We start from the raw sequence: 68,389 nt of genomic DNA, 5'->3' as shown, positions 1-68,389 counted from the left end.
CACCGATTGTTAAAAAAGTTTTAATTAATTTACTCGGAATTGTATATAAAAATTCAGTATTTTCGCCAATAATTTAAATTTCTTATCTCCAACCCCCACTTTTTAAAGTTCTATTTTAAAGTGTAAGACCAGACCTTGAAAATTATGTAAAATTTTAGAAATTGACATTACTCCTAATATGTCCTTTTAGACTAAATTTTGATATCATGAATTTTTTCGTATATCAAGTGCAAAAAAGTAATTATTTATTTCCATTAATTAATAGTGTTAAATATTTTTTATCTGTAGTGTTAGAAGACATGATTATGTATCTTTTATGTAATGATTGATTTGTGTTGCTTATGTTGTGATGACACAAACAGACAAATCAAGTTTAATTGAATAAATTTTAAGTGCAAAATGGTAATTTTTAGAACATTGTAGCTCAATAACAAGCTTTGCGACCCTAGTTTTTCTTTTTAATTTCCCAATTCTCCTTCAATGTAGAAATCAAAAATACACTTCCCAAAAATTGACATTACTCCAAATCTCAGATGCGAACCTCTTTAAAATTGACAGAATCTCACAGAAATGTTTCTCATTCCTTGGTGTTTTAATGACACAAATTATTTTCTGAAGGATATGAGGACAGTACGCTAGGAAAGAGGGACCCGCCGAAGGGAATCGACGAAAAAAAAAAAACCCGGTAAAGTTATTGGATGACACTATTGGGGAAGACAGACGTCGGACCGAACTAACAACTCAACTTTATGACAAACGGGGTGATTTTAGCTTCTCCATCGTCAACTTCCCATATTTATAAGCAATATTCCATTATCACCTACATCTGGTGTTTATATCTCTCATCTGATTCGATACGCAAGAGATTGTTCTGCATATGATCAATTTTTAAATCGAGGCAAGCCACTGAAAACAAGTTGATGGTGCAGGGGTTTCAAACTTTCAATGCTTAAACTTGCATGTAAAACACCGCTAGAAAATGTTTACGTTGCAAGTTGCTCGGCCGAGTGCAACATTATCGTAAAATAATTAATTTTCTTTTTAAAAAAAAGCTAAATAAAGTACAAAGTTGAAATCTTGGGTATTGGTCAACAATAATATGATAGGTAATATACAACAGTTTTTATGAAATCAAATCGATACTTTAAAAGTTATAAGCACAGTCTACGGAATTTTGTGACAACTCTCGTACATGTATATGGTAAATGTTGTTGATATCAAAGAAGATCCTAATCCGTCTACTACATTTACATATTTTATGATGTACATTAAGGTGATAACTATATTCGAAATAATGTTAATGTTTTGAAATTCTAAAAAGGACTTAAAATTTGAGCGATTAAGTTATAAATCGGGACCATATAATGCTGTTATTTTTAAGGCTCAGATATTTTAACGGCAAAGATCAAGATCTCTCGATCTCTCTCTCCACCTGTCTGCAAATGTGGAGTGTCATCAAGGTCAAATGGTACATTGGCTGTTCCGTTTAACGCTAATGGGTCAACCATATGCTATTTTAGAACTTTTTAAAATTCTAGTTTATACAATGTATTTTTAGAAAATACATAAAATACAAATATAAACAATAAGATGTCTTTCTTTGTTGTTTCATTGGGTGATGAAGTAAGCAATCATTGTATAGAAAATTATCATAACCCGCTTACGCGGGCTATGCATTTTTTTCTGCATTGCCACCCGATGAAACAACAAAGAAAGCATTTTATTGTTTAAATATCCCCCAGCTGGTTCGATACGCAAGGGCTTGTTGGCGTATCATAGCTTTTAAATCGTGGCATGCAGGATGCTGACAGACAGGTTGATGTTACAGAGGTTTCAACAGTCTCGTTTAAAGTCAGTATATTGCAACTTCTTTGGTCGTTATAATGATTTTGTTTGCAAATACAACCTATCTTTGATTAAGGTAGCTCCATCCTCGTGTGAATTATCAATACTAATGGTTAAAAGTGGAAAAACTTGATTAATTTCCACTCAATATGGTTGAATTTAATTAATAACCAAAGAAAATGTATATGTTGCCACCTTTTTAAAGATGTCAGACATACAAAAACAGAAGTACACATCAACATAATAAAATCACACATTTTCGTTAAACAGAATAATATAATTCGATAAAAAACTTGTTGAAATGACAAAATCTAAATATCAACAGTTTTAAAACCTGCTAATTCATAAATATGTATAGATTGATTGTGGATATTAGGGAAACCAATGTATAATAGACATCCAGTAAAGAAAATTCCTGCATAGGAGTTATTGCCCTTGAGGACATTTTTAAAATCATAATTAATTGATTATCAATGGGAAATATAAACTTTTTCAGTATTTATAGTTTACCAGATTTTTTATTATATCCAGTGAATGAAATTCCTCAGAAAGATATATTTCTATCATGCGCAAAATTTAATTAATTAAGATTTTTGCAAAAACCTATGACATCACATGAGGATCGATCAACCTTAAATGCTGTCTGACGTGTTTCATACCAATTGTTAGGCTGTTATTGGCACACTGATTTTGACTGCGGATTACTCCGTTTACCTGATCAAGATATAGGGATCATGGCGGGTGTGACCGGTCAACAGGGGATGCTTACTCCTCCAAGGCACCTGATCCCACCTCTGGTCTATCCAGGGGTCCGTGTTTGCCCAACTGTCTATTTTGTATTGCTTGTAAGAGTTATGAGATAAAATCACTGTTCGTTATCTTCACCTTTCATAAGACTTCATCCATGACAAATTAGCCGATCCCGCGATTCCAAAAGCATATTCTATACGCCTGATCAGAATACTATGGTCTACGCGGCTCAAAGTTCAAGCATCACGAGTGCAACATGAATTCCTGTCCAATGCAAAGGTAATATCACGGTAAACCCGTGGAGTGACAATAACGGTAGGAAGATTGCACTTGATGAAACTGACACATTTGAATTCCCTTGAGATTGTTTAGTTGCGAGTCGCTGCCTAATTTCTGAATTTTGATAGTGTAGTATTGTGTTTTACAATTAAGAGTTTAGTAACACCATGCATACCCTTCTTCTTAAAAAATTCTTTATGGACAGACAGTTTCAATACATGTAGTCTGTCATAATCTGACTTTGATATATACCTTCTACCTACATGTTTCAGAAAGAAACAAAAAAACAACAACAAAAAACAAAAACAAAAAAAACAAAACAAAAAAAACCCATGTCCCCTGCCACATTACATTTTAAAGTTGAAACGCTTGATTTACGGTATATTTAGAGACAAATGAGATGACTGCAGCTTCTCCATCCGCAATATTCCATTATTACCTGCATATGGTGTTAATGTCCTTTCAACTGACTCAATATGCAAGAGCCTGTTCTGCTTAGATCGAGACAGACTACAGACATTTAAATTTAATGGTACAGGGGTTTCAACAGTCTCGTTTAAAGTCGGCATTTCACAAATTTTATGATCGTTATAACATTTGCTAATACAACCTGTCATTGAGTCAAATGCTGTGTGACTGATTTTGACTACATATTACTCTATCGAGATATAGGGCTCATAGCGGGTGTGATCGGTTGACAGGGGATGCTTACGCCTCCTTGGCACCTGATCCCACCTCTGGTATGTCCAGGGGTCCGTGTTTGCCCTACTCTTAATTTTGTATTCTTTATAGGAGTTATGAGATTGATCACGATTCATTACCTTCACCTTTCCATTATACCCGAACGCTAATATTAATAACTTAAATCCCCAATTAGGTACGCATTACATTAATTTTGGAAATATTCTTTAAAATACTCAGCAAGCCTGCTTTTTCACCCCGAAATGTTTGGTCAAGGGCGATCTTCAGCCTCTTGAGGATGATCCTTGTCAATCTTTACATGGAACAGATAGCAGCATAATTCCCCTCATTTATTAGATGTCCTCTCTTCCAGTCTTCCGGCACTCTCTTCTGCTCCCAGGTCTTGTGTAGGAGTGGGTATATCATCTCGAATGAAGTCTGGATGTCTGACTTTAGTGCTTCCGGTGGTATTCCATCGGGACCTGCTGCCTTACCCGACTTCAGCGACTTGATGGCTTTAGTGATCTCTGCCTTGGTTGGGGTGTCGGTGCTGATGTCAAGGAGCTGGGTTGGTGGTGGGACGGATGGTGCTGATCCTTGAATATTTCTTTGAAATGTTCAATTCATCTTCCGTTCATCTTCCTCTCTTGTCTTCTTCGCCTGAGATGACACTTCCATTCTTGTCCCTGACAGGGCGGCTGGGGTTGCTGGTCTCACCAGAGAGTGTTCTGGTGATCTCGTGTAGCCTCTTCATATTATTTTGTCCCGCTACAGTTTCTACCTCTTCAGTCAAATCCTCAAAGAAGTTTCTCTTGTCTTTCCTCGCATTTCTTTTCCCAATAGTGTGCTTTCATCTCTTGTTTCTTCATTTTGTGCTTTCTGTCTGTTCATGTCTCTTTTGTTAACCATTCTTTGTGTTTACTTGTTTTCTGTCCTAGGGTTGCATTGCATTTTATTGTCTAGACTTCTTCTACCCTGTGCCATTGCTCTTCTATTGTCTCCTCTTGTAGCTGGGAACTGCTTGTACACGGTGCCATTGCTCTTCTATTGTCTCCTCTTGTAGCTGGGAACTGCTTGTACACTGTGCCATTGCTCTTCTATTGTCTCCTCTTGTAGCTGGGAACTGCTTGTACACTGTGTCATTGCTCTTCTATTGTCTCCTCTTGTAGCTGGGAACTGCTTGTAAACTGTGCCATTGCTCTTCTATTGTTTCCTCTTGTAGCTGGGAACTGCTTGTACACTGTGCCATTGCTCTTCTATTGTCTCCTCTTGTAGCTGGGAACTGCTTGTAAACTGTGCCATTGCTCTTCTATTGTCTCCTCTTGTAGCTGGGAACTTCTTGTACACTGTGCCATTGCTCTTCTATTGTCTCCTCTTGTAGCTGGGAACTTCTTGTACACTGTGCCATTGCTCTTCTGTTGTCTCCTCTTGTAGCTGGGAAAGCACACTGAATTTGTTCTTTAGCTCTACCTTGCTTTCTTCTACAATCTCTAAGCCTGAGCACATTGAACTTATGTGATGGCTTTCCTGCCTAGCCATTATAGGCTTTCAGATTTGTCTTGAGTGTTGCTACCACCAGGTGGTGATGTGATGCTGCGTCTGCCCCACGCTTTACCCTGACGTCATAAAGGTTTTCGGTCTTGTCGTCAGGGGAAATCCATGTGTTCTTGTGGGGGAATCGAGTACATCCGATCACTAGGTCGTTGAAAGTGCAGAAAAATTCGCCGCTTTCATTCTGTGAGGCGACTAAATGGGGCGGTCCTTCGGATGAGACCGAAAAAAAACGAGGCCCCGTGTCACAGCAGGTGTGGCACGATAAAAATCCCTCCCTGCTCAATGGCCATAAACGCCGATCATAGGCCTAAATTTTGCAGCCCTTCACCGGCAGTGGTGACGTCTCCATATGAGTGAAATATTCTCGAGAGGGATGTTAAACAATATCAATCAATCAATCGAATTCTGTGTCTGACCATGATGAGTTTTTGATTTGTGTTTGATGAAACAAAAAACGTAAATTGGTAATCATAATACATGGAATGCACTTATAAAAACCGTTTTAGACGGATTTCAATATTTAGGTAATGTTTTTTCATTGAATTTTCAGGAAAAGATTTGTAAATAATGTAAAAATAGATGTGCCTCCATAGGAAGATTTTGTGTTAAATATGTGTTTAGAAATATTAAAACATTTACAAATAGTTTTACCAAATTCTATAACAATTGTTTTGGTATCCTGCGTCCTTAAAGCAGTAGTATTTGTAAATATTTCTATGAAAATATGGGATCTTTGTTTTTCATCAATAAAAAAACCCCATAAATCAAAAATGATTAATTCCAACACATGCAAATTAAATTACTGTAAGCAGTTGGACTCGCTGCACTACAGAGTAATGATGTAGTCAATGCTTATAAAGAATGAGGCTGACACGCTGCCCATTGAATGTTGTATAACTTTATTGACGTGTTGATGATAACAGAACTACAGATATTTATATACATTCCATACAACGATAAAAACAAGATCATCCAGCTGTAAACAAACTGTCTATTCTATACAACCTAACATATATACATGTATGTTACATGTGACAATAGATAAAAGGGAGAATGTTGTCATGTAACAAAAGATAAAACGGACAATGTTGTCATCATGTAGATGCGATGTGAATGATGTAAACAGTATCGTGTGTACGATGTTGACATACTGTCAAACAGTATCGTGGATACGATGTTGACACTGTCAAACAGTATCGTAGGTACGATGCCGACACACTGTCAAACAGTATCGTGGACACGATGTTGACACACTTTCAAACAGTATCGTGGGTACGATATTGACACACTGTCGATGTAAATGATGTAAACAGTATCATGGGTACGATGTTGACACACTGTTGATTTGATATCGTTTAACATTGCGAAGTCCACGTTGTAAACAAGATAAGAGTAAAATGTTGATGAGACAATACATGTGTTAAATACATATCGATGTCGACGATATAAAAAAAAAAACCCCAACAAAACACAAAATAAAACCACAAGAACAAAAACCAACAACAATAAAAACATTAACAACAAAAAAATCGTGGATTGGGCATACCTCTTTACTATGGCCTTCGTTAAGATTTATAGCTCATCTAAACAAACATGCAGCGCACAATTAATACCAGTTATAGGTACGCAATGCTTAGTCCACTAATACACAATGCTTAATGATTGAGAATAATATAGCGCTAATGTCATCGGACTCTATTTATTCACAATCTCAAATAAATGGGGAAAAGATAATTTGCTTGTAGAATAATATTTACAATCAAACGTTTGGTAAGGAAAACATACTAAAATAATTAAATTATAAACATGAGATGGACGCAATTAAGTATAAACATGAGATGGACGCATTTAAGTGTTTTCAAGGGGGAAAATCAAGGAAGCATTGTATAAAAGAGTAATCTTCACCAAGTTATATTATGGCCCTATAACATATGTTGCTATTAAATTCATTTCTTAGAATTTGATGCACTACTTGATAAACACGCCTTTGATTATTCATTGCGAGAGGGATTTATCGTAACGGGAGCGTTCTCGTGTGTGGGTGTGTGTGTGTGAGTGCGTGTGTGCGTGTGGGTGAGCGTGTGTGGGTGAGCGTGTATGGGAGTGTGGGTGAGCGTGTGTGGGTGAGCGTGTGTGGATGAGCGTGTGTGGGAGTGCGTGTGTGGGTGAGCGTGTGTGGGAGTGCGTGTGTGGGTGAGCGTGTGTGGGAGTGTATGTAGATACTCTACAGACACATATTTTGCTCAGTTAGTTTGATACTTCACAGGTAGCTTTGTCATCTAGAGAGAAAAAGCCCTGTTGATTTTGGGGTCAGAAGGTTAAAGGTAAAGGTCAATACGGAACTTCATAGAGAAAGCTTGTAAATACTCTTCATGTCACAATTTTTGCTAAATTCATTCCATATACTTCAAATGTAGCTTTGTTATCAAGAGAGAAAGACACTAGTGATTTTGTGATCCAAAGGTCAAGATCAGTCACTATGGGACTTCATAGAAAAAGTATTTAGACATTCATAGGGGGCTCTTGGTTTTAGTATAGATTTTAAACAAAAACTGCAAGCTCTCATATCATTACAGTGCTTTACGTAGCAAGTAAGGCGTTGAAGAATAAAGGATGTTGCTAAGCCAAATCAATAGATTAAAAGTTACAAACGAACTACAACGAAAACTGTAAACGTCACCTGAAATCTGACAAATAGTGTCCTACATCGTATTTTGTGCTTGTAACTTTCAGAGTGTTACAGAGTTTCAATAGCTTTTCTTTTGCTGAACTTCTACTTTCAGCGCAAACTGCAATGTTGCAGAGTGGCTCTTCAGCATCAGAAGTTGCATGACTCAAATCATCTTCAATCAGAGTATAAATGACGTCGCTTTGACTCCTGAAGGCCTTCACCTTGTCCATAAATTCTTCGCCTCTAAAAACTTCGGTGTGTACGGATGGTACACACATCACGCCCATGATATGACAGGAGGGCTGTACCCTGGGAGGTACAGGCTTTATTCCATTTGCTATCATGAAAGCATACCTGACCATATCAACCCCATAACACCTTAAGATCCAGTGCCTGTTGTAAAAGCCTCCCATTCGAGCATTGATTTCGATGAGTTTTGGTCCAGTTGGTGTCATTTTCATTTCGACATTAAAGACGCCATTTTTCAATCCGATCTCCGTGCAGCATTGGTAAGCTGCCGTAATGAGCTGACCCAGCTTATCTGGACGGAGACATGAGGGCATGCATGCGGCAGTTTCCGTGAAAGATCCTGATCGAGTAGGGCCATTGTCGGACACGAAGGCTACAACGAGTTTTCGTTTGTAGATTACTAAATCTACATCATGCTCTGTCCCTTTGATATATTTCATGACCACCATGCTGTTACCGTGTCCGAGTCCAATTCTTGGATAATCAGATTCACAGGTAAGTTTGTCTCTAAGGTCGTTGAAATGTTGGATACATTCGGCAAGGTCACGACAGAGCGTCACCCCTACTGCACTAGACCCATACTCCAGCTTCAACATGCAAGGAAGATCTACTTCCGCAACAGCCGCTGGCAGATTGACAACGTCATTTACATGTACACATTTTTCTGTATACAAATACGTTCTAGGAAAATGAGGAATATCCCCCGTTCGACAGGACAAGGTTTGGTGTGTTTTGGATTTCTTCTTGGCAATCTTAGCACTTTCCACTCCAGCGCCTGTAAGACACATTCTGTCGTTGATCAGGGCAGTTAGAGGCCCGCAGTCTTCCCAGAAGGTACAGCACCCATCAATTCTAATGTGTTGCTGTTGAAGAATTTGTATTATTTTCTCAGCATGTACCTCATCCTTACGGTGGTCTGAAAACTCGTACCTAATATATTGGCTGACGCTAGGAGCCAACTCTTCTGGAAATGTGTCAACAAGAACAATCTAAAAGAAAAAACAATGTTAGCTGCGTTTCAGAATGAAATCGAATCTGTACACAACAGTAAAATAGATGAAGTACAAGAGAGAGAGAGAGAGAGAGAGAGAGAGAGAGAGAGACTCAAAATGAAAGTATCTAAACCTTTATTTTGTCCTTTTCTGCAGCCTCCAGTATAAATCTCTTGCTGTTTACGCCCAGGTTGAGGACTAGAATGGTTTTACCCTGCAACATGTACTTTTGAGATCTTTCAATCATCGTTTCCACCAGTGGTCCCACGGACTCTCCAGCCAGATACGGATTCAGATACTCGTAAAGCTGACAATTGATGGTGCAATCATGAGAGTTGACTTCTATTCCAAAGGGGACGTATTTTCCACCTCTTTTACTTAGGCAATAGTCAATTCCTGTTAACAGAGAAAACATACTTAAACAGATGCAGAATATCGTAGTTTAATTCTTGTTCACACGTACATGCAGGTACTATGGAATTCATGGTTAACCTATAATGTCTGTTTGTGCTTTGATGCCTCCTTTTTCGGCCACCGTTAGCGCATTTTCATGGTAGATTATGCTTCTGAGGAGATTCTGTGATCTTTTCTTAACAGTTTCGATTATCTCCTCACTTTCTTGTTCAAGGCCCCACTGAATCAAAGTAGTTTCTAATGACTGTGGTTCTGTGTTGCCACCATTGATTGGATAATTTTTTCTTCCGACTCCACAAATAAGGGTGGTTGTGACTGGTTTATTGTTTGGACCACGACACACATTGGCGCGAAGACGAAAGGAAAAGTCCTTCATTTCGTTATCTGAAGGTGAAGAATTCATATTTCAAAATTTTTAAAAAATAAATAACTACTATATTGCCATTTCAGTAACTGGCTCTGAGCCCTACCTTCTTCAGACGGGTCACAGAAGACTTCAACTAAAACACCGTCGCCAGGATCTAAAGTCTGCAGAACCTGAATAGCAGCGTCACAGATACTCTTGGAATCTATTCTGCTGTGATACGAGACACCCATACTGCCATGCCATCTTATTCCGGATGGTTTGACTACAATCTAGTATGTATGGGAAGAAATACACTTCATTACTTTGTAAACAAAATTTATATAGAAAATTCATCTGAACGGCCGCAGTAACCTAGAAGTTAGCGCGCTCCCTTCCCAACCGGAAGTCTCGGATTCGATTCTTTATCCCGGCGCCGCGTCACACCATTAAGACATTTAACATAGGTAGTGACTGTTCCTTCGCCATGACCAATGGACGTGAAAGCCAGGGTTCTTTCGAATATAACCCTTAAAATCAGACGTTCCGTGTCATGGTAGGGATTGGCACGATAAAGAACTCTCACTGCTACTAATTGTGCACATAAGTTAAAATCTATTAATGCCACATCTACACCTACAGCTGATGACGTCTCTACAGGACGGAAAACTTTCGAATGGGACGTTAAACAACATACAAACAAATGACGGGAATTGTCATTCACATTTTGAAAGAAAAGAATGTGTTGAATTACTTCTTTACACCTTTACATCAAAATTTAATGATTTGATTTACTTTAGTGCGTTTGTTGAAATTTGATAGTTTCAGTATCAAGAAAATCATTTTTACCCGATTTACACTTTCGTCAAGGTTGTTTATGTATGACCGAATTTCCTCCTGCACAATATTGTCTATTCCCTCCTTGGACACGAACTTAATTATCTTAATTTTGGCATCATTTGGTACGTTGTACTGGTATGGAATTTTATAGCCAAAGGCCAGAGTTTCTGGGTAAGCGACACCTGCTTCAGCCATTAGGACCCGCGTCCACAACTTGTCATCAGTTCGCTTCACGAGCTTTTGCGAGCTGGACATCGGACAGTCAAGGTTGACCTCTAACCCCTCTCCATCCCCAGTCTGACCATCCGTAATAGCACGTGTGAAGAAGTTCACGAAGTATGTAACTCGTCTGGGTGGATCAAACACGTCAATGAACGATCTCCCTCCTGTATCAAATGTTATGGCTTTGTGAACATACAGAGTATTCAACGTTGGGTCGTGGTCACTTGGAGATACTGTTATCCATGACTTTGACATCACAAGAAGCATATCCCCGGGACATCTCCGACCTCCGTCCAGCAAGATGGCCATACATTCCACAGGGGACGATAAAATGACAATGGAAATCCCGGTATTGGGCGGCGACGTTCTGGGATTCATCGTTCTGTCTTCCGTTTCCGGGTAGTTTGTTTCGTACAGAGAATACTGTAGGGCGTCGTAATAGTTGTAAATGTGTTTATCGTTTTCCGGCGGCTCCTCAACAAAATCAGGTGGTGCAAGGTTAACATCTCGGTCCCACTCGCAGTAGGAACCAAGAGTTGTGGTGTACTTGTCCGCTGTTAGTTTCTTTTGAAAGGCCGTGGTCTGTCGGTTTTTCTGAAGATTGATTGAAATTTCTTTTAGTTTGATGTTTTAACCCCCCCCCCCCTCCTCAAAAAAAAGGAAACACATGAATTGTGGCCTTCCTTTTTTGTACTATAATCAAGAAATGAATTATAGTTTCATGAATTGCAACGCTTTACACCATCATGAAGCGCGTTAGCACTGTATGAAAAGTATGCTGGCGTGAAGCATTGCTGTTCATACCCTTATACATGTATTTACATTTCCACTGTTTTTACTTTCGATATCTTTACCAATTGAAATGATAGCCATTTCCTCATGAATGTGCACGATGTGCGTATGAATCTTGATGAATATAGTACGATTACTTCACCGGCTGGGATGAGAGTGAAATGTAAATATACAAAATATTTTTTAAATGCTCGTACTACATTTATCAAGATTCATACGCCTTTTGCTCATATTCTTTAGGTAAAGACATTCGAAATGTAAATATTACCTCTTGGAAATTGATTTTACAGCAAACGTAAAATGATGAATAGCACTATAACTAGATGCTGTCATAAGACAAGAATATACGCGCAAGTATTTCCGTCGGACTTGTGTAATTAGGGAACAAACCACAATAGTTACTCTATATCATATCATATACCATACATATCTTTGCTGCATATGTCAAGATGTATTGGTTATTCTGTTGGGCAGGTGCTCTGGTGTCATCCCAAACCCAATTTCATAATTGTTGAAATATATTCAAATTAATTGAGGTCATGACCCCTAAACCATCTATTTTTTCTGCACATATCAAGATGCATTGAGTATTCTGATGGGTAAGTGTCCCGGCATCATCCCAACCCCCAATCATCTTTTTATTGTTTAAATATTTTAAAATGGTTGTGATTCCAACCCATAAAGTAAATGTATTCTTGTTGCACATGACACAATACACTGAGCACCAGGATTTTGTTCGTCGTTTTCCTACCGATTTGTCTCTCGAGGTGAAAAAGAAATTCCGAAAACTTATTGCACATCTAAAGGACACCACTAATCATCTTCCACAAGATGATTTGATTTCTGCGTAAAATGTAAGAAAAGTTCTGGGTTGCGTTCAAGATCGTAGCGGCTAGCCTAGCTGCTAGGCTAGATATCTAGATATATTGAACGCACTGTATGAATTAACGCTTGTTATCCCTACGTATGGCTAGCCTAGCACAACGTTAAGATCGTAGCGCTACCGAGCCCTACGTAGCCGCTATGATCTTGAACTCAACCCTGGGAACCAGTGTTTTCTTGGTAAACAAAAAAAAAAAAAACAAAACAAAAAAAAAACAAACAAACAAAAAACAAAAATACGTCAATTTTTGACCCTCATAAAAAATTCCGAAAACTTATCGCACATCTACAGGACACCACCAATCATCTTTCAGAGGATGTTTTGGCTACTGCGTAAATTGTAATAAGAGTTCTGGGAACCAGGAAGGTTAAAACAGTTTTTCGACCCCCATTTGGGCCCCAAGGTGAAAATGAAAATACAACTTTGTTGCACATCTAAAGAACACCACCAATCATATTCGAAAAAGTGATTTGACTATTGCGTAAAATGTATGAGGAGTTCTGGGAACCAGGTTTTATTACGGATAAAACATTCTTTTTTTTTTTTTACCCCCAAGGTAAAATTGAAAATTCCGAACCTTACTGCACATCTATAGGACACCACCTATCATATTCCAAAATATCAATTGGTTACTGCACAAAAGGGGATTTTGAGGAAGAAGAAAGTGTGACAGGCGGACGGACGGACAGGCGGACGGACGGGCGGGTGAACCGAGGAAACAACAACACACCCGAACTTTCTTTAGAAAGTGCGGTATAATGATACAGAACAATGAAGAATTAAAACATGAAAATTTTCTCAAGATAGTATTCTTATTTATACTTACCTTTGGTAAATTATTTTTTTCCATTCTTTTAGTTGCCCGGTCCTTAAATCCGCTGGGAGACAGACATCGAACTGATCTGTGAAATACTTTTAAAAGATGAAATTTTATGTAACACCTGCACATCAAAGTTCCTAACCTCCTACACATTTTAAAAGAAACCACACAAATTTTGGACTAAAGCCACAAACCCCATATTATGGCCCTTAAAATATATAAAAATGAAAGTAGGTGTTGAATAGGAGTCTTGGTGTTATAAATATCTATCAGAATCCGGGGCTTAAAAAAACATGTTAGATTTTAAAAATAGGAGCACAACTAAAGCTGTACACATACTAGAACCGGATATGGTACCGTATTTCTGTCATTTTCCACCAAAAACTGGTTATTTTGTAAAGGTTTTGTCATACTGGTTTCATCTCGCCCAAAATATTTAAAGTATTTTTATAATATACACCTTTTCAATTGACCATAAATGCAAAAATATTTTAGGGCGAGCTATGAGCACTACTTTTATTTTAAAAAAAAAACGATATTCCGGATTGCTGAAAAATATTACGGTTATAATGCGCTAGTGGTGGTAAACTTGAATTTTACAGAAAATATGGCTGGTTTAAGTATCTTATGGAGAAGGAAACTACGTTTTTTATTTCGTGTCATGTATATGTACATAGGTCATTTTAGTTCGGTGTTTATTTTTAAAGCAAGGGAAATTCCCTCACCTAATAATAGTTTTCGGTTGCAGCTTGTTTTGCCCTTTTACTATAGATGTTCATTTTCAATACCTAGTTGTTTTCATCTTTTAAAGTCGTTCACAATACATCTTCATTGCATCGTTGCTTAAAAACTGTGTACAATTTTGGTAGTTTTACATTATTATCATAAACATTATCATTGAACGAAACGACAGTTACCGAAACTGTTAGGTCTAGTGACTGAAATGAACATGGCGCGGCGTCTTCTTTCACTTTGGGATATCGGAAAATATTCAGGTTTCACTCAAGTATTCTTGTATGGTACTGATATCATATCGAATAATTTTTGCTCTATTTATTTTACAAAAGTGTTACTACTCAGCTTTAGACTGTCAACATTCGAAATAACTGTTTTATTTAACCTAACTTTACGTACATTGGGAGAAAGTCCTTCTTTGACCTACAGTACATCCAATTTTCGGGCTGAATATTAACATGACCTGGTCAGGCAAAATGGAATTCAAAATAACAGATTTACACTACAATATGACTTACCATAACACACTAACAAAACCGCTCAGTACATTCTATGCAACTCCCGGAAGTATTGATTTCTACCCCTGCGCGCATGCCCCAAATGACGTATTTGTTTACAAACACAATAACGACAACACATGTACATAGTATGCAATCAGCTGCTAGCTGACCGCCGCGCCGCGCCTGAGCCGGGTTGGAAATAGTTAATGCAATGTTACTGTTGATTGATTGCTTTGGCAAAATAAAATAGGTTAAATAAAACTTTTGTTTATTTTGGAGCTTTGTCAAATAGATATAAATGAGTATAGAATGATTTGTATAACTTCAGTCACAGTGCTGAGCTGAGCTGTACATTGCATTGCAAAGCTCTGCACTGGAATACATTTCATGATTTCTGAAATGGAGGATTTTAAGATTTTACCTTTTAAATTTATAAATGAAAAGAAAGTTAAAGCAACAAGAAAACGGTCAGAGATTGACATAATATGTGGGGATTATTTTCCACCTGAAGGACACTGTGCCATTTTGATTTGTGAAGAGCAATTAGATGATGAGTTGATGAAGTCATACTTATATTTTGGGGGATCAAGGCATACAGAGGAGTCTACATGGTGTCTGGGATCAAGCCCATTTATTATTTCATATGTTATCTCTGAAAATGATGTTGTTATTAGTGATATTAAAAGATGCGACACATTTGGTGCATCATTTCCATCATTGGCCTCTTCGTCTGTAATTGTTGGATCCAATGATACAATACATGTATGGGGAGGAATGGATACATCATCTATGAGAGTTTTGCATGACTTATATCTTCTCAAACGGAAAGGTGCAAAGCTTGAGGTTATCCTTGCACAAGACAGTAAAGATGAGAGGAATGTAACTAAAATCAAACAAACTGGGGATGTTCCACTCGGCAGATTCGGGCATTCTCTTACAAAATTACATGATCAGTCAGCAATATTACATGGGGGAATTACACTGCCCTTTCGTGAAGCAGCAGGACTTGCATCCCCATTTCAACAAACATGTGATGATGGAAAATTCTATTTACTTAATTTAGATTCATTGAGCTGGTCCATAATTAATGTTCCAGATGTCCATAGCAGAGCATTTCATACTGCTACATATGATCAAAAAATGAAATGTATATACATAATTGGAGGAGTGACATATCAGGAATGTACCCCAAGGTCACGCCTGCCAGTTCATGATGTACTGGTTTTGAGAATCCCTGATAAAAATAACATCACTTTGGACAGGATCATATTTCAGTCACCACCCAATATTGAAAACCTTGGGCTGTCATATCACAGTGCCTGTCTAGAAGATGGTAAAGTGATAATTGTTGGAGGTTTTACACAAATAGGACAGTTTCAAGCAGATGAAAAACCTTACCTTAATCCCTGTGTATTGCTTGTGGATTTAAATTTCAAATCCATATTATCTGTTGATATTGGTTCAGACAACCTAACAGCTGGGAATTCATTGCTTTGTTTATCAAGTGACTGTTTTCTCTCATGTGGTGGTGTAATTTAAAGCTACTTTGTTTATACAACAAAGGCTATGAAACCTAGTCCTTGTGACCTTCAAACAAAATGTCTTATTGACAATTCACCAGAGATATCCCCAATTTCGTGGATCCAATGTGAGGGGACATGTAAAAGGTGGCTCCACCAATTTTGCATTGGACTTTTGAACAAGGACTTACCAAAAGGAAAATACAATTGTCCAGACTGTAAAACTACTAATGTCAGTAGAAAGAGGAAATCAAGGAAATAGATGCTAAACAGTTTAATATATATGTGTGCATATTATAGCAAACATGTTTTGCAGACATGCCATAATCATATATATTGCAGTAGATCATTTGTACAATTTCAATAAGATTTTTGTAAATGACATGACCTCATATTATGACCTTCTTGTAAACATATGCTGCATTTTTTCTTTATGCTGGTTTTACTTGCAAGCCTCACCAGTTCTGGGCTGCTATAAAGCCAGTGACCCCAAAGCACATCTCGAAGCCCCCCATAAGTATCCCCTTTCCTGGCCAAATTCTTCCTAAAATGCCTAAAGATTTTGTTTCCACATTCATTACCCTCCCCACTCACCCCCCCCCCCCCCCACAGTTCCAGCACCATTTTCATCTTCAATTAGTTCCTGAACATGCTCAATAACTTTGTGTATGTAATTAGGCCATTTAGTATAACTGAAATTTTCAAGAAGTGCATGTCCAAAGGAAACTGCAGTCTGTTTGTACATTTTTGTTTCTTCGGGATACTGAGTTTTGGGGTCACTGGCTCTATACACCTTTCTCATGAATCGAAACTTTGAGAGCAGATCTGACAGATAATTTCTCCTGTCGCCATCATCAACCAAACACAAATTATGCTCATTATGTTAGTGTGGGGGTTACTTGATCCGCCTATCGAAGCATAAAATGCGTCATGAATATCTTACAACAGATGACGTCATGTCTCATCGATAACATGTGGATCGCTATCTATGAATTGCTTACATAATTTACCGTGTCGGATTTAACTGGCGACAATGCTGCATGTTACACTAACAAAACCCTATGTAACTTTTGCTCTTGCATAATGAGGTAAACATATTGCGTAAAATCCAAAGCCGGAACGGGATTTCACTAAATCCCGTATTATGATTGGATCGCTATATCTGTTCGCTTTCAACTAAATATAGAAAAGGGAAATACCTGGTGAACATGCGCAGTGGTTGGAAATTGAATTTCCTGTCACGTAGCTAGTTCGTGAAGAACAAATGGTGAAAATTCGGTAAATAGAAGCCGAAATATAAGTTTTTGAAGTAGTGGTGTGTTTAGGACTTAAAATGACATGCTAACTTTGAAAATTAATTAATAAAAAGCTGATTTATGTACAAGAAAGAGGTATTTTGGTATGAATAAAATGAATACTCTACTTTCGTTTCATTGTTGACATGTCGGGAGTCTTTATTCAGAATTTAGGGTCATGTTTACTTAACCCAAGCGGTTGAGCAAGGTCTTGTCGGACATTTTGTCAGCCATTTGTAAATCACTCAGCTCGCGCTCGTATTGCTGCATGCTGTGTTCAGAATTGTGCAATGTGAATATTGTGTATTTCTTTGTTTAGCCTGCGCCTAGTTGTAATAAATATGGATGCACATTTGGTAAATTTGGTGCACATTTGCAGGGTTTGTGGATTAAAGTGTAATAAAAAATCATATCCGTTGAAACCATACGAGGTTGAAGTCTTGGAACTTTTCAGGATTGATATTTCAAATGATTTGAAGGTTGTTCATCCAAACAGGCTGTGTAATACATGCAAAATGCTTTGTATCAGATATAGAACTTCAAAACAAAAACATTTGAAGTTTTCCAGCAAACTTCCAAAGCCATTTGACTTTGTTGAACACACAGATGATACCGGTACTTGCAGCATTTGTTGTAGAGGAAAGGGTCGTCCATACAAACAATTAACGCTTGTTACTTTTGATTTTTCAATTGAAAAAACAGATTGTGATAGTGATACCGATACTGCATCGGAACATGAGTTCAATTTACGTAAAAGTACTGCATCCTCTACAAAGAGTGGCGGGGTTCGCGATATGTCTAGTACTGATACAGCTTCAGATATTGACTGTGTTGAGGGCGAGAGAACTGCAAGTAGCAGCATGGCTGAATGTATAGCTGGCACTAGTAGTGAAACAGTGGAACCAGCAGCTAAAATTCCAAGAAAACTTCACACTGTTTCTGATGTTGCACGTGTATTAGATTTTGGTGAAACTTTTTATTCATTTTCAGACGAGGGGTTAACTAGCATACCATTAGACAGAGCTACAGAACTTAATTTAGCTGAAATAATGCAATGTAGCATATGTAAATGTCTGCCAACTGAACCCACTATCACATCATGTAATCACATTTACTGTAAACACTGTATTATTGCTTGGCTACATATAGCTAGTGTTTGCCCTGTGTGTCGGACAGTTACAGACATTGATGACATCTCTAAATTGAGTGGTCATTTGCTTCTTATGTATGAAACTCTCCATGTGTCATGTGTTTACACTGCATGCAGAGAAGTACTGTATTTGAATGAGATACTGAAACATGAAGCTCAATGCAAATTTGGCAAATACCCTAAGAAAGTTTTGCACCCAAAATCAAATCAAGCTAGAGGGGAAGGTCTTGCAAAACTTCCAATTTTTGATTGTAGACCTAAATATTTGAGACAGAAAAGGTTAAAACCAGTATTACAGTCTGTCCATGAATTCTGCAGGGAGAAATATGAAAATATTGGAGATGTTCTTTTTTTCATGCTATCTGACCATTTATCTGACATTAATGATCCAAGGTCAAAGGTCATTGACTCTGTGTGGAGAAGTGAAAGGTCAATATCTCTTACTGCACATGAATGTCTGGCTTTAAGAATAGATACTTTACAGAGCAAGACGCAATATCGCTCTCAATATGAATTCTTGAAACAAAAGAGCAATTTCAAGCCTTTTCAGCCTCCCCATACATTGGATTCTATTGAATGTCAGTATATGCCAGCATCAGCTCGATACTCGCTGGAGGGTCAAGAGTATTTCAATACTTTTTACCATACCCCAGCCAAACCTACTAGTTCAATATTGCCCCAGAGTGGATATATTTCCTTTGAACCATATGATATTTTATGTGATTTTTACAAAGCTGTACCTGAAATACCAACCCCCAATATTAAGGGGGTCAGATGGAGTTACCCGGATGCTATTGCAAAAACACTGCAGGAGTTAGAGTCAGATATCATTAAAGGTTTGGAGGCCAAAAGTATTGATCCTCTTGACCCCACACTTATCCTAAAAAACATATATAAAGGATGGGGCTGATGGATTAGGTGATGTAGCAGTGCACAAGGAAACAGGGGATAGGTTCCTTCCTGACAAAGCTTTTAGATTTTCTTTTTGTGTGTTCAGAATTGAAGCAGTTTTGGGAGAGCATGTGGAACTTATTTTTTTAGAAGAAAAGCCAAATTCAGTGAGAACTAACAGGCCCGTATTAGAGGCAATTTGTGATGAAAATAACAAAGCCTCCAGCATATTGTGTCTTCAAATAATTGAACAGGAAAGATTTTTCATGAAAAACAAAATTTTAAGAGTTCAAAACCAAAATGGCTGGAGAAGGCACAATTTAATTTTTTTTAATTCCATGATAGATGAAAAATTAGACAGATCATATGGGGGATTGGCAGGAAGTGGCTCATCCTATCTGTGTACCTTGTGCTATGCTACTAGAGAGACGGCTCAATCTCAGCTGGGTTCATTTAGTATTTCAAGGACAGTTGCTGATACTACAGAAATAGCTAATTATGTCAAAGCAAACCCAGATAATTTATCCAAATCTGCACTTGACAAATTGTCAAAAGGGGTGAAAACTGTTCCTCTTCTCCAAACTGATGCTAGTCAGAAATGCTTAGATGCAACCCATGCTGACATTAATTGTGGGTCATTTTTCAAAAAACTCATCATAAGAGAAATAGCACATGTTAATACATGGGATGCTACTGAAGACATTCAGTTAATCATTAAGAATGCTGAAGTTACATTTGATAATTGCCTGAAAAAAAAAACAATCGGCATTAATCCGCAATTGATGATGCCAGGTAATTACTCGAGGTCACTATTTAACCCTGACAATGAGCAAAGTATTTTGTGTTTGGTTGATGATGGCGACAGGAGAAATTATCTGTCAGATCTGCTCTCAAAGTTTCGATTCATGAGAAAGGTGTATAGAGCCAGTGACCCCAAAACTCAGTATCCCGAAGAAACAAAAATGTACAAACAGACTGCAGTTTCCTTTGGACATGCACTTCTTGAAAATTTCAGTTATGCTAAATGGCCTAATTACATACACAAAGTTATTGAGCATGTTCAGGAACTAATTGAAGATGAAAATGGTGCTGGAACTGTGGGGGGGGGGTTGAGTGGGGAGGGTAATGAATGTGGAAACAAAATCTTTAGGCATTTTAGGAAGAATTTGGCCAGGAAAGGGGATACTTATGGGGGGCTTCGAGATGTGCTTTGGGGTCACTGGCTTTATAGCAGCCCAGAACTGGTGAGGCTTGCAAGTAAAACCAGCATAAAGAAAAAATGCAGCATATGTTTACAAGAAGGTCATAATATGAGGTCATGTCATTTACAAAAATCTTATTGAAATTGTACAAATGATCTACTGCAATATATATGATTATGGCATGTCTGCAAAACATGTTTGCTATAATATGCACACATATATATTAAACTGTTTAGCATCTATTTCCTTGATTTCCTCTTTCTACTGACATTAGTAGTTTTACAGTCTGGACAATTGTATTTTCCTTTTGGTAAGTCCTTGTTCAAAAGTCCAATGCAAAATTGGTGGAGCCACCTTTTACATGTCCCCTCACATTGGATCCACGAAATTGGGGATATCTCTGGTGAATTGTCAATAAGACATTTTGTTTGAAGGTCACAAGGACTAGGTTTCATAGCCTTTGTTGTATAAACAAAGTAGCTTTAAATTACACCACCACATGAGAGAAAACAGTCACTTGATAAACAAAGCAATGAATTCCCAGCTGTTAGGTTGTCTGAACCAATATCAACAGATAATATGGATTTGAAATTTAAATCCACAAGCAATACACAGGGATTAAGGTAAGGTTTTTCATCTGCTTGAAACTGTCCTATTTGTGTAAAACCTCCAACAATTATCACTTTACCATCTTCTAGACAGGCACTGTGATATGACAGCCCAAGGTTTTCAATATTGGGTGGTGACTGAAATATGATCCTGTCCAAAGTGATGTTATTTTTATCAGGGATTCTCAAAACCAGTACATCATGAACTGGCAGGCGTGACCTTGGGGTACATTCCTGATATGTCACTCCTCCAATTATGTATATACATTTCATTTTTTGATCATATGTAGCAGTATGAAATGCTCTGCTATGGACATCTGGAACATTAATTATGGACCAGCTCAATGAATCTAAATTAAGTAAATAGAATTTTCCATCATCACATGTTTGTTGAAATGGGGATGCAAGTCCTGCTGCTTCACGAAAGGGCAGTGTAATTCCCCCATGTAATATTGCTGACTGATCATGTAATTTTGTAAGAGAATGCCCGAATCTGCCGAGTGGAACATCCCCAGTTTGTTTGATTTTAGTTACATTCCTCTCATCTTTACTGTCTTGTGCAAGGATAACCTCAAGCTTTGCACCTTTCCGTTTGAGAAGATATAAGTCATGCAAAACTCTCATAGATGATGTATCCATTCCTCCCCATACATGTATTGTATCATTGGATCCAACAATTACAGACGAAGAGGCCAATGATGGAAATGATGCACCAAATGTGTCGCATCTTTTAATATCACTAATAACAACATCATTTTCAGAGATAACATATGAAATAATAAATGGGCTTGATCCCAGACACCATGTAGACTCCTCTGTATGCCTTGATCCCCCAAAATATAAGTATGACTTCATCAACTCATCATCTAATTGCTCTTCACAAATCAAAATGGCACAGTGTCCTTCAGGTGGAAAATAATCCCCACATATTATGTCAATCTCTGACCGTTTTCTTGTTGCTTTAACTTTCTTTTCATTTATAAATTTAAAAGGTAAAATCTTAAAATCCTCCATTTCAGAAATCATGAAATGTATTCCAGTGCAGAGCTTTGCAATGCAATGTACAGCTCAGCTCAGCACTGTGACTGAAGTTGTACAAATCATTCTATACTCATTTATATCTATTTGACAAAGTTCCAAAATAAACAAAAGTTTTATTTAACCTATTTTATTTTGCCAAAGCAATCAATCAACAGTAACATTGCATTAACTATTTCCAACCCGGCTCATGCGCGGCGCGGCGGTCAGCTAGCAGCTGATTGCATACTGTGTACATGTGTTGTCGTTATTGTGTTTGTAAACAAATACGTCATTTGGGGCATGCGCGCAGGGTAGAAATCAATACTTCCGGGAGTTGCATAGAATGTACTGAGCGGTTTTGTTAGTGGTAAGATTGTAGTGTTCGTTTTCGATTTAAAAAAAAAAATGAGTGAAGGTATTAAGTAGTTACAAATTTCCAGCAAAAACTACGTTTTACGTTTAGTTAATTATAGTATTCGTGGTTTTTAGTAACAGAAAACGGTCCAGTTTTAGGGTTCCATATTTTAAGTTTAACAAAAAAGGGAATGTTCAACGTTGTGTTCTTTTATATGGATATGTTATGAGTTAGAGATACTTTTTTGATGTTTTTACGAGAGTGTCGCACTTATGAAAATATTAAAATTCTGTTTCGAGATTAAAAAGAAAAAAGAGGGTCCACATCATTCACATTCATTGTGACATTGAACAGTGTTGAAGGCATTCAATGTTCTGTTCATTACATTTTACAAATTTGTTGTTGCTTTCATTACAGAGGATATGCAAAATACAGTTCTAATGCTGTTTGTCACTGATAAACTAGATATTTAACAGTATAACTTTTTTTCTTTCATTTTCATAGCTGCGACAGCACCTGTTCTGTAAAATATAACGAGTTTACAACACTTCACCATTTTCAATATCAATATGTCAAGCTGCTGCTTGTTTTTTTTTGTTTTTGTTTTTTTTTTTTTGTTTTGTTTATGAAAATGCTCTGATGTACATTTCAAATTATACTTTTATTAATTGAATAGGTATGTAATGAGTACCGTTGAGTGGACGTATTTTAAGATTGATATTGCTGTTGTAATAGTTTTAAGATCTGAAAAATGATTTGATAAATATATTTGAAAGTGTACTTTTATCCTGTTTTATATGTTGCCCCATATGCAGGTAATGTGAATGATACAAAACTTTCGAAAAATGTTTTATGGTGTTGGATAATTTACAGGTAAGTTACAAAGATTGCTGAAAGTCCCCCCCCCCCTTAAAAAAGAGGAGATAGCTTACGTAATTGGTGTGAAGTCGTTTATTATTAATTGCTATTTGTTTCATTACAAATGTTTACATATTTGCTTATGTCAAGAAGGAGATTGTTCATAAAAAGCTTCGAAAAGTACTTTTGATCATGAGATATTATAACATACGTGACCACAGGCATCTGAATTGTAAATAAGTATTAATAATTGATATTGTTTCACCATTTAGTAAACAAAAACATATATCATATTATGTGTTCATTTATAAATATAATGAATTTCAAAATACCCTATTACGTATACATCTGAGCGTATTGAATAGAGTATAATTTTAAATATTGTGGTCTCTCCTTTTTCAGCCAGCACCAGCAAGTTCAACATCAGTAGGAGCAGGGCGCAGCCCCTCATCCAAGTCAGTCAGTCCTCGATCTGGCGGAGGGTCAACAGTTAGACAGAGGTGAGGTTTATCGGATTTTAAATTTATTTCCCATAGGTTTGCATTGACGCAATGGTGTTATAAACGTGCTTTGTGATGTAAATTTTTTTCTTTACTTGGGAATGTTTTTACTCGGCACGCACGAAAATGCAGGACATTATTTTAAAATGTATAATTGTATGCTTTTTATGTGAAGCAATTTAGAGATTTTAAATACCGGTAGATTAGGTTTGCTATATAAATTTTGATATTGTTGTATTGTATAAATGTAGGTACACATGAAAACACAAACAAAACATGTATGATTTTCTTATTTGAAATAGGAAAACACCTTCTTCATCTGGTGGTGCCAAGAAAGCCGTTGCTGGTGGTGGCAGTGGGGCTGGAATGTGGAGATTTTACACAGAAGACTCACCGGGAATTAAAGTATGGATTTTAATGTTTCAGTCTTTGGCAATTTTGAATTCAGAAGGGCCTAAAGATGCTCATTTTGTTTCAAATATTACTTAGCTAACTTTTATATAAATTTATATATAGCATCTATAGAGTAAGAACATTATTTTGAAGCTCATCTTAGCTGAAAGTTCAAGTGAGGTTTTCTGATAAACTTTTGTCTGTCCGTCCATGCAGTACACTAATTTGTAGCACTTTCAATTTGGGGAGACATTTGTTTTTAACAAAAACAAATTATATTTCAAATTCAAGTTTGTTTACATCAGGGGCCCCAGGAATAGGCATCGTTGCTAGCCATGCTTACTGAGTCCAGAAGTACGTACATTGTCCCGTGGGGATCCGGGTTATAATAGGTCCTCAGTACACCTTGCTTATCATAAAAGGTGACTAGATAGGACGGTCCTTCGGATGAGACCATAAAAACCAAGGTCCTGTGTCACAGCAGGTGTGGCACGATAAAGATCCCTCCCTGCTTAACGGCTGTATGTACTGTGCATTGGTCGTAATTTTGCAGCACTTCACTAGCAATGGTGACAATTCCGTATGAGTGATAGATTATTGAGTGGAGCATTAAACAATATACAATCAACCAGCCCTACCTCAAACTATGGCTGTATGATCACCAAAACTCTAGATTTTCATGAATATTTATGAAATTACACATTCATTTATTGACCAATCACTGTCATGATAACGGATTTCTATATTTTAATGGCTGCACTTGCAGGCAAAATGTGTAGAATTTGTTTACAAATAATAAATGACAAAAAAGCTTAAGTAGTTCCACCCTCCTGTGACATAAGATTTTGTGAAATCAGTAATTTATTTAAAAATATTAATCAGTGACATATAGGTCCTTTGGGCCGGGTGTAAAAAACTACGTTTATTGTAAAATTTATTGTATAACTGTATCATTACACATGTGACTATAATAAACAACTTACTTACTTACTTACTTATTTAGATTTATACATGATAGGAACACAAATTTTGTTAGGTCTTTTCCAATAATTATGGTAAAAACTCTTTTTAAACAAGTCTTAAGTTCTATATAAATAATCAGTGATGATGAATCCAAGGGCAATAACTCTGTTTTCATTGAAAATTCTTCATTAAGTCCATTATGTGATAGATTTCCTTTATTTTTCAGACAGTTTTTGTGAAATTTTAATAATGCCGTTTAGCCTGTTTAAGGAAAACCACTATTTTATATGATTCTGTGTCTGACATCTAAAAAAAAAAAAAAGTACAATGACCTATATATGTTTTATTTGATAATTTTTTTTTCAACTTTAGCTCTAATGTTTTGAAATAAATACACTTTCTATGCTTTTATTTGATAATGATGTCTTTATGGAGTTACATTAGATGAAATCTGCATTAACAACAGAGACTACGCTTACAAATTCTGTATCAGTAAACTTATTTTGATTGGCTATTGTGACAGTTTTTCTCAATTGACAATGCTTGGATTGTTCTGCTATGAGCCACGTGATGATCTCTTGAGAGTTTTTTTTTTCCATCCAAAAAAATTATGGAAGCTCCCTGATTGGTTGATATATGAACATAAATATTCATAACGCCAAGGGCTTTCTTAATCATAAAGCCATGGCTATGACTTACTGTGAATGTAGACAATTGGCATGGTAATAATGATAGTGGTAGGGTGGGGTCACAAATGATCTCTAACCTTGTGTCCTTGACCTTCTCCAATACAGCAAGGTCATGTTAGTATAGTGTTGTAGGTAATGAGGCATCCTATGTTGTGTGAATTCAGTTAGTTATGTTGTGACTTTGAAAGACTTCTTTAATTTTGCTCATACTCTATAAAAATAAATGCATATATTTAGGAAAGTATGAAAATTGTGAATTTAGCAACCTCAGAGTTCAGGGTACATCCAAAATAATGATATAGTGTTATGTAACATATATATATTATATATATATTTATTATTATTATTAGCTCACCTGAACCGAAGGTTCAAGTGAGCTTTTCTGATCACATTTTGTCCGGCGTCCGTCTGTCTGTAAACTTTTCACATTTTCATCTTCTTCTCATGAACCACTGGGCCAATTTCAACCAAACATGTCCAAAAGCATCCTTGGGTGAAGGGCTTTCAAGTTTGTTCAAATGAAGGGCCATGTCCCTTTCAAAGGGGAGATAATCACAAAAATGCAAAAATAGGGTGGGGTCATTTAAAAATCTTCTTCTCAAGAACCACTGCGCCAGAAGAGCTGAAATTTACCTGAAAGCTTCCTGACATATTGCAGATTCAAGTTTGTTCAAATCATGGCCCCCGGTGGTAGGATAGGGCCACAATGGGGGGATCAAAGTTTTACATACAAATAGATAGGGAAAAACTTTAAAAATCTTCTTCTCAAGAACCACTAAGCCAGAGAAGCTGAGATTTACATGAAAGCTTCCTGACATAATGCAGATTCAAGTTTGTTCAAATCATGGGCCCCTGGGGTTGGATGGGGCCACAATAGGGGATCAAAGTTTTACATACAAATATATAGGAAAAATCTTCCTCTCAAGAACAACTGAGTCAGAAAAGTTGATTTTACATGAAAACTTTCTGACATAGTGCAGATTCAAGATTGTTGAAATCATGGCCCCTGGGGGTAGGATGGGGCCACAAGGGGGGATCAAAGTTTTACATACAAATATATAGGGAAAAACTTTAAAAATCTTCTTCTCAAGAACCACTAAGCCAGAAAAGCTGAGATTTACATGAAAGCTTCCTGACATAATGCAGATTCAAGTTTGTTCAAATCATGGGCTCTGGGGGTTGGATGGGGCCACAATAGGGGTCAAAGTTTTACATACAAATATATAGGAAAAATCTTCTTCTCAAGAACCACTGAGCCAGAAAAGCTGATTTTTACATGAAAACTTTCTGACATAGTGCAGATTCAAGTTTGTTCAAATCATGGCCCCCGGGGGTAGGATGGGACCACAAGGGGGATCGAAGTTTTACATACAAATATATAGTTAAAATCTTTTTCTCAATAATCACTGAGTCAGAAAAGCTGATATTTACAAGAAAACTTTCTGACATAGTGCAGATTCAAGTTTGTTCAAATCATGGCCCCCGGGGGGTAGGATGGGGCCACAAGTGGGGGGGTCAAAGTTTTACATACAAATATAGGAAAAAGTTTTAAAAATCTTCTTCTCAAGAACCATTGGGCCAAAGAAGTTGACATTTACATGAAATCTTTCTGACATAGTGTAGATTTAAGTTTGCAAAGGGTAGTTTGGGCCATAATAGAGACTAAGGTTTTACATGCAAATATATATGGAAAGTCTTCAGATATGGGCCAAGGTGACTCAGGTGAGCGATGTGGCCCATGGGCCTCTTGTTATTATTATATATGTTTATTTAGAACAGAGATCAAATTGTCAACTTGTCTTTACAAAAAAGTCTTTTATAGTAGGCATCCTTGAGAAAAACAAGGGTATACAAAATATTCTCATCCTTTGGTTAAAGCATCATATTTATACAGCAAGGTGTACAGAGAAAAATTTGAGTGTGCATTTTGCAATATCATTTTTAAAGTTGTTCTATGAAACACAAAAAATTATTTCTTATAAAAATGGTGATACTGAAAAATTTGATCCGTTTGGAACAGATGGAACAAAAAATTTTCATAACCCTTTTTTGTCCTCTCCCCAACCATCCTCCTTGAAGAGTCTGAAAATTTGGGGTCATTATAAATGGAATGCTATTACATCTCTTAAGTCTAGCAATTGTAGGCATTTTGCTAAACTGTCTGGGGGAAAATCCTGTGTCTGTTATAGATTAGTTTGTTATTGTGTAATTTCATAATTTCAGGGGACCAGTACCAATACTAGTGATGAGTTTGATATTATAATAATAATAAAGCCTTTATTTATCCAGGATTACATATTTAGCGATAACGCTAGTTTTCAATATGGTCCTGCATATAACATACATACAGACAGATATTAGTAAAATAAACACAGATTAAAAGAAGTAGAATACATATAAACTTAAGAAATAATTATGAATGTAAGATAAATAGAATACAAAATGAAGCTTAAAAAGTATGGTGATAATCTCTAAGATAATTTCTCTTAAAACACGCAACACTCGTTGAGTTTCTTATATTTTGACTCAAGGCATTCCACACTGTGCTCCCTGAAATGCTGAAAGATCTTCTATAATATTCTGTTTTTGCCCTGGGTAAATACAATATATTTGAATAAGAATTTCTAGTTTGCCTCTGACTGACTTCTGATACATATTTTAAAACATTTAAATAATCTGGCATTAAACCATGTAAAACTTTATACACTAAAATGACTTTTCTATAGACAAAGTAATCTGATAGAGGCAACCAGTTAAGTTCTGTAAACATGACATTAGATGGTGTTTCAAAATTTCTGATGTTAAGAATTACCCTTGCAGCTCGTTTTTGCAATATAAAAAGCTTATTCACATTTTCAGCATTTCTTGGATTGCTCCATATAGTACAACAATATGTAAAATGTGGAAAAATCATAGTATTAAAAATCTTCAGCAGCGCATCGTTTGACATAAAATATCTTATTCTTCTTAAAATGCCAATTCTCTTGGAAATCTTGTTCATAAGTGATTCTATATGATTTTTCCAGGACAAAGTTTCATCAATAATAATACCAAGTAATTTTGACTCCTGAACACATTCTATGACATGGTTATTTATCACTAAATTTAATTTTCGATACTTTGATAATTTTTGTGCCGATCCAATAAGCATACATTGAGTTTTAGACAGGTTTAAGCTTAATTTATTTTCCTTAATCCACATTATACTGCGCTGAAGATATTCATTGCCTGTTATGGATTAATTTGTTTTTGTGTAATTTCAGGGGACCAGTACCAGTTCTAGTGATGAGTTTGATATTCATTGCCTGTTATGGATTAATTTGTTTTTGTGTAATTTCAGGGGACCAGTACCAGTTCTAGTGATGAGTTTGATATTCATTGCCTGTTATGAATTAATTTGTTTTTGTGTAATTTCAGGGGACCAGTACCAGTTCTAGTGATGAGTTTGATATTCATTGCCTGTTATGAATTAATTTGTTTTTGTGTAATTTCAGGGGACCAGTACCAGTTCTAGTGATGAGTTTGATATTCATTGCCTCAGTATTCATGTTACACATATGGGGAAAATACACAAGAGGATAAAGAGACTGCAAGAACTGTGGATATTATTCAACTTAGATACATTTCCAGGGAGTTGAATCAAAACTCATAGACTGCATAAAGATAAAACGAGGATTACAAGTCCTGCATAGGTTTCCTTATACATGTTTTATTAAAAGATATTTCTTTTGTACATTGTTTAAGATGCAGCATTTACAGTTATTATCATGATAAATACATTCATTGTTTTAAGTTATTTTTCAGTCAGTTTGTGCAAGAGAAGTTGGAAAGAAAGAATGAGAGATAAATATTTGGAAAATAAAATTTTTATAATTCTTAAATCTTGAGGGAGTTTCTTTGTTAATCTGTGTTTCATTCCTACACATGATTTTTATTCGCTTATCATTGAAGGGACGTAATATGGTGTGTTGTTCATCTTTCCATTAGCTTGCTTGTGTTTGGCTGATAACTTCAATACTATAGAACCAAGAATCATCAAAATTTGTCAGCTGATGCATCTCGGGTTGTGTCATTGTGAACCCTGAATGGATCATACTGGACAATTATTTGGCTTAGAATCATCAAACTTGATCAGTTAATGCATGCATGTGTGGTACACATCGACCTTTAATTGCAATGATATGGCCATGATCCTTTTTTTCTCTTTTGAGTCCCAGAATCAACAAACTTTGTCAATTGGTGCCACGGGCACTTGGGCCTTGGATCATAATCTCTCCACCCCAACCCCACCCTTATCACCCTTTTATTTTGATCTGGGATAGGGTTTTTTTCTTGTTTTGTAAATATGCATTAAAGATAATCCAGAAACGTTATTTTTCATCTCTGTCAAATATTAGTAAAAGTCATGTTATCAGGTGAGGCAGATGTCTTCTCTTCTTGCATGTTTAATCACAGATAAAACGATTTTTACTAAACAAAAAAAATTGCATTTTTGAATTATTACAAATCATAAGTAAAAAATAAGTGTCTATCCCAGACTAGGAAAATAAGTTTTTGGGGTGGGGGTGATCATGATCTTTACCCCAAGTGCCTGTGATGGGTGTATCTGTAGAGAAATGCAGCTCTACTACATAAATTTTTTTAAAAAAGCTTTAGTATAAGGGAAGTAATCCCTACAAATGTAAGAGTAATACAGTCATCTTGTGAAAAAATTATTACATCCAAGAACTATCCTTTTTTTATATGGCAGTCGTTAGACAGGAAGTATTATGTTGTGGTGTTTTCCGGTTGGCTGGCTGGCCAAGATAATTTTTTTTCGGACTCTCCGTAATGGATGTATGTACAGCTTTTAAATTTGGTCACAATTTCTCCCTCAAGAAGCGCGAGAGTGAATTTGCTTTTCAGCTGGATTGGTGCAATGTGACCTACTTTATGGCCAAAAGTCATTGAACTTACTTTAGGACTAAAAGTAGGTCAAATAAGGTATTGCCCTGAAATTATGTCACAACCTCCCTCTCACAGAAATACATAATCGGTTCACATTTCAACTTGACTGGTGCACCGTGACCTATTTTACGACTATTGATTGTTTTGATGTTTTCCGCCACACTCAACAATTTTTCAGTTAGCTGGTGGCGCTTAGTTTTTGTTAGTGGAGGAGAGAACCCAGATACAATGTACCTTAAAATTGGAAGAGACCACCGACCTTCCGAAAGTAAACTGGGAAACTTTCTCACTTACCGGCCAGCGGGAGCGGGATTTGAACCCGCGCCGACCAGAGGTGAGAGGCCATGTGATTTTGAGCGCGATACTCTAACCACTCGGCTACGGAGCCGCACCCCCCCCCCGATATTTGTTTTCTTTTTTTATAGGTAAAAAAAAAACCTTGGATTTCTCATCATGGATACCCATATTGCAACCTCCCTCTCAGTGAAGTACATAATCAATTCACATGTTAAATAGATTGGCGCGCCATGACCTACTTTAAATGGGCATGGATATGCGGTTTGAGCTGAAAATTTTCAAATTTAATTTTTTGGGGGGTGGGTGTGTTCGACTGGTGGATAATCGTGGTTTCTCGGTTATCTAACGTAACTGAGAAATTAAACTTTTATAACATGAAAGGCAAACAATTTTCAATTAAAAAAATGTAAAAAATATTTCAATGTCAATTTACACTAAGGAAAAATTAGGTTTTTTTTTTAATCAGAGAGATTCATAAAGCGGCGCTATTTAAAAAAAATGGCGAATTGACGGGGAAAACCCCCCATCTTTTCATTTCTGAGAGTATATTTTGTAGAGAAGTTTTGTTTAGATAATTATTTAAATACCCGGAAAATTTTATCACTATGGCATATCGTGGGACAGTTAGGAGGTGCAAATATCCAACGAAATAGCGACGTCAGCGTCAAACGCGGCGCACCGAGAAGTTAGGAAATTTTGCATGGAACTCGATTTGACTCCAACGGAGACTCAAAAGAAGTTAAGGAAGTTAGTTCCTGAGCTTTTGACCACAACTGCTTAGGATGCTACAACTAAGTATTTAATTGTTCAATACTGATCCCACTGGTTCAGACATATTACACATCTATTGCTGAACCCTATCCAGTTGAAAGATTTTGTGTCAATTCAAATTTTGAAAGGGTTTGGCCATCTTCACAAGTCAAGGGTTATTGATTCGTTACCTTGCAACCTTGACTTGTGAAGATGGGGTTTGGCAGGGACTATATTTTGTGGTGGAAGGATTCATTAATCAAAAAGTTCTAAATCTGCATGATATTACAGTTTCTGTTTCATCCAATGTATCGTCTATTTCTATCCTATTCGTGTATTTCAGTTTTATGATTTATGATTCAGGTAGCTGAGACTTGGAAGTAGTTCAAATATTGTAATTTTTAACATGGTTGATATATTTTTCCATGCAGAACACCGATTGTTAAAAGTTTTAATTAATTTACTCGGAATAGTCCGTTTGCCAGTATCCGACATCGGTCTGAATATTTCGTATGATAGCGGGAAAAAATTGTTTCCCTTGAAACACAAAAGAGTTCCACCGGACAAACTATCGCTTCAATACACATGATAAATTTACCTGTTATCGATCGATATGGATGCGTGTGACAACATAAATAGCTTTCGTTTACCTGAGCTACAAAAATACCTGAAGTCAAGAGGTGTGACGGTGTCGGAATACAACAAGGTCGCTTTGAAGGAGATTGCTTTGGCAGTTGAAAGGTTAAATTTGCCGGTAGATCCTGATTTCCAGCAAGATTCTGTTTTAAGGGATATCAAGGAAAAGTTGGCGAAAGCGGGACTCCCTGATAAGAATCCGTTAGAACTGGAAGGATACACGTCAGACTTTACCTATATGCCAGAGTTTGGACTTATTGACGTTTTCAACTACATGATTTTTAACAAGTCCGACTACGACAAGAGGAAGCTGAAGGGATTCAAGTCCTTTGAAGATTATAGACTTTTTTATGATGGGCATGTTGAGAAGTTAATGTTTAATGCCGTATCTGAAACAAGCGAGGTGTGCTTATTCAAGGCTGAGGTGAAACCAACCCAAAGAGACAAAACCTACCTGAATAAAAACTTCTATGATTTGTGGTTTGCCCTTAACAAGGAAGACGGATCAGTTGTCACTGGCCACTGTGAATGCGTTGGAGGGTAAGCATAGACAATAAAAATGTTCTCTTAAAATCATATGAAAATGAATAAGTCCTTTATAACGTGGTTGATGAATATGCAGGATAAAAGAATTATTTGCAGGGCCTATCCCCTCCCCCCCACCCCCTCCCTCTAAGCAAGTATTTGTAGGGTCTATCCCCCCATATTTCATTCCTTTTGGGTACAAGACAGAGAAATGTCTAATATGTCTTTTATAAAAATGTCCCAATACATGTGTATTCATATGTTTGTTATTGGTACATTTTACATAAAAATGAAAAGATATGGGGTAAGTGTCAGAGAGACAGCACTCCATCCATGAGAAAAAGCAGAGAATTTACAAATCTAGAGGTCTCCACAAGGCATTCAACATTGTCCTACTGTTCTACATGTGTGTATTTACTTGACACTTTTTGGTGTAATTTGCAAATAAAAAATACTGCTATATCTCCATCACTACAATGTAAATGTTCAAAATGAAAGAAAAAAATATGTGTTCATACTTTTTCATCTCAGTATGTTACTTTAGTTACAGCCTCCAATATTTTCACCAAAAAGAAATGCAAATATTCATAATTTGTCTATGAAATAGGTTGAATTGAAGTTAAATGTTACTTGTTTGAATTCCTAGTCAAAATATGCATTTATTTCAGGGCTGACGGAGCTTGCAGACATCTAGCTGCAGCCCTTTATGAGCTGGAGACTTTTGAGATAAAGTCCTGCACTGACGGAGAAAACCAGTGGGCCAAAAGACCTCGCCATCATGACATACCTGTTCCTGTACGCAACCTGAGTATTGTCAAAGCTAAATACCATCGTTTAAATGTTGAAAATGCCACAAAACCACGCAGTGACCTATTTGACCCAAGGAACAAACAACACCGCACTCCCATAACAGATGATGAGAAGAGGGGATTTGGTCTGAAAATTCAAGAGGTATTTAAAAAAAAGTATATGAATAGCTGACTTTGTTTTTTAAATGTTATAAAAAAAATTTGAAAATATTTAGGGTAAGTGTAAGGCATACATCACTCCATATACAAGAAAAACTGACAGAAAAAAAATTATACACTGGCAACACAATCATTTTCGGTCAAACGTGTACTGTATATAAGTCATAATACGTACATACATGTAGCATATGTGCACATTTATAATACTGAGAAAATAAATAAATTAATATATGTTCTGAAATCATATTTCTTCTTCTTCTATAAGAAGGCATTATATTTTTTATACCGGTATGTGTTATTCATATATATATATATACACACAGTGTATATATTTCTCAACTTTACACAATATTTATTATTATGAAAATGTCATTGAATAAAAAAAAGTTCTATTTTCAATCCTGCTGGTTTCAACACTGTTTTGATGTCATGTATTAAACACCAAAATATGTTAAAACTGAAAACTGTACTTAACCGAACTGTCTTAAAACTTGTAATCATTATTCATTTTCATATAATATGTATATATTTCCATATTGCATTGTATTTTTCAGATTTCCAAAAATGCACAATGTCTTGACATTTTGCTTGATCCAGAAGACCGGTGTGGACAAACAAAGGATAACGGCATGGATATCCATGTAGAGAAAATTTCTATTGTGAATAAAGCCAAAGCATTCGTTGAGGAAAATGATATTTCAATTACAAATTTTGATGAGAAGGTAACAGAATTCTGTGGCTCACTTAACATATCAGAAAATGATGTTTCTTGTGTCTTGGAGAAAACAGAAGGACAGTCTAGTAATAATGTGTGGCACCTTCTCAGGAAAGGTCTATTAACAGCTTCTAATTTTGGTGAAGCGTGCAAATATGTAGAAAAGAATCGACCGCCATCTGTCACTTTCATGAAAAAAATAATGGGAGAAAGCCGCATAGACGATGCTATGTTACCACCTGCGTTGAGATGGGGTCGAAAAAAAGAGCCCATTGCTAGGATTTTTTTACAGCAGAATTATTAAAAAAAATTCATAACTGTAGGTCATTAAAAGTAACAGAGGTTGGACTTTTACTCAGTGAAAAGTATCCGGTTTTAGGATGTAGTTCGGATGGTGTAGCTGTTTGTAAATGTAAATCCCAGCATATAAACAGATTAGTGGAAATAAAATGTCCTTATTCGCTTCGAGACAGCAATGCAAAAGAGGTTGCGATTCTAAAAAACTGTACCTTTAATAAACTAACCAATGAATGGGAAGTAAGTAAAGCCTGTCCTTATTATGCACAAATCCAGGGACAACTCGGTCGATATAATTACACTGAATGTGACTTAATTATTTACACAAACAAAGGTATTCACATTTCTACAGCAAGATTTGATGAGGAATATTTCTGCGATATGGTGAATAAACTTAATAGATTTCATAGTGCTTATGTGGTTCCACATATTTTCCGTGATCTTTTGAAGAGTACAAATAATGAGTGTAATCCAGTTGCTGGCTAATTGTCCATTATTATGTCAAAATGATTTGTTAATGTTTGAATATCTGAACTGAATTAATATTTATTCATAAAAGTTTGCAATTATTGTTTAATCTTTAGGAGCTTTTAAAACAACATTTATTTCATATTACATTGACTCTTAATGATGTAAACTCATTAAATGGATATTGCATTTACAATGTATCTGTATCTTTAACCATACAAATATATGATGATGTCACAATAAAAAGATGAAACTTTATTGGTCAATTTGCATTTCTTAATTTATTAACTTTACTTCACTAGTTGTGTATCTAAATTACATAACACTCCACACACACCTACAATTTGATCAAACAATGCATGCAGTTTAAGAGGCATAACTCCTTGCAAAATTTTGAATGTTTTTAACCTGCCTATTGCACGCTCCACATGAATGCGAGCACTTGCAATTCTGCGTGTCTTTGTTACGGCACGACTACTCAACTGCTTTCCCATAGAAAACGGTGGTATGTTTAAAGTGGCAGATCGTCTGGCTAACATATCACGTATTAAAAAAACCCTGTCAGCCATAATGTCATCACCGTGCTCTATTTTCTCCAAAAAGCCACTCTCTTCAACAATGCGACGATCTGAAATACTTCCTGTGAATAATTTGGAAATAAAGGTGAAAGTTCCAGTAGGTGAAATTGAAATTAGTGCTTTAAAAGTGTTGTGATGTTTGTACTGAGATCATGTTACACGCTGAGAAGAGGGCAGACTTGGCTTTTGTACAAAGAACTCTGTACAGTCTATAATTGATCTTGTCGTTGGAAAATGTTTGAATGCCTTTGGAATATTGGAAGCAATTTGTTCTCGGGATGGCCATGAAATAAGAAACTTCAATTCTGCGTACAAAAAATTGATCCAAGTTGTGAAAATTCTACTTATTTGAGATGGATGCACTCCAAATAAATCACTTATTACTTCCACATCAAAGTCTCTTCTCAGTCTAACAAGTGTTATGATAAATTCCTCCTTAGTTGTTAGTTTCCTCTTCGGTCCAACTTTAATGTTCTGGAAAAAAAAGGTTATGGACAGATTCAACAGGTTTAGTGTTATGCAAGACAAAATATTTCAAAGTGGTCGTGCTGAAAATTTCATTCCAATGGCCGATAACCTTCATTTTGAAAAATATTTTTGTTCAATGGATAAAGCGATTGTTGAATGAATAATTGAATAGTAGCTAGCAGCAAAACAATGTAAATTAACAGGTAATTTATTATTGTAGAAAATATTATAATAGACTATAGCCTTATTTATGTAATTTCGATCTCATTTATTGGATTAAGATGAGAATCAATATACCTTTTTTTATCAAGACTTATCAGTGCAAATATTCCAAGTCTCAATTCTTTTAAATATTTTTTATTTAAATTTATTTTATTCTATCAAGTTAAATTTCTTTTAATAGTCTTACAGTTTTAGATTCTGTTGTGTCTTGACCTCTCCAGTAGTTGAGTTTTTCTGCCTTCTTTTGCAGCCATGTGAACACATAAGTGAGCATTGCTATTGTCAGTCCTAAAAAAAATTATTTCATGATATCAGAGTGTATTAAAACATATTCGTTAATGTATTTTCCTTTTTCATATAAAATACCAGTAGATCCAATTATGATAAGAGAATAAAATGTATTAAAAAATATTATTAATGCATATGTCATTCAATGAAATGGTCTCACAATGTTTCAAATTAATAATGCTATTATGCGATGATTTTCTCTTCAGACTTAAAGAATCAAACCAATGAAAAACAAAACAATACCAATTTTCAGAAATAAGAATCTTATAATGTAAATGTACTTCAAAAGCAGAACAGGTTTCAAATGTTATTTCATTTCCAAAATTCTTAGTTCATGTACATGAAAATACTGTACCTGTGTAGAATTTACAAGATTCGTCATCTTTGAGCACTGATTTCATAAATAACTTTCTTGTGATATTGGTGTGTTTCTGGAAATCTTCAGTTGTAAATTCACATAAGTTATCCAAACAAATTTCTGTCTGCACTTCTATTTCTTTTGTATCGACACTGGTAACCATAGCATTATCGTCAGTTTGAGTCTGTGAATCACAGTAAGATGCTGTCACCTCTACTGTAACATCTTCTGTAAGGTCTGTAAACATGGTAAAAAGAAAAAAGAATGTACAATGAAATAGAATATTACAGGTTCATTTAAAACATACTTTTTCACCCATTTCATATATACATGTATCTACACCGTACAGTTATAACTTATTAGCAAGTAAGGCAAGAAAAATAACAGTGCGATTCAATAACAGGTTTGAGAAAATAAATTAGGGTTTATATATGCAAAAGGAGGGGTACATAGATTTCATATTTTGAAAAAATATATATATGTATATGTAAAAATGTTGCTATAATCTACTGAAAAAGTACTGAAATATTTGTAATATATTACCTATATAAACATCAGCTTCAGGCATCCATAAGATTGAAGTTGCAGTTTCTTCAGACTCTGGCTCTGTAATACATTCCCCTGTCTCTGGTTTCTTTTTTGAATAAATATGGTCAAATGTTCCAAATCCTGGTGATTAGACTCGATGCCTTCATTTAAGTCTGCTTCCTGGGTCAAGTCTTCCTCGGGTTCCTCATAAATAAGTCTTTTTCTACTTTTAGTAACAGGTGTTTCATTCTTTCTTTCTGAAGGAGCCTTCCTCTTGCGTTTACTGGATAATCTTTTCCGTTCAAATTCCGTAGCTGCGGCTGGCAAGGGATCTGGGTGAAATGTAGTAGGCCCCTTCTCACCCACAAAATGCTTACAACAAATATAGGTGTCCTTGGTTATATTTTCCACGCCAAAATATTTTCGCCCACAAAGCCGAACCCATCGTTGGCACTTTTCGAACTGTGTTTTTGGTTTCGGGAACGGTAGAAAGAAGACACCATTCATTTCTGGTCGTTTACCGATATATCTAGAGTCACTAATACAATTTCCATAACAGCAATGTTTCACTGGCATAGTTATTTGATGAGATATAGTTAACGCTATATCGTCACAATCGTGGTTGTTTGTCCGGTGCGATGTCCTGCTTCCGGTTGTCGCTTACATCCACAAAAATAATACCGCTTACGATGTGGATAATTGGCAAATAAACTATTGTATATAAAAATTCAGTATTTTCGCCAATAATTTAAAAATTTGATCTCCAACCCCCACTTTTTAAAGTTCTATTTTAAAGTGTAAGACCAGACCTTGAAAATTATGTAAAATTTTAGAAATTGACATTACTCCTAATATGTCCTTTTAGACTAAATTTTGATATCATGAATTTTTTCGTATATCAAGTGCAAAAGGGTAATTATTTATTTCCATTAATTAATAGTGTTAAATATTTTTTTATCTGTAGTGTTAGAAGACATGATTATGTATCTATTTTATACAATGATTGATTTGTGTTGCTTATGTTGTGTTGACACAAACAGACAAATCAAGTTTGATTGAATAAATTTTAAGTGCAAAATGGTAATTTTTAGAACATTGTAGCTCAATAACAAGCTTTGCGACCCTAGTTTTTCTTTTTAATTTCCCAATTCTCCTTCAATGTAGAAATCAAAAATACACTTCCCAAAAATTGACATTACTCCAAATCTCAGATGCGAACCTCTTTAAAATTGACAGAATCGCACAGAAATGTTTCTCATTCCTTGGTGTTTTAATGACACAAATTATTTTCTGAAGGATATGAGGACAGTACGCTAGGAAAGAGGGACCCGCCGAAGGGAATCGACGGGGGAAAAAACCCGGTAAAATTATTGGATGACACTATTGGGGAAGACAGACGTCGGACCGAACTAACAACTCAACTTTATAACAAACGGGATGATTTTAGCTTCTCCATCGTCAACTTCTCATATTTATAAGCAATATTCCATTATCACCTACATATGGTGTTTATATCTCTCATCTGATTCGATACGCAAGAGATTGTTCTACATATGATCAATTTTTAAATCGAGGCAAGCCACTGAAAACAAGTTGATGGTGCAGGGGTTTCAAACTTCCAATGCTTAAACTTACATGTAAAACACTGCGAGAAAATGTTTACGTTGCAAGTTGCGCGGCCGAGCGCAACATTATCGTAAAATAATTAATTTTCTTTAAAAAAAAAAGCTAAATAAAGTACAAAGTTGAAATCTTGGGTATTGGTCAACAATAATATGATAGGTAATATACAGCAGTTTTTATCAAATCAAATCGATACTTTAAAAGTTATAAGCCCAGTCTACGGAATTTTGTGACAACTCTCGTACATGTATATGGTAAATGTTGTTGATATCAAAGAAGATCCTAATCCGTCTACTACATGTACATATTTTATGATGTACATTAAGGTGATAACTATATTCGAAATAATGTTAATGTTTTGAAATTCTAAAAAGGACTTAAAATTTGAGCGAGTAAACATTATATATGATGCTGATTAAGTTATAAATCGGGACTATATAATGCTGTTATTTTTAAGGCTCAGATATTTTAACGGCAAAGATCTCTCTCTCTCTCTCTCTCTCTCTCTCTCTCTCTCTCTCTCTGCAAATGTGGAGTGTCTTCAAGGTCAAATGGTACATTGGCTGTTCCGTTTAACGCTAATGGGTCAACCATATGCTATTTTAGAACTTTTTAAAATTCTAGTTTATACAATGTATTTTTTAGAAAATACATAAAATACAAATATAAACAATAAGATGTCTTTCTTTGTTGTTTCATTGGGTGATGAAGTAAGCAATCATTGTATAGAAAATTATCATAACCCGCTTACACGGGCTATGCATTTTTTCTGCATTGCCACCCGATGAAACAACAAAGAAAGCATTTTATTGTTTAAATATCCCTCAGCTGGTTCGATACGCAAGGGCTTGTTGGCGTATCATAGCTTTTAAATCGTGGCATGCAGGATGTTGACAGACAGGTTGATGTTACAGAGGTTTCAACAGTCTCGTTTAAAGTCAGTATATTGCAACTTTTTTGGTCGTTATAATGATTTTGTTTGCAAATACAACCTATCTTTGATTAAATGCTGTCTGACATGTTTCATACCGATCGTTGAGCCGTTCTTGGCACACTGATTTTGACTGCGGATTACTCCGTTTACCTGATCAAGACATAGGTCTCACGGCGGGTGTGACCGGTCAACAGGGGATGCTTACTCCTCCAAGGCACCTGATCCCACCTCTGGTGTGTCCAGGGGTCCGTGTTTACCCAACTGTCTATTTTGTATTGCTTATAGGAGTTATGAGATTAATCACTGTTCGTTATCTTCACCTTTCATAAGACTTCATCCATGACAAATTAGCCGATCCCGCGATTCCAAAAGCATATTCTATACGCCTGATCAGAATACTATGGTCTACGCGGCTCAAAGTTCAAGCATCACGAGTGCAAACATGAATTCCTGTCCAATGCAAAGGTAATATCAAGGTAAACCCGTGGAGTGACAATAACGGTAGGAAGATTGCACTGACACATTTGAATTCCCTTGAGATTGTTTAGTTGCGAGTCGCTGCCTAATTCCTGAATTTTGATAGTGTAGTATTGTGTTTTACAATTAAGAGTTTAGTAACCTCATGCATACCCTTCTCCTTAAAAAATTCTTTATGGACAGTTTCAATACATATAGTCTGTCATAATCTGACTTTGATATATACCTCTTACCTACATGTTTCAGGGGAAAAAACTAAAACAAAAACAACAAAACAACCCATGTCCCCTGCCACATTACATTTTAAAATTGACACGCTTGATTTACGGTATATTTAGAGACAAATGAGATGACTGCAGCTTCTCCATCGTCAACATCCCATATTTATGTCGCAACATTCCATTATTACCTGCATATGGTGTTAATGTCCTTTCAACTGATTCAATACGCAAGAGCCTGTTCTGCTTAAGATCGAGACAGACTACAGACATTTAAATTTAATGGTACAGGGGTTTCAACAGTCTCGTTTAAAGTCGGCATTTCACAAATTTTATGATCGTTATAACATTTGCCAATACAACCTGTCATTGAGTCAAATGCTATGTGACTGATTTTGACTACGGATTACTCGATCGAGATATAGGGCTCATAGCGGGTGTGATCGGTTGACAGGGGATGCTTACGCCTCCTTGGCACCTGATCCCACCTCTGGTATGTCCAGGGGTCCGTGTTTGCCCTACTCTTAATTTTGTATTCTTTATAGGAGTTATGAGATTGATCACGATTCATTACCTTCACCTTTCCATTATACCCGAACGCTAATATTAATAACTTAAATCCCCAATTAAGTACGCATTACAATAATTTTGGAAATATTCTTTAAAATACTCAGCAAGCCTGCTTGTTCACCCCGAAATGTTTGGTCAAGGGTGATCTTCAGCCTTTTGAGGATGATCCTTGTCAAACTTTACATGGAACAGATAGCAGCATAATTCCCCTCAGTTATTGCAGGATGCCATCTCCGTCACAAGATGTCCTTTCTTCCAGTCTTCCGGCACTTTCTTCTGCTCCCAGTCTTCTGGCACTCTCTTCTGCTCCCGGGTCTTGTGTAGGAGTGGGTATATCATCTCCTTCACAAGATGTCCTTTCTTCCGATCTTCCGGCACTCTCTTCTGATCCCAGTCTTCCGGCACTCTCTTCTGCTCCCAGTCTTTCGACACTCTCTTCTGCTCCCGGGCCTTGTGTAGGAGTGGGTATATCATCTCGAATGAAGTCTGGATGTCTGCCTTTAGTGCTTCCGGTGGTATTCCATCAGGGCCTGCTGCCTTACCCGACTTCAGCGACTTGATGGCTTTAATGATCTCTGCCTTGGTTGGGGTGTCGGTGCTGATGTCAAGGAGCTGGGTTGGTGGTGGGACTGATGGTGGGACACATGGTGCTGATCCTTAGATATTTCTTTGAAATGTTCAATTCATCTTCCGTTCATCTTCCTCTCTTGTCTTCTTCGCCTGAGATGACACTTCCATTCTTGTCCTTGACAGGGCGGTTGGGGTTGCTGGTCTCACCAGAGAGTGTTCTGGTGATCTCGTGTAGCCTCTTCATGTTATTTTGTCCCGCTGCAGTTTCTACCTCTTCAGTCAAATCCTCAAAGAAGTTTCTCTTGTCTTTCCTCGCATTTCTTTTCCCAATAGTGTGCTTTCATCTCTTGTTTCTTCATTTTGTGCTTTCTGTCTACAGGTATTTTCTGTCGGCGATCAGTGTTCATGTCTCTTTTGTTAACCATTCTTTGTGTTTACTTGTTTTCTGCCCTAGGGTTGCATTGCATTTTATTGTCCAAACTTCTTCTACCCTGTGTCATTGCTCTTCTATTGTCTCCTCTTATAGCTGGGAACAGCTTGTACACTGTGCCATTGCTCTTCTATTGTCTCCTCTTGTAGCTGGAAACAGCTTGTACACTGTGTCATTGCTCTTCTATTGTCTCCTCTTGTAGCTGGGAACTTCTTCTACCCTGTGCCATTGCTCTTCTATTGTCTCCTCTTGTAGCTGGAAACAGCTTGTACACTGTGCCATTGCTCTTCTATTGTCTCCTCTTGTAGCTGGGAACTTCTTCTACCCTGTGCCATTGCTCTTCTATTGTCTCCTCTTGTAGCTGGGAAAGCACACTGAATTTGTTCTTTAGCTCTACCTTGCTTTCTTCTACAATCTCTTTAAGCCTGAGCACATTGAACTTATGTGATGGCTTTCCTGCCTGGCCATTATAGGCTTTCAGATTTGTCTTGAGTGTTGCTACCACCAGGTGGTGATGTGATGCTGCGTCTGCCCCACGCTTTACCCTGACGTCATACAGGTTTTCGGTCTTGTCGTCAGGGGAAATCCATGTGGTCTTGTGGGGGAATCGAGTATATCCGATCACTAGGTCGTTGAAAGTGCAGAACTCTGTGAAAAATTCGCCACTTTCATTCTGTAAGACATCCTTCGGATGAGACCGAAAAAACCGAGGCCCCGTGTCACAGCAGGTGTGGCACGATAAAGATCCCTCCCTGCTCAATGGCCATAAACGCCGAGCATAGGCCTAAATTTTGCAGCCTTTCACCGGCAGTGGTGACGTCTCCATATGAGTGAAATATTCTCGAGAGGGATGTTAAACAATATGCAATCAATCAATCAATCCAACTCTGTGTCTGACCATGATGAGTTTTTGGTTTGTGTTTGATGAAACAAAAAACGTAAATTGGTAATCATAATACATGGAATGCACTTATAAAAACCGTTTTAGACGGATTTCAATTTTTAGGTAATGTTTTTTCATTGAAATTTCAGGAAAAGATTTGTAAATAATGTAAAAATAAATGTGGCTCCATAAGAAGATTTTGTGTTAAATATGTGTTTAGAAATATTAAAACATTTACAAATAGTTTTACCAAATTCTATAACAATTGTTTTGGTATCCTGCGTCCTTAAAGCAGTAGTATTTGTAAATATTTCTATGAAAATATGGGATCTTTGTTTTTCATCAATAAAAAAAACCCATAAATCAAAAATGATTAATTCCAACACATGCAAATTAAATTACTGTAAGCAGTTGGACTCGCTGCACTACAGGGTAATGATATAGTCAATGCTTATAAAGAATGAGGCTGACACGCTGCCCATTGAATGTTGTATAACTTTATTGACGTGTTGATGATAACAGAACTACAAATATTTATATACATTCCATACAACGATAAAAACAAGATCATCCAGCTGTAAACAAACTGTCTATTCTATACAACCTAACATATATATGTTACATGTGACAATAGATAAAAGGGAGAATGTTGTCATGTAACAATAGATAAAACGGACAATGTTGTCATCATGTAGATGCGATGTGAATGATGTAAACAGTATCGTGTGTACGATGTTGACATACTGTCAAACAGTATCGTGGGTACGATGTTGACACACTGTCAAACAGTATAGTAGGTACGATGTTGACACACTGTCAAACAGTATCGTGGACGCGATGTTGACACACTTTCAAACAGTATCGTGGGTACGATGTTGACACACTGTTGATGTGAATGATGTAAACAGTATCATGGGTACGATGTTGACACACTGTTGATTTGATATCGTTTAACATTGCGAAGTCCACGTTGTAAACAAGATAAGAGTAAAATGTTGATGAGACAATACATGTGTTAAATACATATCGATGTCGACGATATAAAAAAAACAAGAGGCCCATGGGCCACATCGCTCACCTGAGTCACCTTGGTCCATATCAGAAGACTTTCCATATATATTTGCATGTAAAACCGCAGTCCCTATTATGGCCCCAACCTACCCCTGGAGGCCATAGTTTTTGCAAACTTGAATCTACACTATGTCAGAAAGCTTTCATGTAAATGTGAACTTCTTTGGCCCAATGGTTCTTGAGAAGAAGAATTTTAAAGATTTTTCCTATATATTTGTATGTAAAACTTTGATTCCCCTATTGTGGCCCCATCCTACCCCCAGGGGCCATGATTTGAACAAACTTGAATATGCACTATGTCAGAAAGCTTTCATGTAAATATCAGCTTTTCTGGGTCAGTGGTTCTTGAGAAGAAGATTTTTGAAGATTTTCCCTATATATTTGTATGTAAAACTTTGATCCCCTATTGTGGCCCCATCCGACCCCCGGGGGCCAGGATTTTAACAAACTTGAATCTGCATTGTCAGAAAGCCTTCATGTAAATATCAGCTTTTTTGGCTCAGTGGTTCTTGAGAAGAAGATTTTTAAAGATTTTCTCTATATATTTGTATGTAAAACTTTGATCCCCTATTGTGGCCCCATCCGACCCCCAGGGGCCATCGTTTTAACAAACTTGAATCTGCACTATATCAGGAAGCTTTCATGTAAATATCAGCTTTTCTGGCTCAGTGGTTCTTGAGAAGAAGATTTTTAAAGATTTTTTCTATTATATTTTTGTATATAAAACTTTGATCCCCTATTGTGGCTCCATCCGACCCCCGGGGGCCAGGATTTTAACAATTTAGAATCTGCACTATATCAGGAAGCTTTCATATAGATCTCAGCTTTTCTGGCTCAGTGGTTCTTGAGAAGAAGATTTTTAAAGATTTTTCCTATATATTTGTATGTAAAACTTTGATCCCCTATTGTGGCCCCATCCGACCACTGGGGGCCAGGATTTTAACAATTTAGAATCTGCACTACCTAACAAAGCTTATCTATAAATTTCATCTTTTCTGGCCTCGTGGTTCTTGAGAAGAAGATTTTTTAATGACCCTACTCTATTTTTACCTTTTCTTGATTATCTCCCCTTGGAAGGTGGCCTGGCCCTTTATTTTAACAATTTAGAATTCCCTTTACTTAAGGATGCTGTGAGCCAACTTTGGTTGAAATTGGCCCAGTGGTTTTTGAAAAGAAGTAAAAAATGTTAAAAGTTTACAGACGGACGGACAGACGGACGGACGGACGCCGGAATACGGGTGATCAGAAAAGCTCACTTGAGCTTTTAGCTCAGGTGAGCTAAAAACACAACAAAACACAAAATAAAACCAAAAGAACAAAAACCAACAATAAAAACATTAATAACAAAAAAATCGTGGATTGGGCATACCTCTTTACTATGGCCTTCGTTAAGATTTATAGCTCATCTAAACAAACATGCAGCGCACAATTAATACCAGTATAGGTACGCAATGCTTAGTCCACTAATACACAATGCTTAATGATTGAGAATAATAGCGCTAATGTCATCGGACTCTATTTATTCACAATCTCAAATAAATGGGGGGAAAGATAATTTGCTTGTAGAATAATATTTACAATCAAACGTTTGGTAAGGAAAACATACTAAAATAATTAAATTATAAACACGAGATGGACACAATTAAGTATAAACATGAGATGGACGCATTTAAGTGTTTTCAAGGGGGAAAATCAAGGAAGCATTGTATAAAAGAGTAATCTTCACCAAGTTATATTATGGCCCTATAACATATGTTGCTATTAAATTCATTTCTTAGAATTTGATGCACTACTTGATAAACACGCCTTTGATTATTCATTGCGAGAGGGGATATTGTAAACGGGACCGTTCCCGTGTGTGGGTGAGCGTGTGTGGGAGTGTATGTAGATACTCTACAGACACATATTTTGCTCAGTTAGTTTGATACTTCACAGGTAGATTTGTCATCTAGAGAGAAAAAGCCCTGTTGATTTTGGGGTCAGAAGGTTAAAGGTAAAGGTCAATACGGAACTTCATAGAGAAAGCTTGTAAATACTCTTCATGTCACAATTTTTGCTAAATTCATTCCATATACTTCAAATGTAGCTTTGTTATCAAGAGAGAAAGACACTAGTGATTTTGTGATCCAAAGGTCAAGATCAGTCACTACGGGACTTCATAGAAAAAGTATTTAGACATTCATAGGGGGCTCTTGGTTTTAGTATAGATTTTAAACAAAAACTGCAAGCTCTCATATCATTACAGTGCTTTACGTAGCAAGTAAGGCGTTGAAGAATAAAGGATGTTGCTAAGCCAAATCAATAGATTAAAAGTTACAAACGAACTACAACGAAAACTGTAAACGTCACCTGAAATCTGACAAATAGTGTCCTACATCGTATTTTGTGCTTGTAACTTTCAGAGTGTTACAGAGTTTCAATAGCTTTTCTTTTGCTGAACTTCTGCTTTCAGCGCAAACTGCAATGTTGCAGAGTGGCTCTTCAGCATCAGAAGTTGCATGACTCAAATCATCTTCAATCAGAGTATAAATGACGTCGCTTTGATTCCTGAAGGCCTTCACCTTGTCCATAAATTCTTCGCCTCTAAAAACTTCGGTGTGTACGGATGGTACACACATCACGCCCATGATATGACAGGAGGGCTGTACCCTGGGAGGTACAGGCTTTATTCCATTTGCTATCATGAAAGCATACCTGACCATATCAACCCCATAACACCTTAAGATCCAGTGCCTGTTGTAAAAGCCTCCCATTCGAGCATTGATTTCGATGAGTTTTGGTCCAGTTGGTGTCATTTTCATTTCGACATTAAAGACGCCATTTTTCAATCCGATCTCCGTGCAGCATTGGTAAGCTGCCGTAATGAGCTGACCCAGCTTATCTGGACGGAGATATGAGGGCATGCATGCGGCAGTTTCCGTGAAAGATCCTGATCGAGTAGGGCCATTGTCGGACACGAAGGCTACAACGAGTTTTCGTTTGTAGATTACTAAATCTACATCATGCTCTGTCCCTTTGATATATTTCATGACCATCATGCTGTTACCGTGTCCGAGTCCAATTCCTGGATAATCAGATTCACAGGTAAGTTTGTCTCTAAGGTCGTTGAAATGTTGGATACATTCGGCAAGGTCACGACAGAGCGTCACCCCTACTGCACTAGACCCATACTCCAGCTTCAACATGCAAGGAAGATCTACTTCCGCAACAGCCGCTGGCAGATTGACAACGTCATTTACATGTACACATTTTTCTGTATACAAATACGTTCTAGGAAAATGAGGAATATCCCCCGTTCGACAGGACAAGGTTTGGTGTGTTTTGGATTTCTTCTTGGCAATCTTGGCACTTTCCACTCCAGCGCCTGTAAGACACATTCTGTCGTTGATCAGGGCAGCTAGAGGCCCGCAGTCTTCCCAGAAGGTACAGCACCCATCAATTCTAATGTGTTGCTGTTGAAGAATTTGTATTATTTTCTCAGCATGTTCCTCATCCTTACGGTGGTCTGAAAACTCGTACCTAATATATTGGCTGACGCTAGGAGCCAACTCTTCTGGAAATGTGTCAACAAGAACAATCTAAAAGAGAAAACAATGTTAGCTGCGTTTCAGAATGAAATCGAATCTGTACACAACAGTAAAATAGATGAAGCACAAAAACGAGAGAGAGAGAGAGAGAGAGAGAGAGAGAGAGACTCAAAATGAAAGTATCTAAACCTTTATTTTGTCCTTTTCTGCAGCCTCCAGTATAAATCTCTTGCTGTTTACGCCCAGGTTGAGGACTAGAATGGTTTTACCCTGCAACATGTACTTTTGAGATCTTTCAATCATCGTTTCCACCAGTGGTCCCACGGACTCTCCAGCCAGATACGGATTCAGATACTCGTAAAGCTGACAATTGATGGTGCAATCATGAGAGTTGACTTCTATTCCAAAGGGGACGTATTTTCCACCTCTTTTACTTAGGAAATAGTCAATTCCTGTTAACAGAGAAAACATACTTAAACAGATGCAGAATATCGTAGTTTAATTCTTGTTCACACGTACATGCAGGTACTATGGAATTCATGGTTAACCTATAATGTCTGTTTGTGCTTTGATGCCTCCTTTTTCGGCCACCGTTAGCGCATTTTCATGGTAGATTATGCTTCTGAGGAGATTTTGTGATCTTTTCTTAACAGTTTCGATTATCTCCTCACTTTCTTGTTCAAGGCCCCACTGAATCAAAGTAGTTTCTAATGACTGTGGTTCTGTGTTGTCACCATTGATTGGATAATTTTTTCTTCCTACTCCACAAATAAGGGTGGTTGTGACTGGTTTATTGTTTGGACCACGACACACATTGGCGCGAAGACGAAAGGAAAAGTCCTTCATTTCGTTATCTGAAGGTGAAGAATTCATATTTCAAAATTTTTAAAAAATAAATAACTACTATATTGCCATTTCAGTAACTGGCTCTGAGCCCTACCTTCTTCAGACGGGTCACAGAAGACTTCAACTAAAACACCGTCGCCAGGATCTAAAGTCTGCAGAACCTGAATAGCAGCGTCACAGATACTCTTGGAATCTATTCTGCTGTGATACGAAACGCCCATACTGCCATGCCATCTTATTCCGGATGGTTTGACTACAATCTAGTATGTATGGGAAGAAATACACTTCATTACTTTGTAAACAAAATTTATATAGAAAATTCATTTGAACGGCCGCAGTAACCTAGAAGTTAGCGCGCTCCCTTCCCAACCGGAAGTCTCGAATTCGATTCTTTATCCCGGCGCCGCGTCACACCATTAAGACATTTAACATAGGTAGTGACTGTTCCTTCGCCATGACCAATGGACGTGAAAGCCAGGGTTCTTTCGAATATAACCCTTAAAATCAGACGTTCCGTGTCATGGTAGGGATTGATACGATAAGGAACTCTCACTGCTACTAATTGTGCACATAAGTTAAAATCTATTAATGCCACGTCTACACCTACAGCTGATGACGTCTCTACAGCACGGAAAACTTTCGAATGGGACGATAAACAACATACAAACAAATGACGGGAATTGTCATTCACATTTTGAAAGAAAAGAATGTGTTGAATTACTTCTTTACACCTTTACATCAAAATTTAATGATTTGATTTACTTTAGTGCGTTTGTTGAAATTTGATAGTTTCAGTATCAAGAAAATCATTTTTACCCGATCTACACTTTCGTCAAGGCTGTTTATGTATGACCGAATTTCCTCCTGCACAATATTGTCTATTCCCTCCTTGGACACGAACTTAATTATCTTAATTTTGGCATCATTTGGTACGTTGTACTGGTATGGAATTTTATAGCCAAAGGCCAGAGTTTCTGGGTAAGCGACACCTGCTTCAGCCATTAGGACCCGCGTCCACAACTTGTCATCAGTTCGCTTCACGAGCTTTTGCGAGCTGGACATCGGACAGTCAAGGTTGACCTCTAACCCCTCTCCATCCCCAGTCTGACCATCCGTAATAGCACGTGTGAAGAAGTTCACGAAGTATGTAACTCGTCTGGGTGGATCAAACACGTCAATGAACGATCTCCCTCCTGTATCAAATGTTATGGCTTTGTGAACATACAGAGTATTCAACGTTGGGTCGTGGTCACTTGGAGATACTGTTATCCATGACTTTGACATCACAAGAAGCATATCCCCGGGACATCTCCGACCTCCGTCCAGCAAGATGGCCATACATTCCACAGGGGACGATAAAATGACAATGGAAATCCCGGTATTGGGCGGCGACGTTCTGGGATTCATCGTTCTGTCTTCCGTTTCCGGGTAGTTTGTTTCGTACAGAGAATACTGTAGGGCGTCGTAATAGTTGTAAATGTGTTTATCGTTTTCTGGCGGCTCCTCAACAAAATCAGGTGGTGCAAGGTTAACATCTCGGTCCCACTCGCAGTAGGAACCAAGAGTTGTGGTGTACTTGTCCGCTGTTAGTTTCTTTTGAAAGGCCGTGGTCTGTCGGTTTTTCTGAAGATTGATTGAAATTTCTTTTAGTTTGATGCTTTAACCCCCCCCCCCTCCTCAAAAAAAAAAGGAAACACATGAATTGTGGCCTTCCTTTTTTGTACTATAATCAAGAAATGAATTATAGTTTCATGAATTGCAACGCTTTACACCATCATGAAGCGCGTTAGCACTGTATGAAAAGTATGCTGGCGTGAAGCATTGCTGTTCATACCCTTATACATGTATTTACATTTCCACTGTTTTTACTTTCGATATCTTTACCAATTGAAATGATAGCCATTTCCTCATGAATGTGCACGATGTGCGTATGAATCTTGATGAATATAGTACGATTACTTCACCGGCTGGGATGAGAGTGAAATGTAAATATACAAAATATTTTTTAAATGCTCGTACTACATTTATCAAGATTCATACGCCTTTTGCTCGTATTCTTTAGGTAAAGACATTGGAAATGTAAATATTACCTCTTGGAAATTGATTTTACAGCAAACGTAAAATGATGAATAGCACTATATAACTAGATGCTGTCATAAGACAAGAATATACGCGCAAGTATTTCCGTCGGACTTGTGTAATTAGGGAAGAAACCACAATAGTTACTCTATATCATATCATATACCATACATATCTTTGCTGCATATGTCAAGATGTATTGGTTATTCTGTTGGGCAGGTGCTCTGGTGTCATCCCAAACCCAATTTCATAATTGTTGAAATATATTCAAATTAATTGAGGTCATGACCCCTAAACCATCTATTTTTTCTGCACATATCAAGATGCATTGAGCATTCTGATGGGTAAGTGTCCCGGGATCATCCCAACCCCCAATCATCTTTTTATTGTTTAAATATTTTAAAATGGTTGTGATTCCAACCCATAAAGTAAATGTATTCTTGTTGCACATGACACAATACACTGAGCACCAGGATTTTGTTCGTCGTTTTCCTACCGATTTGTCTCTCGAGGTGAAAAAGAAATTCCGAAAACTTATTGCACATCTAAAGGACACCACTAATCATCTTCCACAAGATGATTTGATTTCTGCGTAAAATGTAAGAAAGGTTCTGGGTTGCGTTCAAGATGGTAGTGGCTAGCCTAGCTGCTAGGCAAGATATCTAGATATATTGAACGCACTGTATGAATTAACGCTTGTTATCCCTACGTATGACTAGCCTAGCACAACGTTAAGATCGTAGCGCTACCGAGCCCTGCGTAGCCGCTATGATCTTGAACTCAACCCTGGGAACCAATGTTTTCTTGGTAAACAAAAAAACAAACAAACAAACAAACAAAAAACAAAAATACGTCAATTTTTGACCCTCATAAAAAATTCCGAAAACTTATCGCACATCTACAGGACACCACCAATCATCTTTCAGAGGATGTTTTGGCTACTGCGTAAATTGTAATAAGAGTTCTGGGAACCAGGAAGGTTAAAACAGTTTTTCGACCCCCATTTGGGCCCCAAGGTGAAAATGAAAATACAACTTTGTTGCACATCTAAAGAACACCACCAATCATATTCGAAAAAGTGATTTGACTATTGCGTAAAATGTATGAGGAGTTCTGGGAACCAGGTTTTATTACGGATAAAACATTCTTTTTTTTTTTACCCCCAAGGTAAAATTGAAAATTCCGAACCTGACTGCACATCTATAGGACACCACCTATCATATTCCAAAATATCAATTGGTTACTGCACAAAAGGGGATTTTGAGGAAGAAGAAAGTGTGACAGGCGGACGGACGGACAGGCGGACGGACGGGCGGGTGAACCGAGGAAACAACAACACACCCGAACTTTCTTTAGAAAGTGCGGTATAATGATACAGAACAATGAAGAATTAAAACATGAAAATTTTCTCAAGATAGTATTCTTATTTATACTTACCTTTGGTAAATTATTTTTTTCCATTCTTTTAGTTGCCCGGTCCTTAAATCCGCTGGGAGACAGACATCGAACTGATCTGTGAAATACTTTTAAAAGATGAAATTTTATGTAACACCTGCACATCAAAGTTCCTAACCTCCTACACATTTTAAAAGAAACCAGACAAATTTACTACGGTTTAAGACCATCAAATTGATAGCTATTTCAAAAATAAATTGATGAATCATTATAATATTTTCTATAATAGCAATCAAATCCTACACACAATTCTAGATGAAAATAAGGATGTACTTGTACTTTTAAAAAGAAACATTCATAAAAAATAAAAATCTGTCACGTTTCAGTAGAGCGTGTATGCTGTATTACCCATGTTTACACCGTGTTAATAAAATAATGATTTAGCCATAAATCCAAATATAAAAGTTAGATATTCTAATCTCCCCGTTGCTAATAAGTTTTAGTGCTTCTTTACTATTGTTAAGCATTCAACATTTGCCGTCTACTTTTAAATATTTGCCTAGTATTTTGAAAAGTTGTATACAGGTATTTCGATGAAGTTAGTTAAGGAATAAAGGGTTTGGGGTTTTTTTTAAGGGAGTATATAAGCAATGGAAAGTCGGGGTGATTTGTGTAAAATGGAAGAACAAATCCATGCCTCTACTATCTTTTTCATTGATGATCCATACACACGGTCATTATGAGGTTCATTCAAGTTTTAGTATTTACATGTACATCTAAACAAGATTTTCTCACTAAAAACTTGAAAAATCTGGAATGCGTTGTGCAACAATGAAATTCAGAAAACGGAAACAGCAGCTACAACATTATGGCAATCTAACGAATAACATTCAAGAAAGCAACCATGACTATTGCATATAGCGGGTATCACAGCTTGTTCATTGTTTTAGATATATAAAGTTTATAATTTCACATCCATTGGGCAGATAGCAGCAGCTGATGCTAACGCGGGTTACTTATCTACACACCAGATCCGTAATTAACACAATGGAGGTACAAACAACAAAAACAACACAAATTCAATGCTTGAATAGGTTAGACATGCATTGCAATCAAAGGTGTGGGGTTTTTTGGGGGGTGTGTGTGTGTTTTTGTTTTATTTATCTATCTATTTATTTATTCATTTTTTGCATTGACGTTTCCGTTGTATACGCCCAGTCCATCAGCAACCAAGACTTTGAAATGCCTACTCAATATATATGAAGATGAAATAGGAATAAGAATCTATCTACATAGTGTAGGTGCGAATCTAAGCTTCTATATACAGCTCCGATTTCTTGGATTGTGAAACTTTCCCTATTCCCATGCATGTACATTATGAATAAAAAATATCCAACTTTTCTCACTCACGTAGCATTCCATTAGATATAGTTATTTTTCTTTTTGCTGTTTTCTCATCATTCATGACTCCTTGGAACACTGATAAATAGTTTAGGAAATGGACACATGAAAAGCGCTTCGATAGATTTAAGACCATGCTGACTGAAGACGTAGTGTAGAATATTTTTGCTAATGATATACATTCTTTCTAATCGCTCACATTTTCCTCCTGTTGAAATTATTTTGGTACACCAGTCTGTCAATTGATTCATCGTATCTTGTTTGACATCTCTCTTTCTTGAGAATTTTTCACTCATATGGAGACGTTACCAAGACCGGTGAAGGAGCTTTGCTCGGCCACACCTACTTTGTCACGGGACATCCGTTTTTAAGGTCATCTCCGAGGACCTGTGACTTTCACACCTGATGCCGAGTGTTTGGCAATGAAACTGTCACTACCTGTTTAAACGACTTAGGTCTGTCGCGGCCGGGATTCGAACCCCGGCCTTCCGCATGCGGGGCAAACGCTCTAACCTCTAGGTCACCGCGGGGCTCATCCTGTCAATAACTTTAATTCATGTAAAGCTGTCTTTTGCAAATTGATTGAAGAAACAAAGTTAACATTCTATTTCATGGTGGACATGGGACGGAAAACTACACCAGTGTGCGCATTAATGAAATGTTTTCCGTCCTATTTTTCCTTTGATATTAAAATATTAACTTCTTTTCATATCATTTGGTTAGCGTTTGAAAACAAAAAGAAAACTAAAATCAATTTTAATATTTGTCTGTAATTGACACGAACAACATTTGAAGCGCTGTGCGTAGGAATACATAACCAAAAATGGCTACGCAGTAAACGAAGTCGTCAGTTTCTGTGAAATGAATGGATCTGTTGCAAAATCGAAAATACATTTGTTTATTACAGAGTTGGAAAAGAAGGAAGAGGTCAGGGATGGTGACTTGAATTATGCTGCAGGCTCTAATAAGAGGAAACATTCCGGACTAGTTGCGTAGGGAAACTGTGAAATTTGTTTCGACCTGAGGCCGAGGTAGCATATGCTTTGAGTCTTGAGTGAACTCAATTGATGCTGAAGACGGATCATGCCTATTCTTAGAAGTTTATTTGGTAGGAAACGTCGAGTAAAGGCTTGCAAAAACTTTGTATTAATAATAAGATTTATCTTTCCATGACATATAATGTGATAGAAAATTCAAAGCTCTGCTAGATATGCTTTCTAAGAGAAAAACGTTCATAAAGATAAGCCTTTCAACTTATGATTAAAATTGAGAATTTGCATCAATTTAGAAATTCAAAAATTTGACTTTAAGTAGATCTAGTATCCAGAAAAGTTGTTATCACACAGACTAGTATTCCATAATCTTGAATTATCTACTTCTGACATTTTTTTGTTTGTGCTGATGAGTGGGTTGCAGACGAATTTTCATTACACCTTAACGCGCGTAATTTAATTTGTTTCTCGTCTTATCAGCACAGCAGATGTAAAACAATAAACATTAATGCTTGAATAAAGAAAATGAATCATTTTATAAACATGCAATCCAAAACTGAGTGAAAATTAAACTACACACCTGTACTCTATTTCTTATTTTTAGAACGAAAGAAAGAAAGAGACACATTTCTATATTATGTTGTCGAAAAGCTGAAAGCAATCTAGAGCTCTAAATTCTATATCAGTTTGACAATGAAAATAATTTATGTGAATATCTAATTTTAAAACATTCATGACCAAAGCCATGTTTTAACTGCATTTTCCACGAATTTATGCCTACAATATCATAAACCTGTGGCCACAAACTTTGATTTACCATATAGATAATTGACCTTAATGAATTTCAGGTAAATTATGCCGAAATGTAACAGAATGTCGGTCTATAGTGCACAACGTTACCAGTAGAGGCACACATAAAATAAACACACAGAATGATACATTTCTCCTGTTACATTCCAGAATACATACACTATTATATCAATCCTTTATGTTTTATTTATGAGCAAGTTTTACACTTTTATTGAAAAATGTGGTATTGTTAACACATATAATGAACGGCTACGTGCAGATTTAACAGCCTACACCTCAGCAATAACTCCAACAATCACAGAGCGACGCATTTGTTGTGTTCTCAGGAGGATAAAAAAAAAAAGAATAAAATTTCACACGATCCTTGAAAGTACGAGGTAACTAACTAGCTCAATAAATAAAATTCTATCCAAAAGAATTTATTTTGAAGACAGTTTTATCAGTGAAAGGTGAAGCAGAATACAAACGATAATTCGTCCTGATATTACAATTTGGGAACATATACAGAAAATTGAGTGTTTTTAGAGATTTTGAAAAGAAAGAAGAACAAGGCACTAAGAGGCTGAAAACGTTCCTACAGTGTCGACTCGCTCAGAGGGTTACTGTTGTTCCCTCAAAGGAGCCGAAAGTATTGCTCAAAGGGTATTGCTGTTCACTCAAGGGAACTGAAAAAGTCGCAGCTATTCACTCAAAAGGGCTGACATCGTTACATGTACTACTATTGGCCAATCAAAGGGGCTAAAAATGTCATGCTGTTCCCTGAACGCGTAACGTAACTACTGTTCATTCAAAAGAGCTGAAATTGTAACTGAAAAGTGTTGACCCAAAGATCTCAAAATACTGCTGTCCACTCAAAGGGGCTGAAGTTGACTCTAACGTCTCAAAATACTGCTGTCCACTTAAAGGGGCTGAAATTGTAACTGAAGCTATTTTTGGCAAAATTATGTCCAAAATAGAGACTTCAGTCTGCAGAATTTCGAAAATCAGATATGGTTAGCACGAGATCGCCACCACACTTTGAAGTATAGGTTGATAGGTAAAAATAATGGCGGTGATATGGTGTGTACCTGTGATTTATAAAGTCATTTAGTCGAAGAAATGGCATATTACACAGATATTTGGAATTTTTTAAGTATCTTAATTGATACATAATCATAAGACACCAAGGTTTAACCTTGATCTTTAATTTCACCCGGTAGGAGGTCTCTATCTTCTATAGTACAAACATCAGGAGAACAGACCAAAACAAAATGTCTGATCTTCATGACATAAAAATGATACAGGTGTCATTTCCTATTTTCCGTTTATGGCACATTTGATAGAAATGTTTAGTACATCAGGTATGGATTCTGTTTTGATAATTATTGTCGAATGATATCAGAAACATGGAGTTAGGATTGATTGATTGATTGATCAGTTGATGTTTTCCGCCACACTGAACAATCTTTCAGTTATCTGGTGGCGCCCAGTTTTTTATTGGTGGAAGAGAGAACCCAGATACAATGTACCTGGGAAGAGACCGCCGACCTTCCGAAAGTAAACTGGGCTAGAGTTGAAGTTTCATCAATGAAGTCATACGAATGTTTTATCTATTTGCCCAAATGCATTCACCTGCTTTACATACATGTATTATTAGTGTACCTTAACTGGGGATAATTAATAAAAGGTCAGGGTAATTAATTACAAGTACCAGCATGTGTAATCCATTAATAAAAAGTTGCGGGGGGGGGTAATGCAGCTTACTCTCCTTTGTGCACGTTCGTGCGTGTGCGTGCGTGAAATGGTAGTGAACACATTTAATGTGTAGGTCAATGTAACCTACAATTGATGACTGTTTACAACCTCATTGATCACTGAAATTTACACTAGAGTTGGAAACCGTAAAAGTAAATCTTCTGTGAATATAAAATCTACCCATCTTCATATAGTATAGACTTAAATATCGTGAATTTAAAACCGTGAAAATGGATTTAGACAAGAAACCGTGAAAATAAGCAGGAGCGAATTCAAATTTGTAGACAGTAATATGGTGCTGTGGACACCCTATCAAGAGTACCGATCTACTTCTCAATCTCAAACATACTGCATAGTTACTAGGTCTAAACTGATTTTCTGGGTCGGACGGTTAATCATGTACGTCAAGGTCACGTATAGTAATTATGTAAAACTGTTGACGCCACGCATGTATATGTAGTACCGTGGCAGGTTCTACATGTAGTACCAAAATTGCATTTTGGATACAGTAAAACACACTGTGACTATCTAATATCTTAATTTTTTCTTTATTCAAAAGAAACAATGTCGTAATTAAGATGGAAACAATATACGGCAAATTTATCTGTCAGCCACCTATATAGAGGTTGTAAAGGTTCTAAGTCAAAGGTCAGGGCCATATTACGGTATAGCGGTTTTTTCCGCGGGGTGATAAATTTGGGTTACTTTAGCGGTTAGATAGCTTTCCACCAAAATTTCACTCGCCAAATATGCACCCAATTGCGACATCAGTATTTGCAAGAGAGATGAATATTCCGTCCGCCAAAATTTATTTCGCCAGATTATTAGCATACCTTTGAGCTAGCAAGTCACCAAATTTTAGACCCGCGGAAAAATCCAGCTATACGATAATCTAATGTTCTAGACTGGTACTCATTGATTGGTGGCGTGTTACGAGAGGATGCTCCGCTTGGTGGTGCTCTTTTTGAAAGCTGAAACTGCCTATAGAAGACTTGCTAGTCTCGTTCTAAATCAGATTAACAACGATAAAATAAGTACTCTTACCAGGCGAAATCAGGACCCTCATCTTCATAATATTGTTATGCATGATCGCTCTAAAATATGTACACAAATGTAAAAGGAGCACCGGGAAACCACACTAATGATCACTGTCCTTGTAATCACTCGGAAACCAAGTATTTGTTATGTGCATATACATGCATATGCATGCGTTTTCTCTATCTTTCTGTTAGATAAGATAAATTTCTCACCATCAATGGGGGTATCTTCCTGGTACGACAAACTAAATCTAATGATAAACATATTCAATTACAACTGTACATGTGTCTTAAAATCGGCTTAACGGGTGTCAATAATAATTACTTATTTTCCAGGTAGCACTCGCTATAAAACACTCGTCGGAAGTGCAGCCCATTAAATAAACTAATGTTTAGTGTATCAGCTGCTTTACTGTCTGTTTGTGTAAATTTATGATCACGAGAAGCTAAATTGATAAGATATTGGGGCCCCATAAATACACGCACAAATACACAGTTAGAAGTACATACATTATAATATATTTCTTTTATACATAGAATTACTTTTATTTTTAAAAGTCTTACACTATATACATGTATATATAAATACATAACCAGTTACAAATAAAATTTGATTTGTTTCTAAAAAAAAAAATTACGAAAATTAAGTGAAACGGTTAAATCTTAGCACAAATATTGAAGTTATTGCAGCACTTGGATACACGAATGTCATCTATCGGCTAGATGCAAGTGAAATATATCTCGTTTATAAGACATGAGGTATTTTTGTCGGAATCTTATAGAATTTTTTTTTAATAGCTTTTAAAGCAAAAAATCAGATCGTTAAGTTGTACATATTCTCTCTAAAATCTTTCAAATTCTTGAAATATTATATTGTTATAAAGTTATCCTAAAAGATCACTTCATAACTTTAAGAAACACCCAACCCCTTGAAAAAGAATACCATCCCAAAGGTCTGAATAGTTATTATCAGCCTTTAAGAAAGGCTTGCATTAATTGGGTTTTTTTTTTAATGCTTTGGAGACGAAGTTTTGTGCCGAGTTTGGTTGTTGCTGTTACGGATGAGAATTTAAGTCAACAGTTTACATCATAAAGTTTATATACGTGAAGAAGAAGAAACAGAGGAAATACCTGCTTACTCACGTATCGGATGTTGTGGTTCATGTAAGAAAAAAATTCGAACTTTGACTCCAGTAAGCTAGAAAAAAATTATTTCAAATATCTTTTTTCTTTTCTTTTGGTTACAAAGTCTGCAACATCAGATGCATGTTAAAACATTTGAATCAATAAATAAGTTTACTTACCACTCCGAGAAGGTCCGTCGTTGAAACATAAACGTTAGAAACGACTAGTCATTCTTATAACGAATCTCAGCGTCTTTAATCTTCCCTGTTAAAGTCGCTGTTATCCTGCCCCATCATCAGTTTCCCTTCTCTTCTGCGCACTTTTGACATTATTTCGAGAATCAAATCTACGGCATGACGTATAAACATAGATAAAAACGTTGGTGTTTTCATTCCGTTAGCGCTCGCCTTTGGAAAGCTGCAAAAATTTCTAGGAAGTACCTGCTCACTCAGAAGAAACAGAGGAAATACCTGCTCACTCAAGTGTCGGATGTTGTGATTCATGTAAGAAAAAAAATTGACCTCATGCATTGAAATGTCTGTCAAAATATTCATATACAGCAATTTTAAAGTCTTTGTTTACTTAATTCTGTATTGTGTATTATTAATCTTATCCGTTGAAGACAAACTTGCACCGTATGAATGCGAAGGGTTCCTCTCTTTCGTGCAAGCAAATCCATCAATATTTCGTACAAACAGATTGGCAAATTGATATCCCGAATTTTCATTCATGTATACCAGGGTATGGGAGAACCATAGTTTAACGCTAACGAATGCGAGAACTTTAATGTAGTAATGACCTCGAATCTAAATTCGTGTCTGAAACCGAAACTATTCGAGATTAGCTGTACATATATCAATGCACAAAGTGTGTTTGTATAGTTTTAAGAACTCTTAGGTTACGCCTCACCTGAATTATTGTAGTAAAAATTCAGTATGACCGGTTCACATGGGTTTAACTTAACCTGCAATGTTTAAACCACATTATATAAGTGAAACCACTTAAACCCGAAGTGTGTTTCTTCTGGAAATGGGTTAAATTGCTCATATAAATTATCTTATAAAATCTTAAGAATCTCGTCAAACCTACAGTAATACAAGTTAATAATTAGGTTTGACATATATATATATATATATATATATATATATATATATATAATTGATATTTATAATTGATATTTACAATTGATGATATTTGTTACCGTTGCAGTCCTCAAATTGATTAATTTTAATGACATATTGACATAAAGTACACTTTTTAAGCACCACACGCCTCGCATAAATATATTTATCATAACAGCAATAATTCAATCCAGTTTAATGGTTCCTGGAGAAAATGGAGAATACAGAGTAAAAATTTAACATTTTGAAGATGGACATAAAGTTCATTGAAGCATTTATTTTCTATAATTACCATGTTACCCCGGTATCTGATAAAGGAGATGGGAAAAGTTTAAAATGAATCGGTACCCACCACTAGCGTACAGTGTCTCGTTAGACTCGTAAGCTTAGGACCTTTGGTGTGGCCCACATGAAGCTATTTAACGCATTTACGTTGCACGACGATACAAGTTGTTGCCTTTCAAAAGATGTTACACGACCTTGCTGAATGCAGATACTTAGAATTACAATATATTCTTTGGCAAATTGAACTCTTAAGTGAAAAATGAAAATCTCTGCAAACCTACAAGCCAATGCTGTACCGACTGGAATCTAAGCTGCACTGTGGATAGTAATGTTTGCATCCCTGTATTTCATAAGAGTTCCCTCTACACACCTGTATAAAACTTTCAGTTCTATTTTGGTCTAACTGATGGCCCGTGGCCCCATTCAGACCTCGTGAATAGCCACTAGCCCAAAGGCAATCATATTACTTGGGTTCGAATTTACTATTAAGAGTAAAGGTTTAGAACTCTAAATATAGGGTACCCAAGTTAGCCGATGTAAAAACAATAACCCAAATGACTTACAATTCTACTTTGTATTCTAATATATTCATACATAATCAATATACATTACTACCAATGTTGAACCCGAAATTCCGTATATTTCCCAAGATATGCAGAACTGAATTCGGAAAAATGCCGATTATTTTTTGGTCGACTTTTAGCTGGGTCCCGACACCATACGACTAAATGGTATGTTTGAGCATTGCAACAAGCTATTACATAGAATGTGCAGCATAAGATATCATTTCTTACCCCAATTCATAAAATGAAGTCCGTAAAAGCGCCAATTGATTGAAAATTGTAAAACCGTCTGCACTTTCACTTAAAACAGCCATTTTAACCGGTGCTACCAACTTCCCAGTTTAACTTCATAATCATAAATCGTCAAACACCTGTGATAATGTGATTTAGATAAAAATAGACATAATAAGACATTTGTATATCTATAAAGACTTGTTATTAGCATAATATACGTACTATGATGAATTAATATTGATGAAGATAAGTATTTGAGTCTTTAAATCGTTATGGGTCCATTCATCCTTTTTGGTTAATTACATGTAGTTGTCCCGGTCAAAATGGCTGTGATAAGTGAAAGTGCAGACGGTTTTATAATTTTCAGTCAATTGAAGCTATTACGAACTTAAGTTCAGGAATTGGGGTAAGAAAGTCATTTTAGAAATGATATCTGCACATTCTGTGTAATAGCTTGTTGCAATGCTCAAACATTCTGTTTAGTCGTATAGTGCCAGGGCTCGGTTAAAAGTTGACCTAAAAATAATAGGCATCTTTCCGAATTCATTTCTGCATATCTTAGGAAGCATATATATGGATTTTCGGGATCAACTTCGATAGTAATGTAGATTGCTTGTGTATGAATATATTAGAATACAAAGTAAAATTTTATACCATTTGGTTTATTGTTTTTACATCGGCGAACTTAAGTACCCTATATTTATAGTTCTATACCTTTACTCTTTGACAGTAAATACGAACCCAAGCGATACAATTGCATGTGCACTAACCTAAAGTACAATACATGTATATAGTGTTAAAGTTACCATGCGCAAAGCAGTTTCATATACCCTGTCATCGTCGCAAACCACGGTTTTGAGTCCACTCACGTTCCCTGCAAAACTGCACAGGATGTTACATCTAAATATTTACTGGTTCAATACTGATCCCATGGTGCAAACATATTACACATATTTCAAAAAGCTTAAATTTGTATGACATTACAGTTTCTGTTTCATCCAATGTATCGTCGATTTTTATATTTCTATACGTGTATTTCAGTTTTATGATTTATGATACAGGTAGTTGAGACTTGGAACTAGTTCAAATGGTGTAATTTATCAACACCGATTTTTTAAAAAAAGTTTCAATTAATTTACTCGAAATTTTGTTTAAAAATTCAGTATTTTCACCAATAATTAAAAATTTTGATCTTCAAGCCCCACTTTTTAAATTCCATTTTACATTTTAAGACCAGACCTTGAATATTATGTAAAATTTTAGAAATTGAAATTACTCCTGATATGTCTTTTTAAACTCTCATTTTTGATATCATGAAGTTTTTCGTATATCAAGTGCAAAAATGTCATTATTTATTTCCATTAATAGTATCAAATTTTTAATTTATCTGTAGTGTCAGAAGACATGATTATGTATCTATTTTATGGAATGATTGATTTGTGTTGCTTATGTTGTGTTAACATCAACAGACAAACAAGTTTAATCGAATACATTTTAAGTGCAAAAAGGTCATGTTTAGAACATTGTAGCTGAAGAAGAAGCTTTGCGACCCCAGTTTTTCTTTTTAATTTCCTAATTATCCTTCAATGTAGAAATCAAAAATACACTTCCCAAAAAATGAGATTATTCCAAATCTCAGGTGCGAACCTCTTTAACACCACTCTATGAAAAAAGTCCTGAACTAGTCTTGTTCTGTATCCGGGACGACTGCTTCTACAACGACGATGACAGCTACGACGAAGACGAAGACAACTACAATGACACTACTACCCCAAGTGAAATGTTACAGAAATACCCCCCCCCCCCCCCCCCCCCCGCCATCTCCAATGATAAACAAACAAGATGTGATTAAAATAGTTTGAAAGCTTTGGCATACTTTCAAGGCTGCTTCATTACATGCAATGCATCATCCAATGTATTTTCGGACTGACCAGTTCTCATCTCTCGTGAGATAAGCCAGCTGCACTACTATCGGCGGATCACTTTTCCCTCCAGTCTTGTTGTCTCACTTTTCATCATGAACGAAATTCGTTGCAACATAATGGATTCGTGTTACTTTTGGAGAAACAACCTTGTAACTTTGGAATAAAACAAAAACATAAAGTATAGCATAGACTTTACTGCTCACGTCGATGAATGCCATAATAGTGCAAAGACACAAACAAAATTCAATGAAATGTTCACATTCGAAGGAAGCAATATAAAAGTTGCCGGAGGAGGATGTGTGGGGAAAATAAGACAAGGGATCTGGTACTGCCCTGCGTTCCTTATAAGTGACTGAGACAACGTCTGTATGGGGCCTGGCGAGCATAGCTCCCGGAAACTGGGTTCTGAAGATTTCATATTGTGTTTTTATACCCGCACTTTCTAAAGAAAGTTCGGGTATATTGTTTTTATCTCGGTCCGTCCGTCCGTCCGTCCATCCGTCCGTCTGTCCCGGTTGTTGTCACTAAAACTGTGTCCACATTTACAGTGCAATCCAAATGATATTCTAGGAGCTGAATAGCAAAGTCCTGTAGATGTGCAATAAGGTTTCAGAATGTTCATATTGGCCCCAGGGGGCAAATAGGTTTTTCTAACATAAAGCTTGTCACTTAAACTCCATCTACATCTGTAGGAGCAGTCACATGATATTCTAGGAGCTGAATAGTAATGTCCTGTAGATGTGCAATAAGGTTTTGGAATTTTCAATATTGGCCCCAGGGGGCAAATAAGGGCCAAAAAATGACGTTTTCTATCACAAAGCTTGTCACTTAAACTCCATCTACATCTTTAGGAATAGTCACATGATATTTAGGGAACTGAATAGTAATGTCCTGTAGATGTGCAATAAGGTTTCGGAATTTTCATATTGCCCTAGGGGGGCAAATAGGGGGCTGAAAAATGATGTTTTTCCTTTCACAAAGCTTGTCACTTTAACTCCATCTACATCTTTAGGAATAGTCACATGATATTCAGAGGAGCTGAATAGTAATGTCCTGTAGATGTGCAATAAGGTTTTGGAATTTTCATATTGGCCCCAGGGGGCAAATAGGGGCCGAAAAATGACGTTTTCTATCATAAAACTCCATCTACATCTTTAGGAGTAGTCACATGATATTCTAGGATTGTTGACCTTGAATGACTTTGAAAGTAGGTCAAAGGTCAAGATCACTTTCTCCTCCACAAAGTCTTAGGTGGTTGACTTTTAAAAAATGGGGTCAAGGTCAAAAGTCAAGGTCACTCTTCAAGATGTGGGTCTCCACAAGCGACGCAACATTGACTATGTACGTCATTCCAAAGGAAGTCTATATCCCCTTCCTTCACGGGATTCAGCATGATAGCTGTCTGCACCAAGTACTTGCGAGACACAGATAGGTGACTGACACTCTACGCATAACTTGGAAAACAGTCTCCATGGGAAAGCCCTGTCAATGTCAGGGAAGACTGCATAAACCAACCAAGTGCCAATTTACATATCTGCCCAATGTTCAACAGTAGGGACACTGGTACTGATCTTTAAGTAATACACAAAAACTGACACTCTACACAAACTGATAACAGCCCCCCCCCCCCCCCCCCCCCCCCCCCAAGAAAATTAAAAATTAAAACAAATACACATACATGATACACAGAAATAGTTAAACATGTACATTTCACCTTCTGTAATATTGTAAACCAATAAATGAATAAAAAATAATTCAAAAAAAAAAGAAGAAAAAAAGAAATGATAAATAAAATAAATGAACAAGCCAGACTTGCCTGATCAGGAATGGTGCAATATCCTCGCTTCAGACTCTATAGTATACTCAGGAAACAATTTCTTTGTGCCTTGGCTCAGCCTCTCAAATCCAAGTGAATTCACTGAAATGACATCCACGTCCACACATGTACACAAATCATCCAACGAGGAAATGCGCAGCTTCCCCTCCTGTCGTCCGTTTACTGCATCCTCAAAGTGAAAGTAGAAATCCCCGCCAACCAACTTTCTCACATGTCACTGTTTCGGATCCTATAAAAAGCCACTTTATCAATGTACAATGATCACCATCATGCATTCAAACACAAATAAACATCATTGATATCATTCAAACTCCATTATTTCTTCTCTTTATATCATCTAGTATTTAACCCTGGTCACATTACCTTCGTAAATATTTTGCTCACAAAAACGTCAGCTGGGTCAAATGATCTTAGTTATATTTAGAGAGAGGAAAAGTGGAATATGACGATGTCTGATCATCAACTTTTATCACATTTGTTTGAGAATGTAATTCACTAAAAATTAAACTTGTCGTAAAAATTACACACTGAAGTAACTACGACGAGTTGCAGAAAACCTAGATTTTCGAGTTACTGCGGATTCTATCTCTTGTGAAGTATATCTTGTACAGAAGCGGATGTAGGAATTTTTGAAGTGGAGGGGGGGGGGGGTCCAGCACTTGATCGTTTAGATACTTTTCACAACATCTATCCGCTATCTATTTCTGATATCGCAAAGAAATGAGAGAGAGAGAGAGAGAGAGAGAGAGAGAGAGAGAGAGAGAGAGAGAGAGAGGTTACTCCCAGTAGGCTGGGGGCGGCCTAGGCCCCCAGAAGCTGTAGGGTAAATGGTGCAACTCCTGCATTCTGTCCTGCATTCTGAACATTTCCTGGCACTTCCTTTTCACTTTCAAATTGTCTACTTCTTAAACAAAATTTTTATATTACATATATACAAATGTACTTTTTAAGAATTCTTTTTAAAAGCGATACTTGCATCTGACGAAAATATCGTAAATATATTATCAGTGTGTTGTCTTATTTATCCTAGAGTTGAATGATAATTATAATAGTGTTGATAAATTTGAATGAAGCAATTAGTAGTACATATACACGTAAGTATCTACCGTTCATATCATTTGGACTCAAAGTCTCATTAAAATTGAATAATTCTTAAACTTTTTGGTTCTCCAATGGGGAGGGGGGTCCAGACGCCCTGGAACTCTCCCCCCCCCCCCCTTCTGGATCCGTCTATGTCTTATGTGTTGTTTCTGCTAGGAACTTTCCTTTGCGATTACAGTCACTTGCCCTTTAAAACCATTCCAATGCGAAGTAACATGAGCCCCATCCGTTTCATACGTATTGTTGTAAGTTAGTTAAATATATAATATAAACACAGAGTTCCTTAAGGTATTCACACAGATCTTGAAATTTCATTGTACCGATAATTAAAATGTATAAGTAGCTGATTTCCTTAAAGTAGACCTATACTCGGCCTACGTCACCATCAAATGTAAATGCGGAACCACGCTTCCGTTTTCCGAAATGTGATATTTTAACGATATCCATTTGATTTTTACATGGCGATACGAGATATGAATATCCGATATCAATTCCTTCCTGGTTGTTCTTATCATCTTATCAGTCAAATTTTAAGTTGAAATCTTGTGGGTTTTAATTTTTAAAAAGGGGGGGGGGGTGAGATAGAGATGATTGTAGCTTTAGAAAAAAATCGGTTGCAGAACAAACATTTTGGTGGATAGGGGTGTGTCATTTACATTGTACATGTCCGTGAGACATTCAGTGTACATTGACTATTCATGTATGTAAAAGTTTTACAATGATCCAAATGTTCAACATATGGAATTGCGGGGCATCAGAAAGTGGGAAAGACAGATGGGAAAGCGAAGGGGGGGGGGGGGGTGTCAGACCAATTCAGATTTCCACGAGCATCATGATAATATTTTTTTTGTGAGGATCCGAGTTAGAATAGGTTCCAAATTATCATCAACAAATACATGGTACGCTCGTGTAAAAAAGAAGAGTTAACATTTCGCTGCTCCAGTGACCACAGATATCGTAGTTGTGTTCGCTGCTACAATGTTACAGATATTGACGCAAGCTTCAAAGATCAGCTGCAAATAATTTGTTTTATTTCACCGACCGTCTTGAATTTGTCATTTTTCCTCATCCTCTCCTTTTTCAAAATTATTGGGGCGGCATCTATTAGTTCCTTATTGAGATTGCATCTACTTAGACCGGTGTAAGTGGTGTACGTGTACATGTAAAACATGCATCCAATTTATGTACATGTAAATGATTTTATGACCTGTAGAGATTCACATAAAACTTTGTCTCAGGATATAAGATATATCACACATTACACGTATGCATTAATCATATACATTGTAAGCAAAATCATCAAAATTCAGTTTGTTACTTTCGTTTTACATTTACATTGTGCAAAGCCTTCTATATAATATTATTTTTTCAGATAAAATGTAAGATTTAATTGTAAACCACGTGTATGTTATAATTAGTTATAGTTTAGAATAGTTCAAATTCTTATCCAAGGTTGTAAATATGCTCAAACTTCACATGTCTTACGATGATATGATAATGTATAATTTTTCAAGATTTTAGGGAGGGGGTGTACTTGTTGTA

The 68,389-nt window shown here is 36.6% G+C and overlaps 5 protein-coding genes across 15 annotated transcripts; 2 read left to right on the top strand and 3 right to left on the bottom strand.

The window, feature by feature from the left end:
• Positions 1-5,991: 5,991 nt before the first annotated feature.
• On the bottom strand, positions 5,992-14,672 carry LOC125667616 (carnosine synthase 1-like). 2 transcript variants are annotated; one of them, XM_056156357.1, is made up of 7 exons: positions 14,589-14,672; positions 13,342-13,427; positions 10,628-11,434; positions 9,906-10,071; positions 9,514-9,819; positions 9,155-9,417; positions 5,992-9,018 (listed from the first exon to the last, which is right to left on the bottom strand). In XM_056156357.1, the coding sequence occupies exons 2-7, from the start codon at positions 13,363-13,365 to the stop codon at positions 7,786-7,788; spliced, it is 2,799 nt and encodes a 932-aa protein (XP_056012332.1). In that variant the 5' UTR covers positions 13,366-13,427; positions 14,589-14,672; the 3' UTR covers positions 5,992-7,785. The 2 variants fall into 2 exon arrangements, with proteins under 2 accessions (XP_056012332.1, XP_056012333.1); XM_056156358.1 differs by having other exon boundaries at positions 13,342-14,633.
• A 9,175-nt stretch (positions 14,673-23,847) lies between these two features.
• LOC125667597 (protein transport protein Sec61 subunit beta-like) lies at positions 23,848-29,895 on the top strand (the record flags this gene model as incomplete). Its single annotated transcript, XM_048901176.2, has 3 exons — positions 23,848-23,969; positions 24,272-24,376; positions 29,509-29,895. Coding segments are annotated over 3 exons (315 nt in total), but the record flags the coding sequence as incomplete, so codon positions are not given.
• A 2,685-nt stretch (positions 29,896-32,580) lies between these two features.
• On the top strand, positions 32,581-35,875 carry LOC125655758 (uncharacterized). Its single transcript, XM_056156378.1, has 3 exons — positions 32,581-33,184; positions 33,838-34,120; positions 34,692-35,875. The coding sequence occupies exons 1-3, from the start codon at positions 32,622-32,624 to the stop codon at positions 35,154-35,156; spliced, it is 1,311 nt and encodes a 436-aa protein (XP_056012353.1). The 5' UTR covers positions 32,581-32,621; the 3' UTR covers positions 35,157-35,875.
• Positions 35,876-35,888: 13 nt separating this feature from the next.
• Positions 35,889-38,732, bottom strand: LOC125655762 (uncharacterized). Its single transcript, XM_056156385.1, has 4 exons — positions 38,075-38,732; positions 37,529-37,768; positions 37,073-37,173; positions 35,889-36,669 (listed from the first exon to the last, which is right to left on the bottom strand). Exons 1-4 carry the CDS (start codon positions 38,097-38,099, stop codon positions 36,346-36,348), a joined length of 690 nt encoding a protein of 229 aa, XP_056012360.1. The 5' UTR covers positions 38,100-38,732; the 3' UTR covers positions 35,889-36,345.
• Positions 38,733-44,245: 5,513 nt separating this feature from the next.
• Positions 44,246-60,572, bottom strand: LOC125667619 (carnosine synthase 1-like). 10 transcript variants are annotated; one of them, XM_056156331.1, is made up of 9 exons: positions 59,961-60,572; positions 59,788-59,854; positions 58,870-58,907; positions 52,725-52,810; positions 50,025-50,831; positions 49,303-49,468; positions 48,911-49,216; positions 48,552-48,814; positions 44,246-48,413 (listed from the first exon to the last, which is right to left on the bottom strand). In XM_056156331.1, the coding sequence occupies exons 4-9, from the start codon at positions 52,746-52,748 to the stop codon at positions 47,181-47,183; spliced, it is 2,799 nt and encodes a 932-aa protein (XP_056012306.1). In that variant the 5' UTR covers positions 52,749-52,810; positions 58,870-58,907; positions 59,788-59,854; positions 59,961-60,572; the 3' UTR covers positions 44,246-47,180. The 10 variants fall into 10 exon arrangements, with proteins under 10 accessions (XP_056012306.1, XP_056012314.1, XP_056012309.1 ...); XM_056156339.1 differs by having other exon boundaries at positions 52,725-52,800; XM_056156334.1 differs by having other exon boundaries at positions 59,796-59,854.
• Between the last annotated feature and the right edge of the window lie 7,817 nt (positions 60,573-68,389).

Source organism: Ostrea edulis, chromosome 2, assembly GCF_947568905.1.
Source record: "Ostrea edulis chromosome 2, xbOstEdul1.1, whole genome shotgun sequence".
NCBI classification, from domain to species: Eukaryota; Metazoa; Mollusca; class Bivalvia; order Ostreida; family Ostreidae; genus Ostrea; species Ostrea edulis.
Note: the sequence above shows the minus strand (reverse complement) of the source record. Positions and strands in the feature narration are given on the sequence as shown.

What these genes read in the sequence shown, in the direction of transcription:
- LOC125655762 (XM_056156385.1), bottom strand. Translation starts at nt 38,099, where the DNA reads ATGCCTGAAGCTGATGTTTATATAG. An exon ending in TGAAGCTGATGTTTATATAG is followed by an intron (nt 37,769 to 38,074) that starts GTAATATATTAC and finishes CCATGTTTACAG; the next exon opens with ACCTTACAGAAGATGTTACA. An exon ending in ATCTTGTAAATTCTACACAG is followed by an intron (nt 37,174 to 37,528) that starts GTACAGTATTTT and finishes AATTTTTTTTAG; the next exon opens with GACTGACAATAGCAATGCTC.
- LOC125667619 (XM_056156330.1), bottom strand. Translation starts at nt 58,706, where the DNA reads ATGCATAACAATATTATGAAGATGAGGGTCCTGATTTCGCCTG. An exon ending in AAAAAAATAATTTACCAAAG is followed by an intron (nt 50,832 to 52,724) that starts GTAAGTATAAAT and finishes ATCAATCTTCAG; the next exon opens with AAAAACCGACAGACCACGGC. An exon ending in AGCACAAACAGACATTATAG is followed by an intron (nt 48,815 to 48,910) that starts GTTAACCATGAA and finishes CTCTGTTAACAG; the next exon opens with GAATTGACTATTTCCTAAGT.
- LOC125667616 (XM_056156358.1), bottom strand. Translation starts at nt 13,488, where the DNA reads ATGTGTAGGAGGTTAGGAACTTTGATGTGCAGGTGTTACATAAAATTT. An exon ending in TTGACGAAAGTGTAAATCGG is followed by an intron (nt 10,072 to 10,627) that starts GTAAAAATGATT and finishes CATACATACTAG; the next exon opens with ATTGTAGTCAAACCATCCGG. An exon ending in CAGAAAAGGACAAAATAAAG is followed by an intron (nt 9,019 to 9,154) that starts GTTTAGATACTT and finishes TTTTTCTTTTAG; the next exon opens with ATTGTTCTTGTTGACACATT.
- LOC125655758 (XM_056156378.1), top strand. Translation starts at nt 32,622, where the DNA reads ATGGATGCGTGTGACAACATAAATAGCTTTCGTTTACCTGAGCTACAA. An exon ending in CACTGTGAATGCGTTGGAGG is followed by an intron (nt 33,185 to 33,837) that starts GTAAGCATAGAC and finishes CATTTATTTCAG; the next exon opens with GGCTGACGGAGCTTGCAGAC. An exon ending in TTGGTCTGAAAATTCAAGAG is followed by an intron (nt 34,121 to 34,691) that starts GTATTTAAAAAA and finishes TGTATTTTTCAG; the next exon opens with ATTTCCAAAAATGCACAATG.